At 43.4% G+C, this 63,563-nt stretch overlaps 3 protein-coding genes across 4 annotated transcripts; 2 read left to right on the top strand and 1 right to left on the bottom strand.

Annotated features, from left to right (window-relative positions):
* Window positions 1–2,876: 2,876 nt before the first annotated feature.
* Window positions 2,877–5,492, bottom strand: LOC126539309 (protein FAM32A-like). The gene is made up of 4 exons (XM_050186076.3): window positions 5,318–5,492; window positions 4,678–4,822; window positions 3,769–3,822; window positions 2,877–3,271 (listed from the first exon to the last, which is right to left on the bottom strand). The coding sequence occupies exons 1-4, from the start codon at window positions 5,380–5,382 to the stop codon at window positions 3,203–3,205; spliced, it is 333 nt and encodes a 110-aa protein (XP_050042033.1). The 5' UTR covers window positions 5,383–5,492; the 3' UTR covers window positions 2,877–3,202.
* A 196-nt stretch (window positions 5,493–5,688) lies between these two features.
* Window positions 5,689–36,822, top strand: LOC126539304 (mitochondrial potassium channel ATP-binding subunit). 2 transcript variants are annotated; one of them, XM_050186069.2, is made up of 18 exons: window positions 5,689–6,029; window positions 6,774–7,086; window positions 8,591–8,764; window positions 10,476–10,621; window positions 13,238–13,313; window positions 14,151–14,291; window positions 14,448–14,533; window positions 16,169–16,266; window positions 17,530–17,635; window positions 21,097–21,169; window positions 22,515–22,634; window positions 24,215–24,287; window positions 29,394–29,527; window positions 30,358–30,429; window positions 31,191–31,369; window positions 32,396–32,454; window positions 32,622–32,710; window positions 36,649–36,822. In XM_050186069.2, exons 1-18 carry the CDS (start codon window positions 5,950–5,952, stop codon window positions 36,733–36,735), a joined length of 2,106 nt encoding a protein of 701 aa, XP_050042026.1. In that variant the 5' UTR covers window positions 5,689–5,949; the 3' UTR covers window positions 36,736–36,822. The 2 variants fall into 2 exon arrangements, with proteins under 2 accessions (XP_050042026.1, XP_054931456.1); XM_055075481.1 differs by having other exon boundaries at window positions 8,570–8,764.
* Window positions 36,823–48,217: 11,395 nt separating this feature from the next.
* LOC126539306 (uncharacterized) lies at window positions 48,218–62,833 on the top strand. The gene is made up of 8 exons (XM_072285256.1): window positions 48,218–50,016; window positions 51,016–51,120; window positions 52,374–52,514; window positions 53,766–54,242; window positions 55,677–55,796; window positions 56,141–56,269; window positions 59,628–59,790; window positions 62,128–62,833. The coding sequence occupies exons 4-8, from the start codon at window positions 54,175–54,177 to the stop codon at window positions 62,437–62,439; spliced, it is 792 nt and encodes a 263-aa protein (XP_072141357.1). The 5' UTR covers window positions 48,218–50,016; window positions 51,016–51,120; window positions 52,374–52,514; window positions 53,766–54,174; the 3' UTR covers window positions 62,440–62,833.
* The last annotated feature ends 730 nt before the right edge of the window (window positions 62,834–63,563 follow it).

Here is a 63,563-nt window from a genome sequence, read left to right as displayed (position 1 = left end):
AACAGCTAGTAAACAAACCCTTAGTACTTCCAATGAAGTGTATGAGAACTCTCTTGTACAGCGTTGCTGTCTTTGATGCGAAAAAATGTTCCAAAAGCCAGAGGAACTCGTACTTCAACATGTTTTCACTGGCTTTACTCAACAGTAAAATAACAAAAACATAGATGTTTCACCCCCTATGCGGGTGGCATCGTCACTACACAAACGGCAACAAATGAGAAATACATACTATTTATGGATGATACCGCCATAAATATCCGGCAGGGGGCCACGGTTAGAATTGCATGAAGATTGATTGCAACGAATGAACCATGATTCCACAAATTTTCTTGGGCCCCATCAGTGTTCCCGTGCTAACGTGGTTATATTATCAAAATCGAACATGTGTCCCTTTGTTAAACAATGATCCACCAATTCCGTCTTGGCATGTGTGGCTTTCCTAGCATCCCTTAAGTGTTCCTTGAGTCGAGTGCGACGTCACCGCCCCGTTTCGCCAATGTAGCTGACACCAAAGTCCGAGCAGTCAACCTTGTAGATGACACCACTTTGTTCGTCCAGAGGTGTGCGGTCCTTTGGCTTCAAGAACACGTTTGTCAATGTGTACGAGGGTTTGAACACAGTTCGAACACCCAAAGGCCGTAAAGCCCTGCGCACTGCGTCTGATACACCGCGGACATACAAAATGCACACAAAAGAAGCTGGCCTTTCGGCCTTGCTCTCGCGGGGTCTCTGCATGCGGCGTCGCGTAACATTGACAAAGCACTCAGGGTAACTCCATTTATGCAAAAGAGCAGCAACATTTGTTAATTCTTGCTCCCTCAAAGTTTGCGTTGACGAGAGTGCATCGCAAAAGGACAGGAGCGTACGTACCACGGCATGTTTGTGTTCTGTAGGGTGGTGAGTCAAAACTCTGGACACTCCCGCTATCGTAAGATTTGCAATGTACGGCTGTCTCCACTGAACCTCCTTCGCTCTGTCATACCAGCACATCTAGAAAGGCTAGGCTGCCACTATTCTCTGTCTCGCATGTAAATTGAATGGCATGATGGACGGCATTAAGCGCCTCATGCATGGCATACAGGTTTTTCTTTTCGAGAACCACAAAGGTGTCATCTAAATAGCGACAGTTGTTGTTGGGTCGCCGACATACAACTTGTCTAAGCTTTTGGTTGAAATTTTGAAGCCACTTGCAAAAGGGAGCACGTTCACGGTCAAGAATTCTAAAGAATTTGTTACCGCGGTACGTCAGCAGCAGCTTCGGGATGACGATGTTATGGTATCTTACGATGTCGTGTCCTTGTTCACGAATGTGCCGATAGCATTGGCTACGGATATTATTGAGAAAGGCCTGCAGGATGACTGTACGTTAGAAAGCCGCACTTCCCTGACTGTCGACAACATCATGATTCTGCTTAGGTTCTGCTTGAAGCAAACATATTTCACGTTTGCCGGAACCATATATCACCAGATAGAAGGTGTCCCGATGGGCAGTCCTGTTTCTGTAATCGTGGCTGATCTGTTAATGCAACACGTGGAAACGGCTGTGACGACGTCCTTGCCCTTCCCTGTCAAAATGTACTGTCGCTATGCGGATGACACCTTTGTGGTTGTTGAAAAACCTGCATGGCATGCATGAGGCGCTTAATGCCGTCCATCATGCCATTCAATTTACATGCGAGACGGAGAATAGTGGCAGCCTAGCCTTTCTAGATGTGCTGGTATGACAGAGCGAAGCCGGTTCAGTGGAGACAGCCGTACATTGCAAATCTTACGATAGCGGGAGTGTCCCGAGTTTTGACTCGCCACCCTACAGAACACAAACATGCCGTGGTACGTACGCTCCTGTCCCATTGTGATGCACTCTTGTCAACGCAAACTTTGAGGGAGCAAGAATTAACAAATGTTGCCGCTCTTTTCCATAAATGGGGTTACCCTGAGCGCTTTGTCAATGATACGCGACGCCGCATGCGGAGACCCTGTGAGAGCAAAGGCTCAAAGGCCGGCTTCCTTTTTGTGCATTCCGTATGTCCGCAATACATCAGACGCAGTGCGCAGGGCTTTACGGCCTTTGGGTGTTCAACTGTGTTCAAACCCTCGTACACATTGACAAACGTGTTCTTGAAGCCAAAGGACCGCACACCTCTGGACGAACAAAGTGGTGTCGTCTACAAGGTCGACTGCCCGGACTGTAGTGCCAGCTACATTGGCGAGACGGGGCGGCTACGAAAGCCACCTCTGCCACACGTGCCAAGACGGAATTGGTGGATCATTGTTTAACAAAGGGACACATGTTCGATTTTGATAATGTAACCACGTTAGCACGGGAACACCGATGGAGCCCAAGAAAATTTGTGGAATCATGGTTCATTCGTCGCAATCAATCTTCATGCAATTCTAACCGTGGCCCCATGCCGGATGTTTATAGCAGTATCATACATAAATGGTATGTATTTCTCATTTGTTGCCATTTGTGTACTGACGATGCCACCCGCATAGGTGGCGAAACGTTTATGTATTTGTCATTTTATTGTTGAGTAAAGCCAGTGAAAACAACACGTTGAAGTATGTCTTTGATGCATCGGTTTCTCAGATTGGCATACATCTGCAAAGTTGTTTTTTTTTTTTTTTGCGGTGTTGCAAATATGAAACAGGCGATAGAGAGTTAATGGAATGACCTGCTGGTACATGCAATGAACTCATACATGGAAATGCATCGTACTGGAGTGCGTCTGTGTCGGAATGACAGAATGTCTCAGCATGGACCCTGCTGCTTTGACAAATGATCTCATACAGGTGCATCCTGCTTTAGCTGATCATACATCACAATATTTGGAGTATTTGATTTTGACGATTTGGCTATAGAAGCATTCACAACATTTTTGTTTCACAATAGTAATATTTTTATTTCCCAAGTCGCGAAGAGTCCCACTTTTTGTTGTATTGAACATGCAGTAATATATGCATTAGCACAGAGCACATTCTTGGTGATCAGGAGACAGTCCACTTTTTTTTCACCAATACTATACAGCAGAGCAGTTTTTGGTTCCACAATGATTGACAAGATTGTGTGCACACAGATGTGTACTACAACCAGAATACATCAACCTGCGCAATCTGACAGAACACAATGCACGTTGAGATGAGCGCAGTTCACCAAAGCACATATTGACGAATGTCCTGTCGAGAAGTATGCGAAGGATGCTTATTTTGTCCAGCTCACTTTGGGAATGTCGTAATGCTCTGTCAGTGAGTCCAGGTGCCTGTTGAATTCCTGTAATACGGGAAAACTGTTTTTGTTGATGCATATCTGTAAAAATTGCACAACAGGGTTGCAGTGCATGCAGCAGAGAGAAGATACCTGGAGGATCATCAAAAGCGAAAACATTGTCCTTATTGTTGCATGAGCACATGCACACACCTACGCTACTTCTTTTTATACCTAGTTCAAGTCCTGATCTGTAAACTGGCTTGAAAGGATGCTATCTTCTAACAAACAAAGCAGAGGTTTCTACTGTTCAGACAAGTGTCATCATGCATTGGATTTGCCATTTCAAGACAACAGAGTCAGTGCACTGGTACCTACATAGGGATAAAACATAAAAGGCAAGATGTGCTGCTTGTTGTCAACACTTTCGTAGTTTGCGAGTGTCTTCCATGAAGTTTACCCGGGCGTCAGCTTACCGAACTTCATGTCACATACAGAACAGTTATCAAGTGAGTATGTAGGTTACACACATAAAAAAGCTCAAAAAAAGGGCCACCACTTGCCTCCACCCTTTGCTTGTGAGTCTTTGATGCTTTCTCCATGATCCTTTCAATTTGCTGCAAAAGGAAGATTGATCACCACATAACCTCAATGTCGCAAACATTTACGCCTAAGCTGTCAAAAGAAGCCTCGTCAAAAATGGTACACTATACAGATTGCCTGACAGTTTGCCTTTTCATGAAAGCAAGTTATTCCTCTTGTTGAGTATGCCAGTACATAAAAAATAAAAAAAAAAGGTCTTGCTAGCCTCATGCAATAAAATTTCATAACAGATCATTAATCTATTGCAGAATTTTACTACCTGATGTGTCAGAGTACGTCACGACCAACCATTCTCAAGTGAAGCAGGCAGCATGCAGATACTTTTTTTTTATTTCATTGGATAATGAAATCACAGATGCATGTTGATAGTATACTGTAACTTCTGTTTACAATATATCAGGCTCCTTGGCCAGAAGCTAGTTAGAGTATTTTGACAGTGCAGACTAAAAATCAGAACAAACAAAAATTTACAAAGCATAGCTATTTACTACAATATGATCACTGAAATAAAAACATGTGGGTTATAGTAGAAGTCCATTGCAGTATTATTGTAGTGCAGCCAATTGTGTTTTAAAGTGCAGCACCAGTGATTGGTATGCCATATATGCAGCAACATATCACGGTTGCACATGTGATGTGGTGGCGAGTTCTTGTGGCATACAATGTTTTCATCTCGCGCATCGCAAACACTTGGTGCAGGATTCACTATGCACTTTCTTTCTTAGCACTATCGAAATCCTATGATGACATCCCGCTGTAGATTATTAAGCATAGTCGTCAGAGCGGAAAGATCAAACAAGCTATCAGCGTTTGTGCTGCAGCATTAAATGATATATATATATATATATATATATATATATATATATTACCCGTTTCTCCTGCATCTTCAAGAACGCCTTCTCTGCGTTGGTCCTGTGTATTTCTTTGACAACCGGTTGCTTCTGTTGTCCCTCTGATGAAGTCACGTTTACGTGTTCCAGAGCCTTCTTGAGATCCTTGTCCTTTTTCTTTTTTCTGTAGAAGACAAAAAGAAACATTAAAGAGAGAACTTCGGTGTAATGCATATACACTGTTGTTCGATCAGCTGTGAGCGCAAAGCAATACTGGTCCGCGATTTCGTAGCAATGCCTTTCGCGCTTGTCGCGTTCGCGAGTGGTCAAGAGACGCCCCGGCTACGTAAACCGCCAGACATCGCTTACCCGTACGAAAGCCTTATACGATGTCCTAGGTATACTTTGTGGCGCAAGATACGTATTTTGCGCCACAAAGTATGCCTAGAAAATCTAAGCACCAACTTGCCCAAGAAGAAGTCCTTTTGGAATACCTTATACGATGCCTGCACTATTACAAATTTCGTGAAATGGCCCAGAGCAATATCAGCCAAGGGTATACGTACTGTTAGCGTCAATTTCTGACATGTTTCGGACAACTCGCTCGAAATCATATACGGACTAGACGCCTAATCGCAACTCGGTGTTTGCGCGACACGGACATCACTTGCCAGCTTACTTTTTAATACCAGAGGGACTCTTGAGCTTTAGAGGAGCTTTTGTCACCAAGTCGTAGTCAGACATCGTTGTGGTGTACTAAATACAGAAGTAGAAGGAGTGGTAAACAGCGACTCGCAGAAGAACGAGCAAAACGGAGAAAACGAAGCTTGGCCAGTTGGCTTGGCTTAAGGACCTTGCTTGGCTTGCCTGAGTGCGGGCCCTTCCCCTTCGCTTATTAATTTAAAATGCCAAAATTATGGATCTAAAAGAATTAAACTATAACAACGATAGGTGTAATACTAATAAAACTAAGTTAATATAATAGTACGGTTTTGCAATAATCGCTCATTCAGCTTACGGTGGTCATCGTCTCATCGGCTGCTACGCTCTTACAACTGCTGCTTTGCCGTCCGTGTTAAGAACGTTGTATGCAAGCGATATTCTACGGTGATGGACTTTGCTGAAACAATAATTTTTTGTAGCACGTAAGATTAAAATATTATGCATGATGTGTGCATCTGTTTGACATATCAGACACTTCTTGTGCGTTTCGCAACTTAACGGTATCAAGGTCGCCGTCACTGGAGAACTTGCTGCTCTTGGAAAGATGTTTGTTTCGGTTTTGTAGCTAACATTCTTTTAATATGTAAAATGCTGTACGCTGCTTTGAGATTCAACGGTGCGGTCTGCAGGCATCACTTGTCTCTGCTCAAGTTCTCTACTAGGAAAAGGTGAGCGTTCCATAATCGTGCTGTGTGCTTTCATACGAGCAGACAGTTCTTTCTACACGACGATGCGCAGTGTTCCAAAACCAAGTGCGATATGCCCCACTTTTACGCGTCCTGTTACATCACGGTTTTACGCATCCTGTTACATCACGGTAGTTTGGACAGTTGCTTAATTGCCATGATTGTCTTGAATATTGCACCACAAACACATGTGAGACAGTGCCTTAATTATGATTATGTTTTTCCTGTTGACGACGTTTCCTAGTAAAGTATCTATTTCCACAAACCCATTGCCATCAAAATTGTAGTCAGAAGCTACTCATTTGACTATAACTTTGATGCCAGAATTGGAAGGCGTCTTTTCGATACACAGTCGGCATACGGGTGCCAGAATCGCACCCGCGACGTTGCTCCCGGCAGCAAAAAACAATAGCTGCTGAGCCGCTCTTGATTAAGGCAGTAACTTCCCTGACTCCATGTGCAAGACTTTACACACTGAAAATTACAAAAATAAAATGAAATAAAAGATGCTACTGCCGCTTCTACAGTGAACTTCTATATTAATTTATAATTAGTGGTGAACATTTTTATTAGAGAAGGAACAATTGGGAAGGTCACGAGAAAAAAAACTAATATATTAAAAATTGATGAGTAAATAAATCTTTCTATGATAAATGCATTGGGACATCCTTTCCAGTTAAAATAAAGATGATATTCGTAATGAAACTTACATACTTTTCTTTGCAGTGTGGCCTCCTTTTGCAAGCTCTCTATAAACAACTCACTCGGAGGACTCGCTAAGACTTCCGCAACTTCACTCCCAGCAGCCGGATCATCTCGATGCTATCATCCCCTGCAACATATTTTCGTGTTTGGTGGAGGATGCACTGTGACACTGTCCATTGCCTTGGGCCGGCGCCTGCTGCAGACGAGAGTGCAATGTGCCAAGCACAACACAAGGCTCCTTGATGCCAAAAAGGGCAGCACAGCGTCTTTCGACTGGGCTTCTTTTTTTCACTTCTTGAAGCCAGACTGGCTCCCACTTCTCATAGCTGTTGTAGTAAGTATGTACATCTATTTGACTTTCTTCTCTGCCATTCATCATCAGTGTAACTTGTATATCATGGAATCTGTCGTTTCTAGCCACTTAATCGTTGTTACTTCGGCAACAGTATAACCTGCAGTAGGTAGACGGTAGTATGATATGAACCCCATATGTGACCACTGAATAATGTTCATTTTGCTCTTCAACAGGAGCTGTGCAGAAATGAAAAGGAGGAAAGAATTGGACGACAAAGTGCTATGTCATTTGTTTGTTCCTCCTAAACTCAGTCTAGCCAAGGTTATACAGTGTGGCAAAGGCAAGGGCTCGCCCACTCAGTAACGTGAACTAGCTGCATGTTCCATAGAAAGGAACGTGGCTTGCCCATTGTTTGCTATCAGCCCTTCCATGATGCTTCTGTTCAGTTGATATGTCATACGGAGTGTGATCAGAGGTGGACATTGGAAGAGCCCTTCTTCTGGTTCTCCTATTATATTGTTGGCTGATGTGGCCCATAGCTTTGGCTGCACTGGTTTGAACCTAATCTCAGAGTTGGTAAGATAGATTAGAGACCAGACTTTCTTGCTTCATTTTTATAGTGTGAGAGCCTTGAAACAAAGATTTGAGGGCACACCACTTGCTTCGCCATATCATTCATTTACATGTGAACTTTGCTGTGCACGGTGACAGAAGGCTACTGTATCTATTGCAGATGTGAGTAATAGTAGTTGGTTGTTTATGAAGAAAAGGAAAGCAAAGAAAGCTACTGCTGACCACACTAACTATCTAGCTACATCTGCTGGCACCTGAATGGCAGTCAGCAGTGGGGGCGGGCTTGACAAAGGGGGTGGGAGGAGGAGGAATAGACAGAGAGAGACAATAGACTAGGATGAAGGAAACTATTTACATAATGTATAACATGTTAAAAACACATGCCTTCTGACATGATTAAGTGGGTTTTTTTCAACGCTCTTTGTTCTGCTTGTTTTTATGCCATTTTAAGAGAATGAATAGTACAGCTGGCTCATGTTAAGGTGTATTCTCTTTTAATGAAAGAGCTTGCCCTTAATTTGAGGTGACCTTGAATTTGTAGCCTGTTCTTTCTTCCTTGAAATGAATTCTTATTCACATTTTCAAAGCCTCATTTCCAGTTTAACTGGTCAATCTACACTTCATTGTGTTGTCTGAAAGTATTACATTAACTAAGTCAAAATGCATAACTATCTTGACAAAGTGACAGGTTTGGTTGTCTTACAAATCTATGGAAATTAACAGCAAAATATTCGCTTCATTTAGCTTGTGCATCAATATGGGCTGATACACAGGTTGTCTACTAATGTATAAATTTGAAAGAAATAGACCTTGTAACAAAAAACTTTTTTTCTTTTTATAAAGGTATGCCGTTCTTAGTAGAGCTGTTTGAATCGTTGTTGTTTCCCATTGCAAGCCTTCAACACAGCATAGTAATTGTGCTTCCTTTTGCAAAGCTTATAACATACAGTTTTCTTTGTGTGCCCTGCAGAGTGCCTTAATTGTTGCTGCTCTCAACATTCAAATCCCGGTGTTCCTGGGTGCAGTTGTTGACGTCCTGAGCAGGATAAAATCTGGCAGCTCAAGCCCTGGCGTAACTGCCATAAACTTTTTTGAGGAAATACGTGGACCAGCAACACGACTTTTTCTCATTTACGTCATGCAAGTGAGTATACCTAAAGAGTGCTTACTGTTAGGCTAGTTGGTCTCTTATAATGTTGAGGGGAAATAGTGCTAAAGAAGATGCATTTGCAGGAAGTGGTGATGAACACAAGCACTTGAGTTCTACTCTAAGAAAAGTTTACACCCTTTGGGGCTTATCTTGTCCTCAAACAATGATCTTCATCTGTCTTGCATGCTTTTCCTTTCATTAATGCTGCTCGCCCGGTACTTCGAGGTCATGAACAGCATGCACATTATCAGCGCAACATAGGATTTCTGGTGGGAAAGTCGCAAGCACAGAATTTTTAAGAAAATGCAAGCAACACTGAGGACGATTATTATTTTGGGGCAAGCTATGCACCAAAGGGTGTAAAATTTTTTCAGGATGTAGTTTCCCTTCCTGTGAGTATTTATTTTCTCGAGCTGATTCCCTTCAATAACAGTAATACAAGTGCATGTGTTATTTTTCTGTGCTACTTAGCTTGTTGCTGCGGTCCTTTCCTGTAGGGCTGAAGTTCTTTCTGTGGCTGATTGCTGCATTGAGCCAAGCACTAGATACACTAAACAAGCACCCGAACTGAAACTGTTCTAGTTTGCCAAGCAAGGTAGAACTTTTTTTTTGAATTTATACCATGTATTTTTGTTATGCATGCCATGTTCTTGTTTACCATTCTTACCATTTTGCGGGCCATGCTTGCCATCTTTGCCATATATTGTATTGAGCTACTTATCTAACACTACCGGGACAATTCTCTTTTTTTATTGGTTATTGACTTCTCTGTGTCTGCCTTTGACCTTTTTTTTTCAAAGTTTATTTGCTAATTTGCATTATTTCTTGTATATATAATCAAGTATGTGTTATTTGCCTCTGTATTTATCTCTACCCTTTGCCCTCCCCTCTGCAATGCACAATTATACCTTGAGGGCATAATAAATAAGTAAATGAATAAATGAATAACCACTTGGTAGATAATATAGCCTGTTCTTTTGAATATAATAAACCTCTTCAAAGTTGGTTCAGTGGGTGCTGAAGAAAATGATTTCTCCTTTCTCATTCATTTATCTAGAAGCTCATAGATAAAGCTTCCTCTTAAAAAACACTAAAAAGAAACTAAGTCATGGTAGACTACGTATTCTTCCAAAACTCTGTTTTCATTCCATCAGCGAAAAAACATTGGCTACTAGCTGAGAAAAGGAGGGCCAGATTTCTAATTTCCAAATTCCTTGCCAAACATGTGCCAAACAAATGTGATATCATGGATTTTTGGGTATTCTCTCATAATTGGAATGTTTTAATGCACAGAAAGTTATTAGAACTTTCTATAGTCAGTTCTTTGAGCTCAATTATGATGCACTGTGTATCTTCATCAATAAACTATTACTAGACAAGCAAACACACTGCTAAAATCCATGATGTCAAAGGAGGCTAGTACAAGCACTTCATAAGAGCTTCATCACTCATTTTTCATTGCTTCGTATTTCCTGGCTTACCGAAACTCTGCTCATGGTAAGACTGGCCTTTACACTATTCTGAAGGTGCAGTTTACTAATGCAGCTTAACTTGATATTTCACTCTAGTGTCTATTTCCCATAAACTTTTACAAGCTTACTGGTAGCCTATTTCCCATTTACATGTATGCGTTTATTTCCTATAATTCTCTGAGGTCACTTAAATAGCCTTGCTGAAGCATCCGTGCTCTCTCACTGCCTTTCAGAGTGTGTTTACAGCCATCTACATATCAACGCTGTCCTTCACTGGCGAGCGCTATGCCACGAGGCTTCGCCAAGCGCTGCTCGAGTCTGTGCTCAAGCAGGACATGTGCTTCTTTGACAAGACAAAGACTGGCGAGATCATGAACTGGTGAGGCCCGAGTCGAGAGACACTGGACATCATAAATAAAACTCTGGTTTTGCTTGCCACTGGAGAGGTGCTAACTGATGCACAGATCACTTTTAGTCAAGGATATTCTCATAAATTTAATGGCTACAGGATAGTGTTTAAGGAATTATCAGGAAAGGTTTATCAGATGAATCCCATTGAAATTTCCAAAGTGGAGGTGGATTTATAAAATATTAGCCATACTGGCTCAGTGGCTCTGTGTTCTGCTGGGTGTGCTTCAGAGCTACAGTGGCTACTACGGGCTGAAGATGAAATTTTTTTCTAAATGCTCCTGTCTTCAGCTGTAGGTGCAGTTGAATCCTCACACTGCCATTCCTGCGATAATGGGACCTACCCTACCACTCCTTAGTATGCTCATTTTGTGTTTTCAGTGTACTTCCTGCAGAGGCAGGGAGTGTATTATGGTTGCATTCGTAGAGACCAAAGAAACCTCTGCGAAAAGGAATGTTGCATGTCCTTTGTGAAATTTATAAAGAGGTCCTCTAATTACTCAAATCTTGTAATCCAAATTTCTGACAGCAGATGGAGCACCTGTCTCAGTGCTGTCTTGGCAGGGCACCCATGGTGAGCCAGTGTGGCACGTCTGCCCACGCTTTGACAAGCAAAGGGATTTATGAACTGTTGGTGAATTCTGAATCAGGAGGAAGTGATCACTAAAAACCAGCATCTGTATAGCATGAATTGTCGGCTATCTGAACCAGTATGTAGGGGGGGGGGGGGTGAGAACAAGAAAAGAAAAGCACTGTCGAGTTTTTAGGAATAATCCAAAGAATCTCCACCATGCCATTTTTCGTAGCCCTATTGCAGAGCTTTGAAACACTCCTCTCTCTCTCTCTCTCTCTCTCTCTCTCTCTCTCTCTCTCTCTCTCTCTCTCTCTCTCTCTCTCTCACACACACACACACACACACACGCACGCACACGCACACGCACACACACACACACACACACACACACACACACACACACACACACACACACACACTAAGAAAAGCCACGTCAATTGCACCTCCTGCTGTTAATCCTACTGCTTCAGTCCCTGTCACAGACCTAAAGCCTTTCTTAAGAAGGAAACTACGAAACCACTGGCAACGCATGTGGGACGAAGAAATAAATAACAAACTGCACGTGATAAAGCCACAGTTAGGTTCTTGGCCCTCCGCAACAAGATCACGGCAAACAGATGTTCTATTCTGTCGTCTCTGAATAGGATACACATTTGGTACGCATAACTTTTTACTCACTGAAAATGATCCTCCAACCTGTGGTAGATGCGGGGAGAGGCTGACCGTCCTCCACGTCCTCCTGGAGTGTCGGGCAGCCGAATCTGAGAGAAAGAAACATTTTCCCCTAGCATACCGGCAGCACATCCCCCTTCATCCTGTAATGTTACCCGGTCCAGAACCACTCTTTGACACCAACGCAGTCCTAGGTTTTTGAAAGATGTTGTGTTGCATGTTATTAGCCCCACATGTTCGTAGCGCCTCCTCTCTTCAGAGGATGCCGCTGTGATAGCTGTTTCATATAGTACATGCCTCCAGGTCCTTGTGTTTCAAGGGTTCTAAGGAGGCAGTAGTGCTCTAGTAAATTTTTTAGAATCAGATATAATTATACATCGTATCATTATTTTGAAATGCATTTCAATGTTCATAGTACAAGCCATACGTCATCGCCACATATTGTTATACAGATTTTACGCACTTTAGGGCGAGTATTTTTAAGGCCCCTTTACAGCCACGTCACACCAACTTCATAGAAATCATAATTACACTGCAAACTCATTATCACAGACATGGCGCTCTTTAGTCATATTTGGCCCTGCGCCATTAAACATCAACCATTCATTCACAAAGAAAAGTTGTATACCTGAACACTCAAAGATTTCCTTTGTGGCATTGTGCTGTAGTTTGGTAAACGGAAACTTTTTCATTGAGAAAAGAAAGCTTTGTAGATTACCCTGTTGTTGTTTCAGGTGTATTCCATACTGTAAAGATGAGCAAAACGTGAACAAGGTGAATGCAGGAGCCAACGTTTCGACAAGTGGACTTGTCTTCTTCACTTGAAGAAGACAACTCCACTTGTGGAAACGTTGGCTCCTGCATTCACCTTGTTCACGTTTTGCTCATTGTCTTGAATTTCCATCTCCCGCATTCCCCGCCTTTTCCATACTGTAAAGAGTATCTGCTTTTGTCACATTTATTCCAGTTAGTTGTATTATTCAAAATGAAAGTGCAGATATTATTTAAAATGAAAGTGCAGATATAAGGCAAATGATATGTTAGTGTAAACTAATTGACTGTTACTGAAGTGCTTTAAGTTAAAGAAAGAAAAAATTACCTTGTGGTAGTTTACTTGTCTAAGCAGCATCTTATGCTGCATTCAGTTGTAGGAGTCGAGTGTTTTACTTATGCCATGACCTCTGATTTTTTCACTTGTATACTAAAATTGATCCTTTCTTGGCTTGATGAAACTTACTAAACATACCTTGTTATCAGATCATTGTTATTAACATATGTGAAGACCTTTTAAGCATATATTAAGTACTAGTTTATAATTGCCTCCTCGTTTGTCCTTTACAGCCTCAGTGGAGATGTACAGGAGTTCAAAAGTGCCTTCAAGCTGTGCATATCGCAAGGAATCAGGAGTGTGGCCCAGGTGTGCATATTTTTGATCACTGTGTCATCAGGCTTCTTGTAGAGTAGTAACCTCTTATCATTACACTATTTTGCAATAAAGATCAACCTCTTATAACTGGGCTTTTTTATTTGTCCTTGGAAAAATATTTAAACTCCACATTCAAATCAGTTCAGTTGAGTTTATTGACCATATAGTACTGGATGGCTACCTGGACTAAAAGCTGCATAGAAAACTTGACAGAGGTCCAGGTAGCCGTTACAAGGCAGACACAGCAAAACGGCAAAAACAAGATACTTAACAACAATATGTGAAGTAGAAATTTAAGTGTATATGCTGATAAACAAAGCCACAAAGGCAATTTTCTTTCCCCGGTTGAAATGCCAGCAAAATGTCTCAGGCTCAACAAAATGTCTTCATAATCACAATATTGCTTCATCGTACACTTTTTCACTGGTAAAGCAAGGAGAAACCTTTCTATGCTGCTGGCATCCATGCACTGTTGAAAAGCTGGGATAAGTGCATCAGTTTCATGGTGGATTACCTTGAGAAGTGAGACCACTTCCACACATGTGAACATGTTTTGTAATCCAGAAAAATAAGAAGTCCAGGTTTGACTTGAACACCCCTCGTATGTGAATTTATGAGCAGGCAACTGGCCAATGTGTTTTTGTATGTGACCTTATAGCATCAATGCTGCCAAAGTTGAAACTTTTGCTATGCAATGAGCGAGAAGAGTAAGGGGAATCTAGGGGCTAAATTTTTTTTTAGTTGCGGACCACATTAAGGCATTGCTCATGTTACTGGTCAGCAACACCTTGTTACTGCACAAACTAACATGAAAATTTTCTATTTCAGACGGTTGGGTGTGCGATATCACTGTATTATATCTCGCCGAAGATGACCATGTTGACTGTGGTCGTTATGCCTGTGATGTTGGCAACGGGCACGGTATTTGGCTCATTTCTGCGAGTACTCTCTCGGAAAGCACAAGAGCAGGTAAATATGGGTTGCCTGTCAGTAGTTTTATTCCTTACCGGCACGATAAACAATTCTTGAGTGTGCTAGCTTTGACATTTTCTTCTTTTTTCACAGTGGTTGCTTTAGGTGTTGTCTTTTGTAGTTACTCTGCTATGTTTTCTGCCTTTCTTATAGAGTGCCCGAGCTGCAGGTGTGGCTGATGAAGCATTGAGCAACATCAGGACAGTTCGCTCATTTGCTATGGAGGACACCGAAGTTCAGTGAGTTCACTACAGTCCCTTTTGCTTATGCACTGCATCACAAATTAATGGAATGCCTGTGCATGATTTAGGCCAAGGCCTAGAATAGGTTTTGGAGACCTAATTGTGAGGCATATATTTATATTTTCTATCGTTAATTTTCATATATAGATAGACTGCTATGTGCCATATATACTGCACTAAGGGCCGCACTCATGTAATCTTGAAATAAAGAATTCGAAGACTGAACATAGCGTTGTAGCTTGTGTACATGCTCTTGGATTCTGAGTGTATGGTATGCATGGTCTGCAGACATCCATGTGAAAATCTTTAATGTTACAGTCATGTATATATATATATATATATATATATATATATATATATATATATATATATATATATATATATATATATATATATATATATATATATATATATATATATATATATATACAGGGTTTTTTTTTAGCTGCACAAAATATTTTAAATATTGCCTATGGCATGTAGCATGATTCAAACCCTTGATCTAAATTACTCGATGAGGCGACCACTACTTCTACAAGAAATCAAAATGGTTAATTTAATGATTAACATAATTATGCTAATCAAGTTTAAATTAATTACTTTATGCCACATATTTCAATCTACGAATTGTAGCCGCTGAGTTCACATGGTGTATCCGCATGGAATGAATTCTCTGGACTGCACCAGTTTCCAGATATTAATTTTTGAAGTGTCCGACGAAATGCATTGGCGTTCCAGTTATTTATTTAAGAAACCGCTGTTTTATGCATTGAAGCACTTAAGTAACTGGAACACCATTGCATTTCGATGGACACTTTGAAAATTAATATCTCGGAACTGGTGCTGTAGAAGAATTCGTTCCAAGTGAATACGCCATGCGAACTCAGCAGCTATAATTCTTAGATTGTAATATGTGATGTAAAGTAATTAATCAAAACGTAATTAGCATAATTATGTTAATTAGTGAATCAACCATTTTGATTTCTTTTAGAAGTGATGGCTGCCTCATCGAGTAATTTAGATCAAGGGTTATAATTGTATTATCTGCCACAGGCAATATTTAAAAAAATGTGGTGCAGCTAGAAGAAAACATCCTGTATATAACACCATGGAGGGCACTGAAGACTACTGCATCCAAGAGTGGGCTAGCCATCTTAATGTGAGCAGTGATGACAGCGACAGTAGTGAGGACTATAGACAGGCACCAGCTGCATGACATGCTTGTGTAACCAAATATTTGTGTCATGAAAACAACAGCATTCACTCTTTTTGGACAAAGAAATAAAAGGGTATCACGTGCAGCCCAAAAAATTAGGCCCCAATGGCTCGGCCTGGTGCAAGGGCCGCATGTTGTCAAGATCGAAAAAAAAAGTGCGGCTCTTACACAAGCATATACAGTACATAAGAAAGTAAGGTTAAATACAGAAAGCTAAAGTTGAATACAATAATGCCAGGTAAGGTGAGACTAGGTTGATACTCAAGTTGGGTATGCATGTTGATTGATTGATTGATTGATTGATTGATTGATTGATTGATTGATTGATTGATTGATTGATTGGCTGACTGACTGACCGATTGACTGAGTAATTGAGCCAGCCTATATTTCACTCTTTTTGTTCATATTCCTACAAGGCTCTTTAAACATGAAGTTGACAAGGCTGAAAACCTGCATACTGCACTTGGCGTTGGTATTGGCTGCTTTCAGGGACTTACCAACCTCAGCCTCAATGGTAAGGGTTGTCCTTTAACCATTGTATTAGCAATATCAAAATTTCTTTTTGCTTATAGCTGTTGTCTGGTTAAAGCGATCTCACTCACTCTGTCAATGCCTGCAGGGCCTTTTTAGTGAATCAGTCTATGGTGAAGAAGAAACTGTTCCTTTGGTACTACAGTTTCATTTCTGGTCCTGGTTATGTTATTTGAATAATTGTTATGATGTTTTTAGCCCGTTTACTCGTAAAATGCAAAATTTCCTCCTTGTTCCTCCGGAGGTCCCAATAGAGACTTTGACTATGGGACCTCCTTTTGCATTTCATATCTGTCAAAACTTGTGTCCACTTTGACACAATAAACTTGTAAACTTATAAGCATTTGTAATATCTGCTGACACACATTATGCTGACAGATGCTGTATAAGCCATGTAGTAATGCTTAGAGAGTGGAATTAATCAGTCATTCATTCAAATTGATGTAATGAGAATATGATTTTGCTGTTACCTTTGGCCAATTACCTGGTCCAAGTACGACTATATAAAAAAAAAAAGGGGGCACATGCCACTACCTTCTAAAGTTGTACTCAGCTATAGTACCTTGTGAGCAATGGTATACTGTCATAAGCTGCCATCGTGTGCTCTCTCTGTTCTCTACTTTTCTTTTAGCCTGTTTGTGGCAAGCTGCTTTGGCTTCTTCTGTGGCTTTATTTCAATTTATTTTCAATTTATTTATCACATATAGCATAAGTACATTTAGGCATGAAATATATATGGAAGGAGATCTCAAAGTGAAAAGCTACAAGGTGGAACACTTACAAACAGAAAAAATAAACATTGTTACAGCAGAGGGCAAATTGTTACATACACGATATAAATGTGAGTGTAAATGCATAGTAAACAATAAAGCATAACTACGGAAACAGAAAAATTACAAAAGAATACTACATCAGAATTAAAAGTTAAATTATAGGTTTTTACGTGCCAAAACCACTTTCTGATTATGAGGCACGCCTACATCAGAATATATGCTAAATCGAGATTACATGTACTGCAAGAAGGTGTGCAACTCGAATTTAAATCAACTAATGGCAGAATTAGTTCATTAGGCTAGTGGTTAAGTCATTCTATAAAGAAGTTGAAGCGAAATTGTCAGTGAATTTTTCATAGTTAGTTCTTGGTTTAGACAGCAAAAAGTTAAAACTGTTTAAGCAGTTTCAGCTGCTTTTAGAACTCTGTCGATGGTCTTTATGCGTTTTCTAAGAGCTGTTCTGGTTTTTGCAGGTGTTGTGCTTGGCGTATTGTATGTTGGAGGCACCATGATGGAATCAGACAGCCTGAATGCTGGCCAGGTTATGTCTTTTTTTGTGTCCAGCCAAATAATTCAGAGGTATGCCCAAAGAAAATGTGATGTAACTCCAAGGGTTTTACCCAGAATGACTTAAATGATATTACTATGCCTTGTAGCAGTGTTACGTAGTGATCAGTAAACATTAATGAGTCTGTATTGTTGTGGTAAGCATTTCCTGTAGTTTTGCTAGTTTTGCTTATTCTGAGTGAACTTGTCTCTATTATTTAGAGCTCTTTTAATGATGCTCTTGTAAACCTTTAATTTACACTGTCTGCATATAGAGACGCAACTTACCTTTGAATGTTCTTGGTAATGCCGAGGAAACAACAAACTTGTCCATAAACATGGACAAATGTAAACATCAGTTTCTATTAATAAAAAGCAATGGTGTAAGTCACTTCAGCACAGACAGTAGTGTAAAACCATGTTAATTTAAGAGTTGTACTACCAGGATTCATGAGTTGTTCAACATGTTACTCTGTATCACTGCTGTTAGGTACAACCACACAACGCCAACAGATGACAAAACCAAGGAAAGCATAGGGGAAAGTACCTGTATTCTTTAATTGACATATAAGAATAATAAGGTAAAGGAAAACAAAAGTGGCCAGAAAACAGCTTGCTGCCCGTGGGAGCTGAACCCACATCTTCCACTGTATGTATGAAATGCTCTACCAATTAACCACCTTTGGTAAAAGAATGAATGTTCTCCTTACACCGCCATGGTCACGAGTGGCACTAGATAGCACACTCGCAGGGCCAGATCTTCATATATGAGTGCCCTAGACAGAGAACAGCTGTTGCCATAGGTCAATTCGTAAAGGATCATGCCTCTAATTCAGAAGATGTGGGTTTGGCTCCTACCGGTGGAGCAAGTCGTTTTTTGTCCACTCTCATTTCCCTTTACCTTATAATTTCTGCATTTCAATTAAAAACAAAATGTTATTTCTCCAATGCTTTCCTGAACTTCATTGTCTTGTTGACTTACGTTGTAGTGTCTGTAAAAAAATTGAGCCCCTCTGTAACACTTCTTTCGTTCATTGCAGCTATTTAGTCTTTCTTCTTGCCTCCCAGGTCCCTAATCAAAATATTAACCAGCTTGTCTACTTTAACGAACATTTCAGTTCTTTTCGTGATATCACGCATCATCTACTGAGCTTAATATCTAGAATCAATTATATTGATTATTTATGAGAACTGGTCAAGTGTGACTGAAATGTTCATGCTACTCACTTAAACTTTATTCTACAAAGTTTGTGCTCTTTCCAGAAAAGTATTATTTTGGAGGCCTTATAAATGCTCAGTTGTACTATATTTACTCGCATAATGAACACACTTGTGTAACGAGCGCAGCCCCCACTTTTCCAATAAAGAAGTGTGTTTTTTGTTTTTCTCGCATTGATCGCACCTTGAACTTGCCACCGTGAAGTATGAGACACATGGTACTGCTCGACTTCTGATATGGCGTCCAGCTGGTGCAATTGTGGCCGATGCCGTGGCTGTTGCCGAATCATACCATGTCGCCTACTTTTATTGCGATAGCAATTATATGGACGCTCCAGGCACATTTTTGCCGTTGTCATCATTGCCAGGTGCTGCATGGTGTAGGTGTGAGTGAAAGCGCATGTGGGAAGCTGACGATCGTGGCTCAATCTCGTGTGCCGTCTTTCTGTGCTCAAAAGGACCCGAGAGGGAGAGGCGGCATTGTACTCTGGCAGCAACTGCATGTTGCACAACCGCGCCTGAGGGGTGCCGACGATTGCGGCTCAATCTACCGCGTACAAGGGTGGAAAGTGGGAAGGAAGCATGCCGTCTCTTGTCGTGCACATGGCACTGGGGGAGGGGAGAGGGGGGACGGTGGCGTTTTACTCTGGCGGCAACTGCGCATTGCGCGGCCACAGCGTGCCATATCTTCAGAGTGATCTGCAGCGAGGGGGGGGGGGGGGGGGGGGGCTGAGTTGATGGCAGCTCATACCTTTGTGCATAGTGCGTTAGTTTGCGTTAAAGCGAATGTTTGCAAGCTGTCTACACATTTGCTATCGTAATCTATGGTTTTCACTTCGGGCGAAACTGACTTTAGAGGTGGCCGTGGAAAAAGAAATTTCTCGACATTTTACCCTGTGTAATGAATGCACCCCCCAACTTTGCGCATATCTTTCTTGACAAAAAAGTGCGTTCATTATGCGAGTAAATACGCTTATTTGTGACTGAAGGGAATAACTTTTTTATATTTTTGGTCTTTGACACGTTTGGGCTAGCTTTGCTTTTAAGTATGGTAATCTTACGTATTAACTTTGTATAATAAGTTATTTGGAAATTATAGTAAACTATGTCTATTGAAATGCATACTTGTAACAGAAAAGAAAAAAAGAGCAGTTGAGATACTGTTGCCATAGCACAAGTTAACACAATAAGCAGCAACAATGCCCACATTTTAACCAGTTTGCATCAATTTTCTGAAACCCATTTCCTGCTAAAGATTTGTTGCTATGCATGTCATCTGAGTGTATTTACAGAAAGAGTCTCACCTTAAGCAATCATTTAAACTATTGTCTGCCTCTTCTTTATGCTCTGTGTGAAGACACAGCACCAGCTATCAGTAGTCGTCTTGAGATGGGTCTTAGCTTGTTTACCTGGCTGCATCTGGTCGCCCTGTTATGTTAAGCTCATAAATTTAATGTGCATATTTGGTTTTGCAATGAGATTTGGAACTGGTGTCTTGCATTGCATGGTCAACCAAAGTAATATGTGGATAGGCAATGTGTTGGAACGTAACGAAAACAAAAACGAAGAATGAAAACATTTTTATTACTGAAACATTTGTTATTTTGTTTCAGAGTGAAGCCGAAATATTTTTTCTCGGTCTTTGGTTCAAGGGGCAAGTCGGCAGTCCGAAATAACCGACGTCAGGCAACATCAGCATTAGCACGCATCTCAAGCAGAGATAGTGTGAGCGATAGCCGGTCGAGTGCTCCACTAATCTAAGCCTGTCGCGCGGTGCACAGCAGATTGGCATTGAAGAAAACCCCAGGGCTTGCGCGCTGAAGAGCTTATCGTTTCATTTTCTACAGGTACAACACTTTGTTACTTAAGTTTTATCATTCATTTATGTTTGTTTAAGTTCCTTTTTTCATGACAGTGGCCTCGCATTTGGGCAAATGCACTCGATGAGGTGCTGCTTCTGGGATAATGCTCAGTGCCTTGCCTCAAGGCACTGAGCATGATCTCAGAATTTATAATTCACCTACTGAGAAAAATAAATACTATGTTTTTATCATTACTATGCCTCAGAAATACTTGCATGCGAACCAAAACTGTTATGAACCGTTACGGAGCAGAACTGGTACAGAATTTTTTTCAGTGGAGCGAAATTAAAACCAAAACGTAAAACATTTAGTTCTGACACCCTCTGGATGGGGAAGTTTTCCATGAAGGTAACCGTGCCGTTTAAGAAAGGCTCGTCTCATTTTGCCATTCTTTTTGTTTGGTCATATATGCAGGTCACTTTCACAGCTCTTTGTCCTCTTTGGACACTATGTCCGTGGCATCGCTGCTGGATCAAGAATCTTTGAGGCAAGTCTGAGTGGACTTTGCATTTGGGATCACGCGGTCTATCTGAGGTGCTCTCAGAATGCTAAGTTTGATGCTTATTGACATTCTTATACTAGTCACACAGCTCTTGTACAAGCAATTAGTCTGTAACATGTCAGACAGCTTTTGCCTCCACATGCTTAGAAAAAAAAAATATAAAGACAGAAAGTAGCGTCTACAGCATGGTCTAGTCAATTGAAATGCTATATCCTTAGAAGTGAAAAATCCTGTGTTCATTTTGTTTAAGAGAGTAAAACACACGGCTGAAATCCTCAAACATCATTGCTGCATGCTAAGCACTGGCTTGATTGCATCTGGGAAGCATAGCCACATGATGACATCCAAGGTTCTGTTTTCTGCCTCTTCACTTTCAAGCAGATATCAGATTCCATGTGTGGTGACTAGCTGTGCGTAGACACCAGTGTTATGATATAAATGCACTAAAGAAGGATGAGCAAGAAAAATTAAATAATTGTGACCTCTATCAATCTATAGTCGGCTGCGAAAGCTTAAGGAGTTCTGAAAAGCATGAACTACTGTGAAGCTCGTGCACATAGCCTCATATTTAAGGTTTCTGTGTGTAAAGTCGAAACTCGATATAACAAACACATATAATGAATTACTTGATGTAAGTATGAAAGCTTTCTTGCTGATATCATTGAGTAACGAATATAGGCTTATAACAAATATCAAACATAATGAGTGTATTTCTTTGTCGAACGCAGCTTCATTATAATGAGGTTCAACTGCAGTAGCCTTTGCAACCTACACAGTGATTAATTCAATTAGAAGTGCATTGCCTTAACAGAGCAGAAGCTCACATTTTTTGTGGAATCCTTGTCCGTGTAAATGTTTGTGGCTGACTGTGCATTGGTTCTATGAGGAATATCATGGATTATCGCTTCATGTAGAAGCAGGATTGTTACTGTGATTGTGTGCTTCTTGATGATGTGCTTTTCTTTACCTGTAACAGTGTGGGTGTTAGTTGATTAAGCAACGGCAGTACATGCTGATTGTATGAAGGGAGTATGGTAGAACCTTGTTGACATGCTTCAGGTTCAAAAACTTTCATGTTTTTATGTTCATGGTGAAAAACATTGAAAGTACTCTCAGAACATGTGATTTCAATAATACAATTTCTTCTTATGTTTTCCTTCTTTCTTCCTTTTTCTTATTTTATTTAAGGTAACATAATCCAAGTTCTGATGTAGCTGATGCCCACACTGTTGTGATGTCGATGTCAGAGTGCTGCTGTTTTTATTTCTTTTTATTCGCTGCATCAAGGTTTTGCAGTTAGTAATTGATGCTTGATTTTTTTTCCTTATAGCTTATCAACTTGAAGAGTGAAGTGGCTATAACTGGAGAAAAGCAGCTAAACCTCAGTACATTGCGCGGGGACGTTGAGTTCCGCCACGTTTATTTTGCCTATTCAACAAGGCCAGACCAGGTAAGTCACCAAAAACAGTGTGTTTTGACGAATAGCAACACATTATATTAGTGATCTTTGCGTTGATATCTACCAGCTCCCGTGTTTTAAGAGTTCCACCATGATTCCCTCTTATGGTGTGCCTTGGATTGATTACCCAAGAAGGCGGAAACAGAAAACTAGTGCAATTATCAGTTGTCCTTATATTTAATGCAGCCAGAGAAGCCATTCTTAGTGCAAGTGGTTGTGTCATTCTAGGGCAACGTACACATATATATATATATACTAGTGTATAATGTGCGTGCTTTAATGTAACTGAATTCTGAATTTGTGACCAACTGTTGTTTTTCTTTCTTTCCCTTTGATATTGTCCAATCAATCAATATCAATCAATCAATCAATCAATCAGTCAGTCAATCAATCAATCAATCAATCAATCAATCAATCAATCAATCATTCAATCAATCAATCAATCAATCAATCAATCAATCAATCAATCAAAGTTTATACAAGTGAAAATATTAATTTTCCTGATGTGAAACACATGTCTTTAGTATGCTCTCACTAGCCCGCCTATACTTGGACCTGACTTGGACCATCCCAGTTTGCTCAAATGTTTGTGACCATTTTTGGTAGCAGGCAGATAAGTTACCAGAAGCATACAGGAAAGCACTTTATGAGTATTGAAAGGAAAATTTTCTCATTACCAATGACATGTGGCCATGAGTCTGCCAATTAACAATGCCCAGTAACTATGAATCTCACAAGTAATTTGGACATGTAGCAGTGAACATCTTGCCGACTGGTTGCCCTAAGTAACAAAATGAGCACACAAGTTGACAGGGAAGTCAAGCTCATGTCTTTGTTGATAGCAGTGTCTATCCACATTTCATGTGCACTTTTTTGCCATCAGGGTCTGTGTGGCATTGTGAGCTAACTAGCGGAGTTGTGGCATTTTGTGATATCTAAAGAAACGTATTCAGATGTATTAACAAAAGAGCCATTTGATGACAGAAAACACCAAGGCTAAAAATCTTGTCACTCACCACAATGCGGCCAAAACTAGTTTGAACAGATATCCCAATGATGTGCATTCTTAAATTCATGAGAACAGCTAATGTATATTTTGAAATGTGTCAGAGTGATTTTGATTATGTGGTCAGTGATTTTGATTATGGCTTATGGCAAATGGTGAGCTTAGTAACAGTTGGAGATTCCAGATTTGGCCATGATGGATTGTCTTGGTCTGTTTCAGTGAGTTCTGCACAATTACAGTTTATTTCACTTAAAAGATGAATGCTTCTCTTACCATTAATTTCTCCAAGGCAGAAAAATGTTCGGTATCTTGCTTTTCTGATTTCTGTGACTCCTGAGGACATATTTTGTAACAAACCATTATATTTTCCATTCATGTCAAGTGGCCAATCCCACTGATAACAGCAGTGTTGCAGTGTCTGCAACATTAACAGATAGTGGAAACAATGCAAAGTGAAATGGATTATTACACATTATAGCCCTTGGAGGCATAGAGCGATGAATGACTAATGTGTAGGATGTTGCAGTAGTTAAGTTTTAAGATGAACTTATTCATTGTCTTCCAGACTGTTCTTGAAGATGTCTCACTCAAGCTTCCAGCAGGAAAGATAGTAGCCATATGTGGACCGTCAGGCAGCGGTAAGCTACTTCCTAATTTATGTGATGACAGTTTTATGACAGACCCTTTCATCTCAACCCTTTATACCAACATTGTCGCCCTATGTGATTGGGCTCCTGAATCAAGCCATACTGGCTGTGGTAGTTAAATGCCAGCGAAGTGCTTTAATACCTAATGCAAGGTCTTTGGTTTGATTTGTAGCCATTTTGGCTGCATTCTGATGGACTGAAAGTACTATAGTAGAAGTTTGTTGTAATATGGACAATAAGCACAAAAGGAGATAGGAAATGAAGGTCTGTGAGCATTGTAACTGTTCTGCTTCTCAGTGGACACCTGAACTGTCCCGTGGCCATGAGAAAGATGTAGGCTAAGTGGAAAGATATGGGAGAGGAAAATTGCAATGAAATAGGTGTTAAAGAGAATCGACAAAAGTGAAAAGCAGATACAGGCACCTATATATACATGACTATGAATATCTATAAGAAGAGAGGGTGGTCAAGTCGAGTATATTATTTATTCATTTATTTATTTCCCTCATGGTCAAAAAGGCATTACACAATAGTGTGGTCACAGATACAAGGATTAAGTACAAAACGAAGTCCTTCCTATTTATACAATATTAGCTATTACAGTAATACCATAAGCAAGTAAGTGAAACATGCATCAAGTAACATTAAAGAGCCATAGAGGGATAAATCCTCCACTATGAGACCTCTCATTAGTCTGTAGTTGAAAATGTGTTCTAAATCTGCCGTCGTTCACTATTTAAAACATTTAGCAAGCCATAGCCCTAACCACGACCAATCTGGAGCATGTGTCGGGTCAGACGCCAGACGCACGCTCCAAATTGGCCGTGCTCCAGTGTGTGGCGCACTTCACCTCTCCACCTTCAGTAGTTAGTGATAGCAGCACTGCCATCAGTGACGACACAAAATGCATCAGGTGGAGAGGCGGGGTTGCACCACTCAGAAAAGGCTCTAGTGCACTCTACCATGGCTGTAAGTGGTGCTGACTGACATTCTTATATCCAGCATACACTCACAAAATGTGCTAACAAAAGTGGATGCGAGGACAGCTGCTGTTGTAGCTCACTTGGTAGAGAATTGCGTGTGGAATTAGGAATAGTATGTGGGTCTGGTTCCCGCCACTAGAAAGCTGCCTTCTTGTCCACTTTCATTTCCCTTTTCCTTGTCAGTTGTACATTTAAATTAAAAATGAACATTTAAATTTCACCTGCACTTTCCTCAATTCATTGGCTTCGTTGTCTGTTGGCATCTAGTGGTTGAGACTAGCAAAAGTTTTTAACTCATTATCCTATACTGGATTATCAGGTTTGTGTTCTACAGAATTTTTAAAAATGGCCTGTGGCAAAAAGCACAATTCTAGTCCTTTATCTGGGTTATTCAAAGAGTTGGACATTACTTGCACAAGAAATGGAAACACATATTCAACTAATTAACAAAACATTACTAATGAACTTCTTGAAATGTTCATTATGACTAGTCATGTCTCACTCTTTGCACATTTTTCCAGTAATAACGTAAATATTTCAAGTGGTTACAACAAAATTTGTCAGCAGGGTACTGCTGCATTTTATTGTCAACAAATTGCAGCTTCAGCTAAATTTGTGGAGCTCAAGCTGCAATTGCTCAAGCTTCATCACCAAATTGTGGGACGAAATACATGGGCATTCAAGTTACTTTTTCGTTTCAATCCATGAAAGAGTGTTTTCTTTAAACAATTAGGTGGCACAACCGTGCATATCTATTGTTAGTATGATGGTGCATATCTTGAAAAACCATGCCATCCTCAAAATTCATTCTAAGTGGATGTGCCTTGCAATCTCACCAGCTGCAATTCATAAATTGCAATATGTGCAAAAAGTAATTAATTGGGAAGTTCAGAAGTAAATTTTTGTCAATTAATTTAATCTATGTTTCAATTTCTCGTGCAAAGTTTGCCTTTTTGAATAATCCAGCTCAAGGATGAGAATTAAGCTATCTGCCACAAGCAATTTTAAATATTCTGTAAAACTTGAAAAGAGCCAGGATGTAAGCTTCAATCTATATTGGCTCTCTATTCTACTAAATCCAGACACCGCTTTGCAGTAACTTCATTAGACTGGCTGATGAGGTGAAGATAAGGAAAGGCAGGAAGAATTAACTGGACGATCTCCAGTTTGCTACCCTACATGTGGGGATGGGGAGTAAAAAAATAGAAAATACAGGAGTTTAGATCAATCACATGCAAGGCACAGCGTTTCTACAGTTGGGCATTCAAATGTGGTGCCTTCAGGTGCTGTAGAAGAGCTTGTATGGCTTTCTGGGCTAATGAGCAGTAAGGTGAGACATCCCAAACCAACACAACAGCTTTGAGAGGTACTGTTGTTGGGTGCTCTAGATCAGTTTTGACCACCTGTGGCTCTTTTAACATGCACCCATTGCTCAGTAAATGAGTGTTTTTGCACCCTGCCATCATAGGAATGTAGTTGGTGAGGCAAGCAATCGAATCTGCAACCTTGTGCCCAGCTGCAGTGCACCACAGCCACTGAGTTACTGCAATGGGTAACTAGCTTCATTAACACGATGCAATATTTAGCTGTATTTTGTTCCTGCGTTTCCTGCGTTTTCCAAGGACAGTTGTGCAAAAAAAAAAAAGGAACAATCCAAAATAAGGCACCGTGTTAAATTCGCTGTCTTCTAAATTGCACGTGCAGTGAACATCTGTCTGCTTTCTAGCATTTTTGCATTATAGAAAACTTATAGGATAGGTGTACCACCACACCTGCACTTTGCAGTTCTTCTTGAGCTTCACGACGCCCCAATTGCTGGCCACCTTGGTGTTACTCACACACATGACCGCGTGCACCATCGCTTCTATTGGCCTGGCCTGGCCAGCTCAGTGCAGCATTATGTCAGCACCTGTGAGCTCTGTCAACGACGTATGCTTCCTGCTGGGTATCTTCAGCCCATCGATGTCTCGCCTGTCCACTTTTTCCATGTTGGTTTGGACCTTCTCGGACCCTTTCCTATATCTGCTTCAGGAAACAAATGGGTTGCTGTTGCTACTAATTATGTGACACGCTACGCAATGACACAAGTGCTGGCGACCAGCTATGCTACAGACATGGCGGACTTTCTCCTCTGTGACGTAATCTTAGTACATGGTGCCCCACGTCAATTGCTGACTGACCGAGGCCGTACCTTCCTGTAGAAAGTCATCGACGATATCCTGCGCTGCTGCTCCACGCAGCACAAGATCACCATGTCATACCATCCCCAGATGAACAGGCTCACCTAGCGCTTGAATCGGACCTTAACAGATGTGCTTTCCAAGCATGTGTCGGCTGACCACTGTGATTGGGACCTTGCACTGCCAAACCATTCCTCCTGTCACCACACTGCTGGATACTCTCCCTTTTACCTTTTTTTCAGACATGAACCAGCTTTACCGTCGGACACATTTCTCCCTTCCCCTGCAACTTTGACTTGTGAATATGCATGCGACACCATTTCTCGGGCTGATTACGTGTGACAGATAGCCTTTAGTAGACTTGCTGCTTCCCAATACAATCAGAAGTGCCTTTATGATCAGTGACACCACGAGGAACATTTTGCTTTGGGTGTTCTTGTGCTACTTTGGACCCCCTCCTGACGTGTGGGTTTTTCTGAAAAGCTCCTTCTTTGCTACACGGGCCTATACCACGTCCTTCGACAAGTGACTGACGTCACGTACGAGATTGTGTCCGCGAGTCCCACAACATCTTCTGTTCCGTTGTCCAGCGACGTTGTCTACATTTTTAGACTTAAGCACTACCACCCTTCTTCTGCTGTGGGTCGTTAGTGGTGCCGGGTTGGTGCTTCTGCCATCGGGGGTCATGCTACGTGCTATTTGAAGAAGATGATGTCGACAGTTGTGTATAGTGGGACGTACCGATAAGCGGCCTCTGGTTGATATGAAGATGACAACCTGTCTTGCTTGATGTTGGCTGGCTTCCATGTTGGCTAGTGCTTGCTACTCTTTGTATATACACCGTGTAAATAGTTCACCTACTCTGCTTCCACGTAACAATATTTTTTCTCTTACGTCCCTGGCTTGTCATTCTTGTACAGAATTCATATGCACTTATCATGTGCATCTGTTTTCATAGTTTGTGGGATTGTTATACGTGCGCTATAACACTAAAATTTTCTGTGCAACTGCAGTATTTAGAATTAAACGACCTTGCAGGTAAGTATTGCAGGTAGCAATCGTGCCCATTCCCTCCTGCGTACTCATGTCGCCGCATTTGCTTGTGGACGTGTTGAGAGCTGACGTAGACACGGGAGAGACACACTACACCCTCTCCCGGTTCTCCCTCCGCTGTCGCAATGCGCCCGCCCTTCCCTCCAGACTTGTGGGAAAGGGAAAGTTGTTTGACGTGTGAGGAGGACATTCTTCACATGAAGGTAAAAGGTTATAAAAGAACATCACCAGAGAGGCGCTCTTCTCTCTGGCGCCCTGACCTCGAACTAGACCAACGACCTAAGGGATACCTGCCTCAACTCATGAATGACCTCAATGCCTGACTATCACACGCAACGAGGCAAGCCTATTTATTACCGATTACAAAGTGGACTTCTCCTCTGCAATTGTTATTTATTGCTTGTTGCAATAAACATTGTTAGAGCTGATGACACTGGTCGCCTTATTCATCTGAACCCAACGTAGCTGCGATTACATGCGCTGCAGGTTGGAGAGTACTGTGGAATGACTGTGTTGCTATATCTGGAGCTCACCTTCAGCTCTAGCCATATACTGAGCAAACTTCCACAGTATTTATAGTGAGAAAAGCAAAGGGCATAGTAAAGCAGGTAAATAACTATGGAAGTAAAGAGAACTTACAGAGGGACCTAACACTGATTGACATACTACTGATTTAGGGAAGTTGAACTTCCAGATCTGTGGCAGACAGTCGGTGCAGTACAGATTCGAACATCTTGGTTATTTTTTTTAGGCCATACTGTTCTGAGTGTCTTGGATGAATTATGGATGTCTTTCTTCATTGATGAAGGTCATCCTCCTTTCACATATTTATTTGAAGCCGTGACAACAGCTGATGCCTTCCCATCCTTGATTTACAACAGGCAAGTCCACAATTGCAGCATTACTGGAACGTTTCTACGATGTAACTGGGGGTTCCATAACCTTAGATGGGCATGACTTGAAGGAACTCGACCCTGACTGGCTTCGACGCAATGTGATTGGTTTCATTCGACAGGTGCGTCTCCATTACTCATTCTCTTCAATAACTACAAGCATTCTGTGCATTTACACTTCTGATATTCAATGGAGATAGCTTTTGATTGTTTGCTTTAAGGGAAGGGTTATGAAGCATGCAGTCATTGCACTGATTTAGTGAACTTTAACTTTTGTTTGAGCAAGCAAAAACTCAACAACAGTTATGGTTTTATATGTTCCTGCAAGTTGGTGTCTCTGGAAGGGTTTACAGTTGAAGCTTTAAACATTTGTGGCAGAGGTGCTGACAACAAATTTTGTAGTGCCTTTAATGTCTTTGTTAATGCTTAAAATCTGCTACTTTCAGTGTGACATGCAGGTGTAATTGCCTAAAATGTTCTTATTGACATTTATGATGCAAACTATAAAGGAAAAAAAATTGACAGGCACTTAAAGAGCTTTCTGTTCTCGGTCTTGTGCGGAACCTTCTCTTCTAATTGCATATAGGGTCTCTGCAATGATTTTAGTGTTGCATTGATTAAAGTATGCTTTCTAACTTGAGGTAAACATAACTATACTGGTGCATGGTTGTGTAGATTTGCATGTGGTGTGAGGTTTTGTTTGAACACCTCAGAGGTGTTATGTATTTAAATTAAGCTCTTGACGGCTATATCACATTTTTGTGCAGTGTTTCCTACAGGAAAAGGTCACTAGTTAAAGTGATTGCCAGAGTCATTGCAAGACAACAGCGTATAGCTTATCACTTGTGGTTTGCTTGTTAAAGGAATCGTCGCAGAATGTGCAAGTGCTGCTATAGTGCCTCTTATGAAACTTAGAAAAAAAAAAAGAAGAAAGGAAATTTTGTTTTTGCAGGAACCACTGTTGTTTGCCACAACGATTAAGGAGAACATTCGGTACGGCAAACCTGATGCAACTGATGAAGAGGTGAGATATGAATGCACACTTTACATGATGCTGCTGTGATAGAAGCAGTGCTATGCATAAAGCACTGAAATTGTTTTTGGTGGCATACAGGCAAGAATCTACAGAGTGTCCCAAACTAAAAGCGAACACAATTTCAGAAGTAATAGACAGCTTTGTATAAAGACAACCAAGTACATGTTGCTGTCAGACATGCGTTTTTTTTTTTTTTTACTGTGGCTAAATTATTAAGCAACAACTGGATAATTAAGGAACTGCTTACTTAATCACTTTAAAGATCAAATGTCAGGAAGTTGAAGTTGAACTGGGTTTTTCTCAGTGCTTCCTGCATTTATCTAAGTAACGTTTTTGTTATCAAGTCATCTGTTAGAAAGTTATTTAATTACTTTTGATTAAGTAAGGAATAATTTTTTTTTCTTGTCTCACATTATTTGTACTCTTTCTGACATAAAAGCTGACTATAATGCACAATGGCTTACAACATTCAATCGGTTTAATTTATATAGGGCGCCTTGGTATTCTTGGAGTTGCCTCAACATTAGTTGGATGAGCTCATGTAAGGGGCAGATAGAGCAAAAACCTGGACAATATCAAGAAGGACACATAATACACAGCAGCTAACAACTAACAGCCAACATTAGTCGGTCGTTCTATCAGCATGCATGTTGCGTGCTTTATCTTGTCCATGTTTGGAGCGCTATGTGTCCCTTCTATGAGAGAACAAAAATCGGAGCTTTGCTGAGTTGGTGATGTTTCTGTTGTAGGTGTACAGTGCTGCAAAGCAAGCGAATGCTCATGACTTCATCATGTCGTTTCCACGTCAATACGACACTGTTGTTGGAGAGCGTGGCATCACAGTCTCGGGTGGGCAGAAGCAGCGCATTGCGATCGCCAGGGCATTACTCAAAAACCCGCAAGTGCTTATACTTGATGAAGCCACGAGGTGGGTGCACAAACACATTTTCTGCTCTTTTCTCTTAGTTTAGTACTGTCTTGACAATGCTACGGTGCTTTTACTATGTGCAGTGAAACCTCATATAACGAAGTTGCACTTGACAAAAAGATACCTTTGTTATATCCAATATTCGTTATTATAAGGATGCGTTCATTACATGCTGATATCAGTAAGAAAGATTCTAGATTTAGTTAGTTACATTTTATCATTTTTTGCATCCGTGTTTGTTATATTGAGGTTTGACTAATAAAGGTAATTTAACGGCATTGTCTACTGGTATTGGAGTGGAATGCAGAAACATTGTTTGATGCACAATAACACGCATTCTTGTGAAAATTAGAACATTTTCTTTGAGGCCTATGCATAATATTGCAAATGTCTGTCTGTTATGTTGTGATATATTAATTTTAGTTGAGCCCGTTGTGCTTTGTGCATTTACGGTGTCGCACTAGTCATTGGTCAGATTTATTTCAGTAGTTCAGAATGTTGTGTTTGCATTTTCCAAGCTATTTCAGTGCTATCGTTTCTTGATACGCTACAACTCTGCATATTGTTTTCCAGCCCTTTGTGTATTGTCTGAGCATTTAACATTGTCGCCATTATCATTTCTTCTTTTGTTTTGTATCTAGGATGCCTTTGGACATCCTTTTCACTAAGGAAACTGTTTCTTAAGAAGCATATTAAGTCAATGAAAGAATGTGCTTGTAGTGTTTAGTGTAATAGATTGGGCTATTGTCAAGGCATGAAAATAACGCATAAGGCTTTTGAACTTGTCTTTGGTGTCCTGAAGAAGGCTGGTTGTGTTCAGGATATCTTGATCATTTGCTGCATGCATTTGTTGTCATATAGTTATTGCATTATATGTTGTTATTGAAAACTTAGAACTGTTTAGTATATGAAGATTTGCATTTTTAGAAATAAGCAGGATTGAATGTGTAAACTTCTCAGTGTAACAACCTGGTAACTCCATGGCTGTGATGTGATGTTTAATTTTTTTATTCCTTTCGTTTTCAGCGCACTGGACACGGAATCGGAGACGGTAGTTCAGGCAGCCCTAGACAGGCTGAGTAAAGGTATGTCATTATCTTGGATAAGTTGGCTTATGGTTAGTTGAGGGCTATAAATTAGTATAACTGTAAAAGATTCCTAGATTCCATTTGTTGGAATCCTTGCGTACTGCATGCTGAGTAACTGTTGCTTTTGACAAGGCATTCTTATTGATGCTTTGTTCTTTTCTCAGGTCGAACTGTTCTTGTCATTGCGCATCGGCTGTCTACCATCAGAAATGCTGACATCATTGCTGTCTTGCTGGATGGGAACATTGTTGAGGTAATGCACAATCTGGTGCTTGCCATTAACGACTACTGCAGTGAAAATTGCTTGAAGTCCTGCTCAAGTGAAACAAACAAATCTTATTCATTCATCATACAGAACTTATGAGATTCAAGACATTGATTAGCAAATGTTCTTAAAGTAGTGGTCCATTCCCAATTCATTTGTTAACTGGCAAACTACAGCTGCACTTTAATCTGCCGACGTGAGTAAGGGCTGCGCGTTAACCTAAGTTGCATTGTTACCAGCTGCCGCCTACACAGGTTTAAAGAAAAGAAAAAAATTCTGTAAGTTCTGTAGTTGCTGCATTTGCACAGATATAGCATGATTTTGAAAGAAAATTTACCATCCCAAGAAAGCGCCTCTTGAAATGTTTGAAACGGCACTTCCCGTATAGGTAAGACCGCCTCATGTTTCTGCCCGCAACATCAGCACCATTTGCCCCCTGGTGCTGCATATTCGAATGTCCGTGGTCACCTCCTTTCCCGTCAGAGCAACGGCGTGCCCATTTGCATTGGAGTGCGTGCAACCGGTGGTAGTGTTTGCACGTTAACAAGTGTGTCGTTCAGTGACACAGCAGCCTCAAAAACATGAAACAGAGACCAGCCCGTGAAACTGCTTATCTCAGGAAAATTCACAGTTAAGACATGTGCTGCACTGCATATAGACCAATCCTAAACTTTTTTTCTCAAGTGCCTTCTTTTGATACATGTCCTGCAATAAATCGAGTGGCCTTTACACACCGTACACAGCCATAAAGCTTAGTAAGCTTCAGACGTACGGGCGTGTTCACTCGATGCTTCCCCTTTTCGGGAACAAGTGCTCAGCAGGACCAGCAGATAGGAAACATTGTCGTGGTTAAGTGTGCAATATGGAAACGCAGTAACTGCAACAGAATGTTATGACAGCAGTGAAAAGGGGGTGTTTTCTGGAAATTAAACTCAAGGTCTGCTGCCTGTGAAGTCCCACGTGACAGAACAACAGATGCAGTAGTTTAAACAATTGGCAATTGCGCATTGTTTATTAATTATAATTTTTTCTCTCCACCTTGCGGGTTTCCACAGAACTATTACGTCCTGTTGTTTATTAATCTTTGCAACTTCTCACAACTCTTGCACTAATCATTGCTTGTACCCCTTGCAAAAACAAAGATCACTTATCTTTCGTTTAAATATGGCGTTCACCCACTAAGTGATGGTGACAGTTTTAGAACAATGCAATATCAGAATTACAAGCTGCTTAAGGTTTCCTTTTTTTTTTTTAATGCTTAACGACGTTATAATCGCACAACAGAAATTTCTGTCATGTAGTTTTCTAAACTAATCGGGACTGGTGAGACGTGACTGCTGTGTACGAAGCCATTGAATGTGCTTGCACTTTACATTGTGCCAGTGTGGTCATGTTTCTGAGGCAGACTAGCACAAAGAAGTTATCGTTTGCATACAGATACACCTCCAAAAAATTCGAATGGCACTCAGCACCCCAGGAATGTTATTAGTGGCAATGTTATTATCGCAAGTAAATAAACAAATGGGGTGCTCGTTTTTGTTTCACACATTTTCTAAGCATGGTGGCTTCATTTTCATTGAATGCTTCAATGCTTCAAGCTCGGTGTTGCAGAAAATCTTGTTGCTTATGTGCAGAACTTACTTGGCTTTTGTAATTGCATCTTTCATTTCATTTAATGCCCTAAAAATGTAGGCACAGCAGGTGCTTGCCTTTCTTGATGTTCCCACTGCGAGAAGGGTATTCTGCGTCAGACAGTTTCTCTGAAATGGCGCTGTAGTTTACACATTGTTGTTTCCCAACTAGCCTGTGTGCTGCTGTCAAACATACAGTGCCACAAACAACGAGAAAGGAGCACGTGTGCTGCCGTACAGAGGTCACAGTGGCGCAGCGACGCGACCGCAAAAAGAGACATTCAATAGGGGGCACTCTCAACGGGCTCAGTAGAACCGCCTGGTCAAGGTCGTGAGGTCTACAGTGCAATCTTTCCATTACACTCTTCAATAAGTGGCGTGCTCGTCCACCAGACAACTGACACGTGCGGGAAAGGCAATCTATGCCGCAGGGATAATACAAACTCGCACGTACAGAAAGGGGCATGTGTCTGCGAGAAAGCGAGAGCGGAACGAAGCAAATCTATCTCGCTTGAGACAGTCGCGTGAGCTTTTCCGCGACGACAGGGGGTGCCCTTTCAGAGTAAATGTAGCTATAGACAGTAACATCGCAGTTCACAGGTGATCTAATTCTACACCATACTACAGAGCCATAAGTACGTATGATTCACGTCACAATCCATGTTTTTCTCGCTTATGCTCGTCGAGCACCTATGTAGAACACAACAGTCAGCATGCTGTGAGCTCGCGTCAAACGGTCGGAGAAGAAATCATGCCATCGGCGTCATCATGCTGCTGTCATCACACGCACACTTGCGCCAGACACATAGCGATTCGTCTTACGCAAACATGTTGGTCCATGCGGTAACGCTTTCTGTAATCTCATATGATGCTGGGTAGCAAAGTACCATCAAAATTCTTCGCATAACGTCGGTTCCTAGAATGCTTGAGATCTGCTTCGCTTTTTGTTTGAGATTCTCGATGTGCGTGTGCTGATGCCCTAGTTGTGCTAAATCGGTTCTCAGGATAGAAAGGAAGCATGATCCCGGCTTACGCGCTTGCTCGCAGTTGCCAGTGTAACGTTCTTAATCACACGTGAGCGCCAGTACGTCCACACTCCAACTCTATCGCCCCAAAAGTGGAGGGAAATAGTGAAGCTGGCTTCTCCCCGCGTAGAATAGGGTTATGGCGAAGCCAACTTTGACGAGAGCTTTTTAGAGAACGACGCTTGTATGCCGAGAGGGCTTTTGACTTGAAGCACGTTATATACCGGGTGTTTCCACGAAGACTTGAAGTAATATTTAAAAATAGCTGTTTTGAAATAAAAGGTTGGTTCCTTCGTACACGTAGTAATTAGTCTGCAATTAACAAACAGCTGTTTATTAACTTTTGAACTTTTAACTACAGCAGCTCATCGTAATTGGGAAATTGAAGCAAAATCTACGTATAAGCCATATCAACTTTTGGATCTGAAAAGAAATGCGATTACCTGCGGAAATGTGGCACGAGGCATTTTAGCTCTCAGAGAGAAGCGGCGTTCTGCTTACGTCACCCACCATCTGGCAGCCAGTGCGCTGCGACAGCGAGAAGCACGGAGGAGCACGTGCTCATCGCTGCCGCAGCTCACTGGCTGTCCGCATCTGGATGACGTAAGTAGAACGTGGCCTCGACGGCCGCGCCTCTGCTCTCGTTGCAGCCTCCCAGTTCCGGTTTCACGCGCGCTTATATCCAAAATTTGTCGTGCCACAGTTCCGCGGGTAAATGCATTTTTCAAGACCCACAAGTTCGTGCAGTTTATACGCAGATTTTGCTCCAATTTCGCAATCGTATGAGCCCACCGAAACTAAAAGTGCAAAAGTTAATGGATTTTTGTTAACTAGCGAGTAATTACCACATATCACCCGTCACCCGGTGGTCGGCACCGCTGACGGCACGTGTACGAAGGAATCGTCCTCTTATTTCATAACAGCTATCTTTAAACATTGCTTCAAGTCTTCGTAGAAACACCCTGTATATTTATATTCCTTGTGTGTGTAAAAGATATGAAACGACATTATGCTTTTGTGGGTATGGCATGCGTCATGTTTGGGGACAACGCAAGAGACGGAGACAAAAGTGAAACAACAAGCACAGCTCTGCATCCATCGGCTTAGTTTCCATCCCTTACACTGCGCCCAACCAAGTGGGTAATTCTGCTGAACTGTATTCGTAATAACTCATGGTTTAAGCTCATACGTTATAATGGGGGTACAACTGTATTTCTGGTAATGCGTGGAGGAGTCTGAAGTTATTTCATTTGGTTCATTTAATTTTCAGATTGGAGACCACAAGTCTTTGACAAGGCTGAAAGGCGTCTACTGGAAGCTTACCCAACATCATGGGCTCCATAGAGGAGTGGGTTGATTCGACAAGCCTCTGTTTAAGGCTGACACCACCTACACGTTGTTTTCATGAGTGTAAAATCTATAAACAGATGTTTATTGTTTTGAACCGAAGCTTTCATTGCCTCATCCTTCGACTTACCCACTTCTGCTGCTGCTGCTGCTGCTGCTGCTGTGGCTGCTGCTGTGGCTGCTGCTGTCTGGCACACCGCGTTGGGGGGTGGTTCAGAGCGTGTGTATAGATGATAGGAGCGAGTCAGAGAGCAAAGGCGACGCGATGAATTCGTTTGGACCCCACGGCGTCGAATGTGCACAATACCCTCTGGAGCTCCTTGGGCATCGCCACATTAGCCTGTTCACAGCTGTAATTATCCGTGACCACCCTCAAAACCATTGCAGAAACTGCAGTCCTTCCCTTTCTACTAACGTGCGAGTCCAGAGGGGACGCAGGTAGAACTGAAGAGAGAAGGGCGGCGAAGAGACAGTTCCCATACCAGGGGGCCGGGGAGGTGACGTGAGAAGCAAGTAAACTCTACTACTGTACGACAGCGTTTGCGGGGAAACTGGATAAGCTCGAGTTCAAAGTATGATACAGTACGTTCCTGCTATTTCTGAAATATAAACACCATGTAGATATGTCAAGAGGTCAAATTACGCAGGGCGTGCAGAAGCAGAGCCGCATTAATTAAACCGCACCGCACGGTCCAGGCGACACTACGGGAGCGGTCGACCGTCAAATCAACGCTTCTGTGCCCGCCGCGGTAGCTTTGCGGCTATGGCATTTCTCGAGGTCGCAGATTTGATCCCGACCGCGGCAGCCGCATTTCGATGGGGGCGAAACAGAAAATGCACATGCACTTAAATTTTGGGACACGTTAAAGCGCATCACGGTGCCAGAATTAATCCGGAATCGGCCACTACGGCGTGCCTCTAATCCGATTGTGGTATTGGCACGTACAGCCCTATCATCCAAGCTTAATATTTCTGCCACGATGCGATGTGCTATGTGAGACAATGGCAATGCTCAACCCTCTCAGAGGTTATGAAATATGGCTCACAACAACGTCTCAAGCAAACACCTCTCCATGTGTGTTATGTGTACTATGCAGACAAACAGCAGTGGTGCACGCAAGGTAACGCAAGGCAGTGGTGCCCGAGGTAACGCAACTCTCGTATTAGACTAAATGTTGAAGAAATTTAACTTTCGCCGTCAACATCACCGCTAATTAATTTCAGTCGAAGCAACCAACACAGAAAGCTTCGCTTACATCGATTCCCACAGTGCGTGGGATCTGCATAATTTTAAAGCGAAGCTTTCTTTACTTCTTCCTTCGACTTTCCCACTGCTGCTGCTGCTGCTGCTGCTGCTGCTGTGGCTGCTGCTGCCTGGCACACCGTGTCGGGGGGTGGTTCATAACGTGTGTATACATGATAGGAGCGAGTCGCAGAAGGAAAGGCGATGCTCGAAACTCGTTTGGACCCCAGCGCGTCGAATGTGCAACAGTGCCCTCTGGAGCATTGCAGGAACTGCGGCGCTTCTCTTCTTATCATCCTTGCTGTCTTTCGTGTAATGCATATACCATCGACCTTTACACTTTGTATGAAAAATGCAGTGAAGCTGCCTTTAACGAAGCCTTTGACAATTCAGAAAGCCAGAGGCCCGGGTTTGAATAATTTGAGGGTGTGGTTTACGTCTCGGGTGTGAGTCGTGCCCTTTGAAATGTTAGATGTAAAAACGCGGGGACTTCTTTTTGTCTATGAAAAGACTAAACTCCGGACACCCCGCACGTACGTTATCACCTGAGAGAGGTATCAAACGACAGCGCTTGGAATAGCAACTGAATCCTACCACATATTCGCATTGAATGAACTTTAAATTTTCCTTGAAGCACGCTGTGGGAAATCTTATGCGAGAATCCCACGAAAATTTCGTTCAGTGTATTTTTCTGCATAAATCCCGTCACTCTTAGCCGTTGCGTTTTAGTTATCGTTGCGTTTTGCCAAACGACGCACCATCGATGCCCGAGTGACTTCCAAGCGGCACGTTGTTATGGCAGCCCGATGTTTCCGTGCTGCTTCGGTTTGGCAACACCTTGTCTCCGCCTTAGCAGCTGCCTCCACTTGGGACATGGTCGCCATGCTGCGAGTGTGTTGCATTCGGCAACCTGTATATCGCACAGCGTCACAGCCATCACTTATGTTTGGGGTCAACGATCCGAAGTGCTCCGCTCCTGCGTATGCACCGGGTGCCCGCCATATCCTCTGGAAGTGCCTTGGCACAAATGCAGTTGGCAAAAGTTTACTTAAAAGGTGTGAAATTGAACAGTGATCAAACTGAAGACACGAACGACGTATTACGGACGACACATTCCATAAGTCACTGTTGCAGTACTTCTATGAACCGGGCCTGCATGCTTACATTTAGTTTCATACTGACGTTATGCTGCATGGAAACCCAAGCAAATAAATAAAAAAAAGTCTGCAACGTTACTGGCGCAACCTAGTGAGAATAATACGGTGCCACGCTGTCACGCGACGACGCAATAGCCTGCAGCTATTGTACCAGCTCTCTCTCCTTGGCAATACGTTCCTCCTAATCCCTTTGAGTATTTGCCACCACCACCACGGAGGAAGGAAGAAAGTCTATGAGGAAGCTTCACGTGATAGCTTTGAAGCTTAGTAATAAAAAATAAAGGAAAGTTTGACTAAGTAGGTCCTCCGAGCACTGAGAGAATGAGGGAGGGTAAAGCGGGTGGCGAAGGCCGATTGTGACGAGGGCGTCGATCACAAAGAGCTATCACGAACCTAACAATGCCTTTAAAAAAGCCGGCAACCGCGTGGGGCCTATTTCCCAAAGGTTGGCTTGCCGAGGCTAAGCTGCCTGACGTCATGCTTTCTCGCAGTCGTTTTTTCCTTCCTCCATAGTCCGGGCCTCAGCAGCTGCATTCCGATGGGGGCTAAATGTAAAAACGCTCTGTAGTTAGTTATATTTAGGTGCATGTTAAAGGGGTTACTGTCATATTTTCGACAATTCATTTTTTCCTTATATGAAGGTCCTATAGACATCTCTAACAGTAGAAAAAAAAATAATGACAAACCTCTGAGTGCCGTAAATAATACAGTAGACCCGTTAATTCGACTCAGGTTATTTCGTTTTTGGTTAATTTGATCCAGACCGAAAGTATCGGCGGGCGTTCATACATTTCTACGGGCCCAGACTATCGTTATTTAGATCCTAAAGTTGGCTTTCGCTGGATCATTCGAACTTGACCAGTCAGCACGCACGCGCCTGACCCCTATGTAACCCCTACAGCGACCCCGTTTAGTGGCAGCTCCTATCTCGGCAGAGCTTGCACGGAACAACTGTCATCTCCCGTCGAAAGCGTCTATTTTCGGCCTGCCCTAAAATATGTTCAAGGAATACCCGTAGCTCACAATGTCTGATTACGGTATTTGCACAATTCTAACGTGCTCCCCTTTTTTCCAATTGGGCAGAAAATTGCCTGCGCATTGAAATAGGATACAAAACCAAAACCAGCTTCGTGGCGTTCGTGTGCTTTACTGCATAATGCAAATGAATTGCGGCGAACATGACTTTAGAATACCGGCCGCCATTGTGCAACACATATACCTTTGGCCATTTTCCTTGCAAAAAAAAAAAAAAAAAGCGAAAGAAAAGAAAGAAAGAGGTGTGCGCGTTAAAGTTCTGCTTTGTTTAGAAGCTTAAACGTCATTTCTACGTCCATTTTCTACTTTGGGCGCATGTCGTGTGCTCCTTTTCTGTGTCCCGTTATTGCGCTGTTTGCTGAAGTATGCGTTCGTACCGACAAGCCCGCCTAATCACCATTTTGAAGAAGTTGGTTGCACGTTTAATTCAAGGGTGTGTTAGAATCGGGCAAAGACTGCTAAATGAATCGGCGGCATGTTCTAGCGTTTTTTTTCAGCACCTTGTTTAATTCGACCCGACTGATAATTCGATCAATTTCGTTGGTCCCGTAGGTCAAATTAACGGTGCTCGACTGCATAATAGTTTTTCTGTAGCCAGTTTGGTCTCCTTATCCCAGGAGGATACTGTGTCGTGACATCATGGCTCAGTATGTGGTCACGTGAGAGCAGGAGATTGCGACGTTTTGACAATCGCCGCGGCTCGCTCGGTCGCCTCGTATGCTACTCGTGAGGGCCTATGTAGTAGCATAGCGGACGACCGAGCGAACCGGGGCGAGTGTCGCGTCGCAATTTCCTGCTCACGTGACCACATATTGCACCATGGCGTCACGACTTAGTAGAAACGAAAGCGAAACTGACTGTTGAAAAGCTACTTTATTAAATGATTAAGGGCGTTGTGCAGCTTGACAGTATTGCTCCTGGGGTTGGAGGTCCCGGACCTTCATTTAAATACGAAAAATATTCCTGGCAGAGTCGACTCCAGTTGGTATCTACGTAAATCGAAGCATCCCTGGTGTGATTGGCGCATGAACCATGTGGGCGCTCATATGAAGTGTGGTTTCCGAGGCATAAATATTAGTAATAGGGAGCAGAATATGTTATACAAAGAAATGATTTTGTTTGCAGTGAATTATATATAGACAGGTTGGATATTATATACACATATTTGCATGTAGGACATCATACATATGTTTATTTGGTAGCATTTTCAACGGTGATCCACAGTGTTATGCTGCACTTGTGGTGTTTCTGGCGCGTCGGTGTCGCCTAGTGCAACTGCGGATCGAAACGCGCCAAGCGTCTCAGCAGACTGGCTTGCCCGCGAGAAAGTGTGTTCTATGCCGCTTGTCGAAGATGCCTTCGTAGAGTTCGGTGTTAGAGGCGAGATACGTACGAAAAAGGCCCGAAACTCGGTAAGAGAGCTTGGCTTTAAGAAGGACTCGAAAATACCCTGTCGGTACCTCTTTGAATAACCCAATAATTCCTGGGTCACCCTCTAAGGCGTGCCACATAGAGCGTGGCCTTGGTATGTGAAACCCCAGAATATGTTTTTTTTCTACCTCCAGGGACTCCACTCACTTCATGACGCAAGCCTTCTGTCAGATTGGAAAACGGCAATGGTAGTACCAATCCACAAGTCTGATCCACCACGATGTTTCTAACCACCGACCTACATCCCTTAACGTGTGTAGCGTGGAAAAATTTCTTGAACACGTTATGTGTACTAGTATAACGGATCACATTACTAAGCATTCATTATTTACGCGACTACAACATGGGTTTCGCCTGTCCTGTACTACTCAACGAGCGGAATTTACTCACGATGTAGCATACGCGTTAGACAAAAGAAAATCAGTAGATATCATCTTCGTATACATTAAGGAGGCATATGACAGAGTAACACGCTGTTTACTTGTCTGAATGATGACTGCTTATGGAATTAATCCTCACGTCATTTCATAGGTAGCCGATTACTTGGCATTACGCCGCCAGTTTGTTTTTATCAATGGTGCCCGGTCCTGTACGTTCAGCAGAGGTGACATCGGGCGTTCCGCAAGGCGTGGGGTTAAGGCCGCTTTTATTTTTAATATACGCCATGATAATTTTTAGGTTTCACGATCTCTTGAAGGGGCAGCGCAAGACGGCGAAGACAATAGACAGGAAACACACAGGTCAGCGCTGAACTTACAACTAACTTTATTAGAAGGCATACGAAAACTTATGCTCTACAACCCATACCCACGTGCTCTCCCATCGATGGCGTTATTATCAGTGCGCAGGCAAAAATGCAAAATCCTGTTCTAGTGCTACACTATGAGGCAATTTAAAAATTCAAATTCACTGTCATACAAACTTATTGATGGCATACTTACACAACGATCCTTATTTCCTGATATAGTCGGCCTCAATAACCTTCCTCGTAGTCTGATTGCTATGCAGGGAAAGTATCATGGTGTCTTCATAGATTGGAGTGCACCCGGCCATGCTCAGAGCAATGTCGCGCGACATGTGCGTAAGCATTACCCGTTAGCGAGTGCATATGCTCTGACAATCTAATGTTCCGGCATCGACCTGTTTGGCCGATATAGACGTGACCGCAGGAAAATGGAAGCTCGTAAACAACTCCCATTCTACTGTGCACAGGCGGGGACGTGTGCTTAACAGTGCAGCCTTTCCCAGCATGAGTGGAGGCAACCTGGGTCAACTTCCTATCAATCTTACCGCAAATTTTGATCGTCTTGTTACGGGCCGAAAAAAGAACCCTTACATCAAACCTACCTGCTACATTCCTGAGGCTGTGCGATAGCTTATGTACATATGGAATTGCAACTACTTTTTTCTTATTGTCGGCAGGCTCTGGATTATTCATTCTTGTGGGCGCTGCTAATTTTAGATTGCCGCGCGATTGGCCACTCGAGGCACTTTGCGTGCATTCGCGGGCTTATTTCGCGCTCGGAAAAACTCTTATGTTGCGCGTACTGAGCAACAAAAAGCTGTGTCAGGAATTTGTCACGTTTCTCTACAATTTTCTCATCGGCATTTTGCTTCTAATTATAATAATTGAGAAGTTGATTAATTAATTTAGACTCTTCTGTGGCGGCGTTTGCGTTCTGAAACTCGTCGCGATATCGTTACACCATTTAATGTATTGCGGGGGCGTACTACCGGATGACATCGTCGTCACCACCAACTTTGGTGGCGACATCTTGTGTTAAGAACCACAGCTCCCAGCGAAATAGCCCGATACACACACTGTCGTCATTATATGTTTAATACAATACGAAAAGGTTTTCAAACAGAAATCCAAGAACTGAGTTCGAATTCACGCATGAATGAAAGAGAAGGCGAAGCATTCTACGCCTATTTTACCCGCTTCTGGTCCGAATTTCGTTCTTCTAGTTGTGCATACATATTCTGCGAATAGGAACGAGAAAAGTAAGAAAAGGAAGTGGAGTTTTCCACAAATGTTGTCGCTTCTGTCATGAATTCAGCAGATTTTAGGGAGCTTATGAGTCTTAAAAGCTGCAATGTAGTCATTAGCGCACGCAAAGTGGCTCTACAAATGCCGTCCATGGCATGTTTTATGGCACAGCGCCAGGCATTAAATGCGATGGAAAGGGTCTAATCGCAGCACCGTGCGACGCATGAACATTGCAATATTTTTGACAGAACAAATGACCTAGGGCACCAAGTCTGCACAAAAATATGCAATTACACAATTGCTGGGTCTTCGATTTCTCGCATTACTATAGCTTTTCTCACCGCGTGTAATAATCATTGCTATTTATTTATTTATTTATTTATATATATATATATATATTTATTTATTTATTTATTTATTTATTTATTTATTTATTTATTCCGGTTGCCATCCGTGAATGGAATATGTTATCGCCTCTCACCACTAACACAGAATCACTGTCTCAGTTTGTATTAAAAATTGAAAAAATTGTTTAGCAGGTTAAAATTGCTAGTGCTATTATTGATCGTGCAAACCACCATGTACTTGTGCCCTGTGTATGTAGTCGGGTATGCAGCGTAGAATACCTCAATTGGCATTTTTTTTCTTTTTTGAAAGTTTGCATGTACTTGTGTTTGGTGTATACATTTTTTAGTGAAAATTGTTTATGTTTAAAGTGCGAAACTGACGTTATACATGTATTGATACTAAACGTTTTCAGTGTTCTTTGTTTATGTACATATATATATATATATATATATATATATGTGTGTGTGTGTGTGTGTGTGTGTGTGTGTGTGTGTGTGTGTGTGTGTACAGTGCCCACCTGCTAGGGTCTTAGTAGAGACTGGCAGTATTGTAAATAAAAAAAATAAAAAAAAATTTATTTATTTATTTATTTATTTATTTATTTATTTATTTATTTATTTATTTATTTATTTGCTTTGATGGCCTAAAGCAACGCCGATCCTACGGGAGACACATGGGTTATAAGTGGAGGTATAAATAATCTTGACTATCTGGGATTTTTTAAGGTGCATCCAAAACTCGATAAACGTGCGTTCTTGGACTCTGGGCGAGGAGTTCTTGCTCGGAACAACCCCCGGAATTTTATGACTCGCAGCGAAGTCGCAGTAAAACTTTACTAAGAAAGGGCGTGGTAGAAAAGGGGCCAAAGAGGCGATGGCCGCCCGCTGTCCTCCGCACCCCCAGGTCCGAGCTGGCGAGCTGTGCCTCGCACTGCTCCGCTAATGATTGTTGTTTGTTTGTGCTGGGCTGATTATCTAGCTCTGGCGGCATTCTTTAACGAAAGCATTCATCTCAGAAAGCGAAGCAGATTGCGAGCGGGTTGATGGCGGCGGAGGATCAGCCCCTTCAGTAGTTACGCTGCACACATCGGCGTTCGCGGCTTCATTTTGCCAGTTCTGTCCAGTAAAAGCAAGAAGAAAAGAACGTGGACATTAAACTGCGAGCCAATTATACCTCCTGCATATTCTCTATGGCAGGATTTCACTTCAGTCTGCGTTTTACACGCATACTGGCCGCTATACCGATTGGCACTATACCGATTGCGACGCGACGTTCCTACAATCCGCGTTCCGTCAGAAATGACGAAAAGGATCGTTTTTATTATGTAGTAGTGCATGCAGCGAATAAATAAACTGCGCATGTACGTCTAGACGGGGGATTCAGTTCATTTTGTGCATGACAGTGACAGTGACAAGAACATTATTAGAGTGTCCTGAGGAACTTGATCGGGGGGAACCGAAGGGTCCCCAATCATGTTGGTGGTTCCGACCACGACGGGACAGGGAGGTGGTGACTCCGCGACGTTGCGGGCCCTCTGGACGGCCTGTAGTTGGTTCGTGAAATCCGAGCTCGTCAGCAAAGTGTCCCACTCGGACTTGTATTGAAGGTCGGAACCCGCGTTGTACGGGCACAGCCAGAGCATGTGGTCGAAGGAGCAGCATGCGTGATCGCATTTGGAGCACGACTGCGGGAAGTTCGGCTCTGTCCAACTAAGCGCTCTGGGGGTGAGGTAGGACCTCGTCTGTAGGAGCCTGAAAGTAACGGCCTGAGCCCTGTTAGTTTCGGGCTGGGAGGAGGGAATTTCCTCCTGCTGTGTCTGTAATGCGACGTAATTTCGCAAAAGGTGGTAAGATGATCTTTGAAGGGGCAATCCTGTGGGAGAGCCGGACCGTTAGCTCGGGCGCGGTTCGTGAATGTTAAAAGCGCATTGGGGCTCCCAATTCGAACCAGCACTGCAAAATTGCTCAAGTTAGGAATACACAACACGACCATGGAGATCGCGGAGGCTCAAGAAACATCACAAATAGCGAGACTATCTACAACCAGCACGGGAAGATCAATCCTGGACAAGATTATGATCAACCCGATTACGGATCCAGCACAGTACACTAAAGTTAATCAAGAATTCGCAGACAACATAATTGTCGCACCGCTACCCAGGAATATGCACCCAAAACATAACATCAACAGGAGAGTTGCGCGAGCCAGGGCGTTAATCAAGAAAATGGATAAAGGGGGCAGAGGAGCCTGCTTTGTTGATTCGGCTGCTTACAACGATCGAACTAAGTTCGCGGCGGCAGTAGTGGATCATCAGGGCAATTGCACCAACTGCGCCACGGTCTACACTAGCAAACCTGAAGTCGCTGAACAAGTCGCCATTGCATTGGCACTAACAGACGATAGATTTACAGAAATTTATAGCGACTCGAAAACAGCTATTAGAGCTTTCAATAGGGGAAAAATTGCCCCACAGGCTGCGAAAATAATTAACAAAAGGCAAACAAATGTTACGCGTTTCATTAATTGGTTCCCGGCGCACCTTGGTTCACTTGATGGTATTCCTGTCAATCCAAATGAATCGGCCAACAGCGTCGCCCGCGACCTCACAGACCGGGCCGCTTCTACATATGGTTTTGATTCTGCTGGATTGGAGAACTTACAGAGAGATACCCTCATTACATACAATGAAATTACAAAACATTACTACATGGGAAGGAGGGAGTTTCCACCCCCTCACTATAGACTAAACAGAGCACAAGCAGTTACACTTAGGCAATTACAAACAGAGTCTTATTATTCACCTGCACAAATAAAGGAATGGTATGACATTGCAGATATGAATATTATATGCAAAGCATGCAAAAAGGAGATATGCACGCTTGAACATATGCTCTGGGAGTGTGGGTCGCTCGGCCCTGGCATTTCCCGGAATCGGTTTTTAGGAATGATAAGATCTCCAGATCATATCCCTCAAGTCCTGGCTGTCCAGTACGCCCGTGATAGGGCTAGGAGGCTTGACCTCCCGGTCCCAACATGGGACTAGCCAGGCGGGTGGCAACACCTTGTACAGGACAAGAATAAAGTTTTTTCCTCCTCCTCCTCCTCCTCCTCCTTCACGCGCCAGGCAGTTGGCCCGCTCGTTAGGGTTGCAAACCGCTTGGTTGGTTAGATCGTTCACGTGGGCCGGGAACCACGCTATGGTATGACCTCTAGGTTCTTCTCCCGTACTAATACGAAATGATCTGTTGACTATGCCGTCTGCGTGTTTAGAAACTAGAGTGGACGAGAAAGCCCTGACCGCCGTGCGCGAGTCGGAGAAAATGGTCGTCGGGCCTTTTGCGGCTTGAAGAGCCAAGGCTATCGCGGTTTCCTCCGCCTCATTCGTGTGTTTAGTGTAGATTTAGTGTCTTCGCTGCAATATTGTGCATAAACGCGAGATTACTGATTGTCCAGCAAATCCATACGTTTGATCACGATGTGATTGTAAAATCTGAAAGTAGGAAATTCAGAAAACTAAATTCTACCACTTTGAACTTTCTTCAGTAGAATCTGCAGTTCCTTAGAATAAAATTGTGCTTCTTTGACACATTTATCATTAGTGCACGGTAATTTGTAACGGAAGAGGTTAGACCGCGCGTAGAGCTTGGGGAATCTGCAGCCATAGGAACGGCTTTTCCGACGCGGCGTGCCGCGGCATAATTGAAGATATCTGCATGGGAGAGTCCTTCCGGCCTGCTTTGCTCCTAAGCACTGGCCGGTGATGACGGGGCATCGTGTTTTGTATGCAAATATGCAGACGAAGGGGCGAATGGTCTTAGACCTTGTCTGGATCTGGCTGGATCTGTTTTCGTCGGGACCACGTAACCGCCAGAGATTATAACGCCCCGTGCATGGTTCCTGCGCTCGCCAGATAGGTGCGTAGCACGCAATGCGAAGAGTGCACCGTGCTGAAACGTTTTGAGCGCGTTCACACGTGGCTGCCAGCGGCGGGCATCGAACTCGAGACCGTGCCCAGAAACAGCAAAAAGCTTCGACCATGGCGCGAGCCGTGCCGGTGGAAGGCCTGCGCTCACGGCGTCGCGCACGGCTGAATGCAGGTGTCACGTGATCTTTCCTGTGAAATAAGCCCAGCTGTGGTGGTCATGGATGGTTACCGTCGAAGGGCATCATCTGTTTTGTTTTTCCGTGCCTCTACAGGTTTCAGTTAATATAGACGGTTCGCGCAAGTGACCGATGCGAGTTGCGGTTCATCTGTCGCTGTGAGCGACACGAAAAACGACAAGCGATGAACGTCATTGCAGAGGTACCGTGTCTGCATGTCATTATTTAAAAAAAATATTGGTGACCTGAGTTTCGGAAGGACATCAGAGATTTTTGGAAACCGAGTTAAGTGCGAGGCGAATAATAACGCCGCTGAACCGAATACGAATCGATTTCGCCGAACAGAGTAGCTTTCAATTGACTTCAATCGAATATTGCGGAAACCTTCCGTGTACTCTTATACTTCTGGCCAAGTGATATGTAGTTCGGCAGGGACAGTCAGTGCACACTACTCGGAAACTAGCGTCGCAAGAAATAGTTAAGGCTTTCATTACGGAATTGGAGCACTAAATCAACCAGCAGCCTTTCGGTTCCTAGTCTGCAGGATCGACTCGCAGGATATTCGATTCGCTTGACGAAACTTTCGAAAATTCGCCCATCGCTAGACATTTGCAATGCTGCAGGCAATAGGTGAGTATCTGTGAACATACATGTCCTTTATACTTCCCTCTGATTCACGCTGTTCACAAAGCTGTTGTTGGTTGTTGGTTCGGGCTGCTTAGGCAGAGAGATAAAAAAAATGGCTTAACTCGTATGGTACCGTGCTTCGCTGAATGTTGGTCTCAAAAGCTGCAAAACTCCTTGCAATAAGTATAACCACAAAGAATGCGCAGGTGACGGGCCTTTATTCGATAAACTTTGAGCACGCAATGCTGCCTCACCTGCCCATTTTCAGGACACCGAGAGGAGAGCAAAGATCGAAGTGTATTCAACGCAGACCCTAGTGCGGGGGCTCATCGGAAGCCATGCATGGTTCTACCAAGTCTCGCCCAACACGTGCTGTAGACGTGCCAAACGATCGAGGGCCAATCACAGGAACTCTTCCGGTGTAGATGTTATGGCCTTTGCGTATCCTGACTATACGAGTGTGCCAATAAAATAAAATAAAATAAAACAAAAGTCACTCTGCTCAAACAAAGAATGCCACTTAAGCAAGCGTGTCTACGCATATTTGCAAGAGCTCACCAAGTTTGTGTTTAAAATACTTGTCACTGATCGAGGTCGATCATTTTACGGCAGTTTTACGCCCAAGCCAGCACACTTGAAGATTTCAGTGTCGATGGTTAGGCCATAGACTCCCACTGCCGCCGACCGGAGAAGCGCAGCTCAAAAACCATATCTTCGCCCCATTTCACTCATTTCCTGCCTAGGCAAGCTCAGAGACCATGTAAACCATCACGTAACATTTGCAATCAAATTCTATTGTAGGAACAGGCTATTTGACGCCGTCATTTTAATGGCAGCGCTCAGTCATCAACCGAAACAAAGTAGTAGTCTATGTATTTCACTAGAATAGCAGCTTGGGCTTGTTGGTTTTCCATTGAGGAGAGGGGGGGGAGGGGGGTAGTTGTCTGTAGCCGTCCCGCTTAACATGAGAACTCGATAAAACCGCCTATGAAGTTGATTGTGGAAATAAGATTTGACAGTGCTGTTATAATTTCATTCAGCGCCAATCTCGAGTGCTCCCTCCCCTTTTACACCTTCTGCCCGGGACGAGGGCAGCCGAGTTGGGTAGTCGTGCCCAGCTATTAAAATAGATGCGCTTTTATGACCAGTACGTTTAACGTTTCTGTGCATGAACCCTCGCTTGCTGCTCATTGGCGTGAACCTCGACGGCAGCCGTCCGTGCTCATGGCCGGCGCGTCCGCGCTGCTCAAGGGGACCTTCGTCGGAGCGTCGCTCGTGTCTGCGGTCGAACTCGTGCAGAGGCCGAACCTGTCGCCCAGGCGTCCGGTGTGCCTGACACTCTGCGACATCGCATACCTGGTGAGCTGCGCTGTAGTTTGCCTCGAACAACGTTTCGAATGGTCGAGAGAAAGAAACTAGTCCGCACAAGAGATAAAAATGTAAGATTTGGAGTCTTGCATATAGAGTCTTTCTTCGGCAGAACTGAAATAAGGGTACATGAAGATAGGTGGGGGCTCGTGCTCCCTGTAACATTTAACCTGCAAGCACAATCAGCGATAACAATACAATACGTACACCCGTGAGCAAAAGTACACGGACCACAGGGTCGCCGAAAGAAAAGAACAGAATTTCTTCGTAGTTAACATCCATAAACGGAAACTCACGAGTGAACTAGAAAACTTGTAATGGCAAGTTTGGATTGCAGCCTTTTATTTCAAGTTGCATTCACAGACAGAGTAGAAAATGAGTTTTATCACGGAAACTCTGGTCCGTATACTTTTGCTTACGGGTGTGCATTCAAAAGCTTACGTGAAAAATAGAGGTAACTTGCATTGTCGTGCATGTACGCATGTTAAGTGCATGTTAAGGGTGGGGGTTCGAATCCGGCTGGTTACAATCAAATTTTCTAACCTTTCTAACGCCTCTTTCCTTTCTTTTTTCCCCACCTAGGTTTATAGTTGCGGTAATTTCCTCTCTTACATAAATAATTGATTAGAAGGATTTTTTTACGTGCACTTCATTGTTTCCGATCTAGACAGGGTGGGGGCGAAGCATGACGCTTGGCTGAGTTCATGGGCAGGCGTGAAATGCTTACTGCATTAAAATGGCGACCCCAGTTGTCCATTCATTTCATTTCAGTTTTATTTCCCCAAAGACCCCACGAGGAAGTATTACGTTAGAGCTGGTTTAGAAAATTAGGGAAAGAAATTGTCGCGGAATTTTAACTTAAAAGATGATTTCTTACGTTTTCTGTATACCGCGAAGGACAGGTGATAGGTGCGATGTTGGGGGAATTCTTACCTCGGAAAACATAAACAGGGGCTTTCCCTCTCCTTTTTTTTTTTTTTTTGCTTTCAGCTCTGTAACATGCTCACAGTCACGACTTTGTGCTGGGCTGCCGCCACATCCCTCTTTCCTAGCCGGACTCAAGTGCTCACGGACGTCTCCATCGCTAGTGCAGTGGTGAGTGCGGCAGCTCGGATGTCGTGGACAGTTTCAATGTTGGTTGCGTCGCGACCGGGGTTTAACGAACACTTTAAGTCATTTCTTGAAGTTATAAAAAGCTTGCAAGTAGAAATTGTGTTTGCCAAGTACTCGCAAGCACTGAGCGTGTGGCGCATAGGAGTGCTATAATGCTGAACTTACTTAAGTCTGATTATTCAAGGCGGCATTGAGCCGAGTGCGACGCAAGCAGGCACGGTTGCGCCTATCGAGACCACGTGGCATGCAAAATTCATAATTTAGATCAACGTAGCGAATGGTCCCGTTCCAATTTACGCCGCAAGGAACACTGGGATACACAAGAGCTGCTGCGTCACGTGGAAGGAATTGTGTGAGAAGCAACTGCGAGAAGCCACCTGGGTCTGTTCCAGGTGCTTGATCGGCTTTCTCGCAGCGGCGCTATGCTGCGTTGTTGAGAACATCCACTGCGGCATAACACTGCGGTTAAACATGCGGGATTTTGTATCTGTAAATAAATAGTTGGTCAGTCACAAATTGTTCGTGCATGCGCGGTGACTGCTGAGGTTGTAGAGCAGCTTGCATGTCAGTGAGGACAGTCCACGCACTACACTTGAACATTCTAGAATTTAGGCGAAAGCTCGTCGCAGCGTACTCACCTCGGCAGTGGCCCAGGTCTTGTAGCAAAGCCTCACTGAGATCATGATGTTCTCGAGGATCCTAGACTTACCTATGTGAGCATTCTGAAACCGCTAGTTATTTTGGTGTGAAAGAGCCTGATAAAGAGCACCTACTGCCGCTATGGCTCAGTGGCTATGCCGTTCAGCTGCTGAGCACCAGGTCGCGGATGCGACTCCCTGCTTGGTCGGCCGCCATATTGATTGCAAGATAACTCGTGTACCCTGCTTTGGGTGCACGTTAAAGAAACCCAGGAGGTCAAAATTCATCAGGAGTCCGTCACAACGGCTTTCGTCATCGCTAGCTTGTGGCTTTGGCTCCTTTAACGTAACTTATTTTAATATTTAGTTTGATACTAACTCGCCTTGCCTGCGGTGTCCGGAACAAAAAAGGAAAACAGGACAAAAAATGGGACGAAGTCGAGATTAGGCAAGCAGAGGGCCGCGTTTGTCATGCTCTTGTCTTTGTCTCGCTGTGTGCGCCGTGTGCCTTTACGTTCCAGTAATGCACCAGCTAAGCCCACTTCAGCGCTCTCCTGCCGAGCGACAAGGCCGACGTTCTTCTCTCCACTGAAACAGGTCTGGCTCACATTCAGCGCAGTTTGCCAGCGCTTGAAGGGACTGTGCGCCTCCAATTTCCTGTGCTCGCTTCATGCACTTCACTTTGTTGCCGCCGTCAGCGACTTACTCGTGCAGCGACAGCATGTACTTGTCACTTGGGTGAGACTGTGTTTTGAACCGTGACCAAGCTTATCTTTGACCGCACTCGTACCCTGAAGCACTGCTCACTGTATTAGCGCTTGACGCTCTCTCTCTCTCTCTCTCTGATCCGAGTGTATTTCTACTGTTCTACTTCCTTCGTTAACCGTATTTGTTTTTGTTCTTCCTTTTCTAGGTACGTTGTTTCGCGTCGCTAGCCGTAAATTCAATATGCGTTTCGCTACCAACCAGTGTTTTTAATTTTGGTATTGTCATCTGTATTCGCCAAGACTGTTAAAAAAAATGCTCCTAATGTATCTCATAAGGTATCGCCCAATTTTTAACCGTTCAATTTAAGTTATTACTTTTATTCCCTCTGTAAGGCGGTGGCCTTTGGCGGCCGTGTGACGAATCGGATAGTACGATACATAATCGCAGATGTCGCAGTGGCGGCAGTACGTGGAGCCGACGAGCGCGAATATGTTAAAGGCGACGCAGTCTGTCTGATAAAATCCAACAACAACGCTTACCGTTGCAATCGCAACATTCTCTGTTGCACAAGTATTTTCAAAATACAAGATCTCGCCAAGTTAAACGAAGAGAAATGTAAAGGTGGGCTTCTCCTTACAAAGAGCGTTAGTGTGGAAAAGCCACCTTAAAAGATTAAAGGGGGTCAACGTTTACTTAGCGGATTTCGACTAACTCACACGGAGAGATATAGAGGGAGGGGGTAGAGGGAATATGCGTTGAGGTCAACCAAGACTTAGCCCAGTTGGCTACTCTACAGTGTGCAAGGTGAACCAGACGTATTGTTAAGGGAGATTGGAAGCGAAATCAAGCTGCAGGAACTCCTTTGGACTTGTACAGATGGCTTGCGAGGCTTGGTTTAGGTACCATGTGTTGTAGGCTACTTCCTGTAAAATTAGATGTGTTGTTTTGTGTGTAAAAGCGTAATACATTCGATTTCGATTATAATTAGATTCTGCACATATATATATATATATATATATATATATATATATATATATATATATATATATATATATATATATATATATATATATATATATATATCTTTATTTATTTATTTATTTATTTATTTATTTATTTATTTATTTATTTACCGTCAACATAGAATTTTCGTAGGAGTTTTGCTCATTTGCGGATCCATGTTACAAGCAAAAGGATTATGAGCATTTCAGTATTTACTGAGGAGTGAGAATAACTAGCCCTCCTTCTGCATCATTGTGCGCGCGCCCATTTCTTTTTCAGAGTCGCAAGAATGACGTCCGAATGGCAAACCAGAGTTCACTGCTGGCACTTACGACTCTGGGCAGCTTCTTGTACGCCTGTTTTCGAAGCAGTCCAGTCGTCGACAAGAACACTCATGAGGTTGTACTTCTACATGTGCTAAGTGAAGCTCGTTTGAGAATTAAATGCGTCAGATTGTCATGTTCATCCGGGAGACGTCCACATTTTGCTAGATTCTTGCGAATCCTGTTCACAGCCCTCAGCAATAAAGTTAATAACTATTGGTGCATCTGAGCATGCTTAATGCAGTTTCGCACAATGCAAACATACACAGACACTCAGCATTCTTTCGTTAAAAATAATACCGCTTAGAACGAGCTTGTGCCTTAACAGAAATATATTTGATATAAACCTTTGCTGTTTTCCTCAGATGCAAACCATCGCCCACGAAGAGACCTTCTCGTCTTGCGGGAAGCTTGTGGGCAGTGCTGTCTTTAGGTGAGTCCGGTCTTATGGTATACTTGCGAAACCGCCTGCTCCTACAGTAAGTCAATAACCAAGCGCTCAGCTGTTAATGCCAACTTGAGTGGGCGGGCGGACGGACGGACGGACGGAGAGAGAGAGAGAGAGAGAGAGAGAGAGAGAGAGAGAGAGAAGCCGAACATAAATATACGTATCGTTTATCATCTCTCGTTACGGTTCACCTGTGCGCGTTTGAGGGCTTCACGAGCCCAGTGGCAGATGTCCACCAGGTGTCACAAAGGAACATACGCTACTGCGGGTGTTTTATTTATTTTTTTGTTGGGTGCCTACGCGTATTCCGCAGCTGTTAACCTTTGAATGTCTGGTACCGCATGTGATGAGTACCGCTGTTGAATAATCACCTTTATTATTTTATATATGTATATTGCAAGTGCAGTGCGGAGAAGCGCAAGAGAAAGCAATTAGGAGGAAGTTCACATATGGCGCCTTTCGTATGGAATCATTTAGGAGAAAATGTTAAGCTCTGACTGTTGTCTTTAGGTTATGTTGTCAATTCACAGTCTCAAAGTTCTAGCGAAAATTAAAAAGAAAATGGTAAACATTTAGAAAAACTAGAACTGGGGCCGAATCCGCAAATATTTACTATTTGCCGTTAGCTGGTCGTCTTCGCTAATGATATGGCCGGCATCAAAGTTGGCTGAAATTGGCTTTTACGAACAATTTTGTAGCGTAAGAGGTTTTTGTGAATACGGTCCATTAAGCATTGGGTTTGCAATTTCGTTATCACGTAACGAAGCTGGAGTTCACAGTTAAGTAGACCACACATGATGGAGTTTTTAAAGGAAACAATATCTGCGTACTAATTTAAGTGATATCTTATATTTGTTTTCATTAATTTCGGAAAACTCACAAAACACGCTGTGACACATGTTGTACTAATGCCAACTCCAACTCCTTCTGTTTTGGACGCTTTCAGATTTCATTTCACCAACTGAAACGCATCCGTTAGACTTCATGTTTTTCTGGAATCTGCCGATTGTCGCCAAATTTTGCATAAAACTTGTTGCTGGAGCTTCGTGGCTAATTTAAACGCAGGTGTGAGCAGACAAATATAAACAAAAGAAGCAAACAGGACGGCGCGCTCTTTGTGTTCGTGTCATCCTTTGCGTTTGTCTGCTTGCGTCTACGTAAACTGTCTACGTAAACTTTCAATGTAAGCATATGGATGCCGACGCTACGTATTGCCTTAGGATAGAGAGAAATTAGGTGCAAGACGAAAAGAGAGCGTTGGGAATTAATTCAATATGCGTTACTGTTACCTGCAAATCGCGGTTTTCGCGTACTCTGACGCTAAAGAAAAGTTGTACTCATGAAGTTGTGCTCAAACACGAAAGCATTGTGAATGCACTACATTGTTCTTTGTGAACTGTAGTTCTCTACGTTTTGCAGGTACGTTGTGAAAACGGGCCTTTTATCAAAATACGACGAGAGAGACATTCTTCCACTCGTAAAAAGGCTCAAATGCAGACGACTTGTTGCCTTGTTGCCACCTTTGACAAAGTATAAATGGTAAGTTGAGTGCCATCAGGCACGGATACCTGAAAACTGGTTGAGGCTGACACGTTTAGTCAATGATGTTAGAACGCGTATATATATATATATATATATATATATATATATATAATTAGGATATTAGTGTATAAGCTTTGTTTACCCTACACTTTATATCTCAATATAGTTCTAAAGCCATCACACGCTAGAAACGCGTGGTTTTGTCACTTAAAAAATCGAGTACGAAATGCCAGGGAGCGTGGTGCCTAGCCTGTTGAAAAGTTTCATCTCCTTGTGATGCCCCAGAAACGGTGGCGTACATGATGACATCTGTCTGACAGTGGCGTTTTCACCGTTTCCAGGATGGGTCCGAACGCTAAGGGCCGCGTGTTCTGTTCCTTCGTGCGTGTGTTGTGGCACGAGGCCCTGTGGATACCGCTTACCGGACTCGCCTACTACGCCGCGCTCATCGTCCGGGTCCCGCTGCTTGAGTGAGCCGCCGGGTACATTTGTCGAGCGCGTCTATTGTTCACACAATTTCACCCGCTCATTCGGCAGGTGCCTAACGATGCCAGGCGTAGTATACAGTGCTCTCTTTCTCTCTTTCTTTTTACTTCGAACACTTTTCTTGTAAAAAAGCCCACAAAAATAATTGTAACCACGTCACTACACATTAAATATATGCCTATAGGCAGACATAATTTTCGAGAAAAACCAAAGCAATCCATTCAATAATTAGACTACTTACTTTGATTAAATTTTCAGTTAAAGGGAAACATTACGACACATATTTATGCTGGAAAATTGAAGGAGATTATCATAAAAGTATAGTTTCGTGTTTCAACATTTCAAAACGGCCATGGAAACCAAAGTAATTGGTCTGAAATTATTTGTTGAATTTACCTGACTACGCACGCAGCACTGCGAAGCGCGGCTTGCGGTGAAAGTACCTTACTGTGAGGTAGCAGGGTGGCGAGAAGTGAAGCTGGGCTTCGCGCCGTGACAAAGCGGTCCCTCTTGCCTCTGCTGCTGAAGTGAATGCGCATCCTATCGGGAGGTGCCCACAGCACCAATCAGAATAAGATCTCGTGAAGAGAGAAGGGCGACGGCAGCCTCGTCTCATGTAAGTTAAACAAATAATCTGAAGCCAAATATTTCGGCTTGCAGGGCCGTTTAAAATGGCCTTTTTGAAATGTTCAGACACGGAACTAGACTTCCATTCAACTTTCCAATACAGGCATATGCCGCAATCTTTGTGACTGAGATGTTAATAATTGTAACTAGTTTAATTACTGAATGGATTGCTTTAATTTTTTTGGAAATGGTGTCCGCTTGGGCACATAATTAATGTATAGTGAGGTGATTCGAGTAATCTTCGACGGCATTATTTAAAAAAAAATATGTTCGAAGTAAAAAGAAAACACTCTATGAGAAGTCAATGTCGAATCAAACATTTGGCATCAAGGACTCCTTGACCCTCGAATTTAAACGTGCTTGAACTTACAGGTCAACGCACTTGCTTTTGTTTATTCTTGCTTCCTTATTTTCAGGGTGTCTACCAACCGGGAAAACCGGAAAAACCGGGAATTCTCAGGGATTTTCAGTAGTCTGGAAAAAGTCAGGGAAAACTCGGGAAATTTGGGCCTCTATCAGGGAAAATTAGCGGCAATCTTATTGAAAGGGTTGAAAGTCGCGGTAATGCTGGCTCGAGCAACAGACAGGAATCGTAATGAATCGTCTTTGACGCCCTGTCGTCGGCTGGAGGAGTTGCCAGTGTACAGTCAACGACCGACTTTCCAGATTCCCGATAATTTGGACGGCTTCGTGGCACCGCCACGTACCTCATAGAGTCAACGTATCAGAACGTGTGAAATTTCGGACGCAAGAACTCTTCGCCGTCCGATTTTCCGAACGTTTTGCCGTGACCGCAGGTCCTAAACGGCAATAATCAAAGGCACCACCGCTGCCGTTTTGATTACTTCGACACCTCGAACCGGCACTCTCGCACGCAGATCCGCTGGCAGCCGTTGCCACCACTGCGGCAACGCTAGGCCTAGCTGCTTCGACGTTGGCTATGAAGCTTCTTGCCGTTGGGTGCCGAGTTTTTTATTGAAAGAATTCGCTGCTGTCAGCAATGGCACGGACTCCGCCTTTGTGGTCCTCGCGATTGGCTTAGAAACTTAGAAACACAATGCCTTGCATAATGCCGGTTCCCGAAAGTCAGCTTCGCCTTTGTACAGAAGTGTTACTTGGTGAAGCATACGCAAAAGTATTGCAGTGAAGCATAACAAGCGTGGGAAGGGACTATTGCCACGGAACACAGTATGTATTCCTTAATTATACACACGTGCAGCCGGTATTTCCTGTCACAGTACGAGCACCGATATGCCTAATATGTGGACCGACAGGCCTTCAGAGCGTTTTCGAACGTGCCTGTGGCGGTTTGAGCCCCTAAGGGCAGTAAATGACACGCATTTATTTTTTTCCAACTGGCCGATTTTTCGGACGTTTTCGCGGCCCCTAGGGAGTTCGAAAAATCGGTCGTGGAATGTGCAACTGACCAAGATGCTTCAAATGGTCCTTGGGGCGAACAAGTGGCGGAAGGAGGACAAGAACAGAAATGATCTACGCATTGAGGAATAAACGGGAAAGGAAGCTTGCTGCCGCCATTTTGAAGGAGCTTGAGCTCAAAAAACAAAGTTTCGGCTGCTGCCGAGATGCAGGTGTCCCTCATCCAAACCAAAATAAACTCTTTAAAGAAGTGAAACACAACACTCAGGCGTCGTGCGGGGGCTGAAAGTATGTAAGGACAGTTGAGGTTGACTTACGAGCTGTTGAGAGAGAATCTCAATTGTGACAGAGTTCGGGCCTCATACCACTGAGCTTGCTATCAGTTGATAGAAATAGCTCATATTCGCAAATATTTGCTTCTATGTGCATCTCATTTTTATCCGTACTTGAGAATGACTCCATTTGCAATTTTTTTCGAAGACACTTTATTTGCTGTGCATTTTACTAACCCCTGCCGTCTATTCTCTTTTTGAATAACATAAACACTATTCCTTAGTATTCAAATTGGATTAAGTCGCTTTTTTAATTTTTTTCATGTGCTTACTAGAGAGTGACAGCATCAGGCGATATGGTTTCTGCCCGTCTTGACATAAAACAGTTCTGCATCACTCAGGGAAGTTTGCAAAGGCACTCAGGGAAAACCTGGAAAGCTCAGAGAATTTGGAAATGTCAACTTGGTAGACACCCTGATTTTACTGCTAGTATTTATCCGATGATTCAGCATATAACCTTTCACATCGCAGTGATTTGCAAGATGCATAATACACGCACAGAAATTCACGTGTCTGTATCCCACGGTAATTTCCACGAATATCCATGAATATCCAAGAATTTCCATGAATATCCCACGTGTTTCGGTCATTGGCAGCAAACACACTCCTCTTCCTGTCGCACTTCGCGCGATTAGGGAAAACTTGTTTCACACCTGAATCGCCTCCTGTTGAGACATAGTAACATTCTTAAAGGGAATGTACTAATCAACTTCCGCCCGCTTAATCCATTTAGCGCATAAAAAGAAAGAAAGAGAACAGAAAACGCACCTGGCAGACCAGCATTACGTGATGTGCTATTTGAAATATAGTTTTTTGTGATGGCCTTAGTGCGACGCTGACAGAGCGTGCATATCTTTTCGTCTCGTATTTTATTCCAAGTCACGTATATACCTGATGTGAAGTGTACTAGCTATCCTCATGAGCAGCTTTTACTTTTGCGCGCTACTGTCAGAAAGCACGTGCAAACCACAGACATTTAGCAAGCACACATTTCTCGGACTCCAAGGTCCCTGATTGATGACGTCGGTAGTCGGGAAGCGAAGGCGTTGACTGTGCTGTTCCTTTCGTCGTGCGTGGCCGAGGTCTGCCTTTTCGGTTTCCTCGAGTACGTGGCGCTGCGCTTCAGCACCCAACTGAAAATCCTCATGCAAGCAGCGCTCTTCACGAAAGTGAGTGGAATCTTTCTTTAACTTTAAAGAAAAGTGCCTGTTGTTCTGCTTGTCTTTCTTTATTTTTCAGGGTTGTGAATAATTGAAGAGCGTGGTTAGCGTACACACATCTTGGGAACGAGGTCAGGCCCTTGAGCCGACGGCTGCCTGTCCCGGAGATGCAGGAGGAGATAACACATACTACTACTAGGAAAAAAGTCGCAGTTTCTTTCGAAAAGCGAAGCATCGATTGCGATAGCAAATTATTAGACAGCTATACTAAGTAAGGATAATTGTCTTATCGGCCTCATAAACTTGGAAACATTCGCTTCCTAACTAAATTAACGAGCATGGAGTCACTCGCGCACAGACAAACATGAACACATCTCAGTCGATGACCGCGGACACTCGCTGTCAAAACGCTGGCTCGAGGAAGAGCGGCAGCAGCAGCGAGCGAATTTGCCTTCGTGCTGCCTCTAGCTTAAACGCGAAAAAAGTGCCGAGAACACAGTGCACACGAAGCTATCAGCCCTCAGTGTGCCTGGACTGTTCCCTATTGCAGACCGCTTTCAAGACAAGGCCCGCGCGGCCGCGCTTATACGCGCCAAACGCTGCCGCCGCCAAAGTATAATCCCCCCTCCCCCACGCCCTGTGCCTTAGTGCGAAAGAAGACTGCACGCTTCCACCCCGCCTTCCTACCTTGCGCGCGCTAGATCGAGCCACCATCCTCGGTTCACCCTCGCACGCTTTCACTCGCACTTATAGCACACGTCGCAGGGCCTTGATGCTATCGCACTTGGACTTTATATTGAACATCACGGCGGCAGCGACGGCGGCGGGAATGAGCCTAGAGTGTTCATATAATTGCTATCGCAGTAAGAGGTATGGTGTGATAGTAGAAAAGAGAACGAACGCTTGTGTCAACTGGAACCCCTGCAAGCCAAATGCAGTGAACGTTCCAGTAGGTTGCTGAACAGGCGTGTTACCGCGTCGACTCACATCGGCGCATAATTATTACAGCCTTCGAAAAATTTCCGCAACCAAAGTTGAGTGTGACGTGAGACGAAACAGTGTTGTTTCGTTTGAAGAACGGTCCTCACCAAACGTGTTAATTTTCTGGAGCGAGACGGCGACCGCAGTCGTAACGTGTGTGCGAACTGGTGGTATGTGCAGCGGAAATGACACAGTGGTTGTCGAAGATGAAGTGTTTTAACTTGAAGTACAGATGTTACATCAACAGAGATAAAGTGCCCCAAGAAATCTGGCCTAAAGATAGTTCCACCTATCGAAGCGTATAGGCCGGCCTTTCTAAGGCACTTTATCCCTGTTTATGTAAATTCTATACAACAGAAGGTTATTCCACTTGTCAGCCCACTTCTTAAAAAGTAATTAAATTATTGGGTTTTACGTGCCAAAACCACGATCTGATTATGAGGCACGCCATAGTGGGGGTCTCCTGAAATTTGGACCACCTGGGGTTCTTTAACGTGCACCTAAATCTAAACACACGAGTGTTTTCGCATTTCGCTCCCATCGAAATGCGGCCGCTATGGCCGGGATTCGATCTCGCGACCTTGTGCTTAGCAGCCCAACACCATAGTCACTAAGCAACCACGGCGGGTAGCCCACTTCTTGATTTTGCATTACATTGAAGTGTTAGAGATGATTACGTGCTTAATGTTACATTGGTTTGACACTAAGTTATTTAATGTCCGTTGTTTCAATGGTTTCATGGAATGCATTAATTTGTAACGTTCACGTTCAGCGATCAATTTTTGTTACAGTATGGCAGCGCGCTCCTAAGCCGCAGAACAACGAGGGGCCTCAGCGTGCTTACTTTTGCATTGCTTGAACTCGGCTGTGGCAAGAAGCTACTTGAAGCGAGGCATTTTGGCGGGAAACAGTCCTTTAGAGCGACGTGGAGACTCTAAGCAGATCCCAAGGCACACAGAAGCGGGAAGGAGCGAGCCTCACAATGTAGAGTTCTGACGTCACTTACACGCGCCTAGGGCGTTTAAAATAAATCGCAACCTAGATTACTAGACACCTAAGGCTAACGTCAATGTCAACCATCTCTTTTCCCGGAAGCCGACAGCGGATGTATCAGGCGATAAATGATTGCACTTGAAATTTAGATGAAAAAAACAGGAGGCGAGATGACAGTCCTTCGCTGTTCGCCAATTAGTCCAGCAAAGAATTCTGCTAGATAGACAATTCTTTTGCCTAGCTAAAAATACCCACTTGATCTAGTTCTACATAAGTTTCACTAAGTAAGTGAAACATTAATACAGATATGTTCTACTTACTTAGCGTAACTTATGAGTAACGAGTTTAAGATTGTACGCTTCTGTGCGGCAGACGACACGCATGACCGCCCGCGCGCTGTCTGAGGCCCCGGCGGGCTACCTGGTCTCCTTGGTGGCAGTCGACTGCGAACAGCTGCACACGGTCATGGTGCTCTCATCGCACACGCTGAGCGGCCTGCTGTGCCTGCCCGTCCTGCTGTGGATGCTGTCCAGGCGCGTGGGCACGCTGCCCGTCGTCGCTTGCGTCGCCTGGCCGCTCGCTGTGTTTGCACTCTCCGCGCTGGTCTCGAGGTTGCAGACCGGATTGTGGGCGAGTGGACTTTTTTCGCCTAGCTTTTTCGCGCTTGGGAACGTGACCGCGTAGTGCAAGTTGCGCTGCTTAGGCGGCACACGCAGGCACACTGACAGGAAAACACGAAACGGACGCGTGCGGATATTGCGCGGGGATCGTGGATGCCACGAATTTCGGCGCTCTAGAAGCAGACAGGAGACAAAGTTGGCATGGTAAAAAGCCATTTATAACAAAAAAAAAGACGCAAGAAACAATTGCAAAGGGCACAAGTCGCGGCCGTTGTAGCTTCGACGTGACGCAGACGTCGGTGTGCGTTGCTGTCGATTGACGGGGCTGGCTTCTGCAGTGAAGGCAGTGCACTCGCGGCTCACGTGGCACAGACGTGATCGTAGACGGTAGTGCGCCAGATCGCCAACCGGCAGACGGTTGCCTCCGTGGCACTGGACAGTTGCACATGAAGGCTTCACTGCCGATGAATCCCGATCACGCCACCAGAGTACAGCTAGCGATGCAGACGTAAATGTAGAGTCTAGATGTTAGTGGCACAAAGCCACTTGGGGGTAAACTATGTGTCTGTACCAGTCCATGCCCACGTCATTTATGCCAGCTCATCGATGATGGTGATTATTCCTTTTAGACCTCAACTCAACGACTTAGAACTCAACGACCAAACCCTGGCCGTTCAGAGTGCCCGCGATCGGGCCGTCAAGCTCGGCTTGGCGGTCCCTACGTGGGACTAGCCGGGTGGCGCGGGATCTTCCCTGCGTCTTCTCTGGACCGAAATAAAGTTATTTCACTTACTCACTCACTCAGAGCGCAACTCTTAGGCGCCCGTTCCTGCGGCGAGTGTCGGCGTCCCTCGGTATCCTCGGCATAACCGAGCGAACGAGCACAGCGAAGCAGGAGTGCAGCGGGGAATGAAAGACGGCGAGAGTGAATAGAGCGCGGGGAGGAAAGCAGAAGAGGAGGGTATGGTGAAAGCGCGAGAAGAAAATCGTAATGCCGCGCAAGACGGGCTCTGCGGCTACGATGGCTACGAGATGGTGCCAGAGTAGCGCGCGTCGTCTGTTCACCGATGACGCCACCGATATCACGTATGGAAACAAAGTGCTGCATGAGCAGAGGTCTGTCTGAGGCAGCTGCTGTGAATCGCGCCAACGCGTCACCCGTGCCCTGTCTGTCGCGATATCCCGATT

Source organism: Dermacentor andersoni, chromosome 11, assembly GCF_023375885.2.
Source record: "Dermacentor andersoni chromosome 11, qqDerAnde1_hic_scaffold, whole genome shotgun sequence".
NCBI lineage: Eukaryota > Metazoa > Arthropoda > Arachnida > Ixodida > Ixodidae > Dermacentor > Dermacentor andersoni.
The sequence above is the reverse complement of the archived record's forward strand: the minus strand, read 5'-3'. Positions and strand labels throughout refer to the sequence as shown.

What these genes read in the sequence shown, in the direction of transcription:
- LOC126539309 (XM_050186076.3), bottom strand. Translation starts at nt 5,382, where the DNA reads ATGTCTGACTACGACTTGGTGACAAAAGCTCCTCTAAAGCTCAAGAGT. An exon ending in AGTCCCTCTGGTATTAAAAA is followed by an intron (nt 4,823 to 5,317) that starts GTAAGCTGGCAA and finishes TGTCTTCTACAG; the next exon opens with AAAAAAGAAAAAGGACAAGG. An exon ending in CTCACAAGCAAAGGGTGGAG is followed by an intron (nt 3,272 to 3,768) that starts GCAAGTGGTGGC and finishes CCCGTATTACAG; the next exon opens with GAATTCAACAGGCACCTGGA.
- LOC126539304 (XM_055075481.1), top strand. Translation starts at nt 5,950, where the DNA reads ATGCTGTACGCTGCTTTGAGATTCAACGGTGCGGTCTGCAGGCATCAC. An exon ending in ATTCAACAAGGCCAGACCAG is followed by an intron (nt 22,635 to 24,214) that starts GTAAGTCACCAA and finishes ATTGTCTTCCAG; the next exon opens with ACTGTTCTTGAAGATGTCTC. An exon ending in CCTAGACAGGCTGAGTAAAG is followed by an intron (nt 32,455 to 32,621) that starts GTATGTCATTAT and finishes TTCTTTTCTCAG; the next exon opens with GTCGAACTGTTCTTGTCATT.
- LOC126539306 (XM_072285256.1), top strand. Translation starts at nt 54,175, where the DNA reads ATGCAAACCATCGCCCACGAAGAGACCTTCTCGTCTTGCGGGAAGCTT. An exon ending in GTGGGCAGTGCTGTCTTTAG is followed by an intron (nt 54,243 to 55,676) that starts GTGAGTCCGGTC and finishes TACGTTTTGCAG; the next exon opens with GTACGTTGTGAAAACGGGCC. An exon ending in GTCCGGGTCCCGCTGCTTGA is followed by an intron (nt 56,270 to 59,627) that starts GTGAGCCGCCGG and finishes TCGGACTCCAAG; the next exon opens with GTCCCTGATTGATGACGTCG.